Source organism: Diadema antillarum, unplaced genomic scaffold, assembly GCF_040938485.1.
Source record: "Diadema antillarum isolate AM-2024a unplaced genomic scaffold, OU_Dant_1.0 scf00000020, whole genome shotgun sequence".
NCBI lineage: Eukaryota > Metazoa > Echinodermata > Echinoidea > Diadematoida > Diadematidae > Diadema > Diadema antillarum.
The window spans coordinates 743,981-816,069 of record NW_027270909.1 but is presented as its reverse complement, the minus strand read 5'-3'; the positions used below and the strand labels follow the sequence as shown (position 1 = coordinate 816,069).

The window sequence follows — 72,089 nt, the reverse complement described above, 5'->3', positions numbered from 1 at the left end:
CATTTATTCAGCATTTTCATCACATGGCGAAATTAAGTTTGAATGGTGAAAATCAATTTTTGTGATAATTTTCAATCCAATTTATTTTATCTCTATTTACTTGCAAAATAAACAAAAACTAATTTACATTCATGTTGCTCCTTGAATTTCAGATCATTATCATAATCTTACATTAATACTCTAGCTACTGCTTGTTATCATTCTATTATGATTTTACCATCATATAATTTTTGCGTGTATCCTTTAGTATACGTTCTATTTTCACCAAGGTTAGATTTTATTTCTTTTTCGGCACAGATGAAAATTAGTATTATATACGAGTACTGAAATATCTAGTTTTATAAATAATAATGTATTTTTGTAAACACATGAAATTTAGCCTTTAGCTACAAGGCATAATTATAATGAAATCTGAATTGAATTGAATCAAACTCCTGCATAAAAAAACAAAAACATCATAGATCAGTTTGGGCATTTTTGATAAAACATGGATGCAAACCACTGCCCAGACAATGCCGACACGATGACTTTGGGCTGTCATTCTCCCGTAAAGTAATTTCAAAATTGAAGTACAGTTTCTTCACAAGATCCGATGCCAAAAAGGGAGACGTACATACACCTCAAAACTGGATGTTCTTCAACGACTGAAATAAGTGGATTACAGCTTGTACCCTGTATCTTTCTTGCTTCTCATGTCTTTGCGCCCTATGAATTTCCTGCTATATTCTATGTCGTAAGTTACGCAACCCTGACACATCAAATGCAAATGCAAAAAGACACCAAATTATTATAGCCTCAGTTGATGTTTCCCTCTATGCGTTCGCTTGTCAATAATATATCACCATGTATCATAATAAATGAGCATGTACCCAGCATGCTCCCCGCTACGTAGTGCTATTCAATTGCTTTGACAAAGGACAACATTTCTCTTTCAGCACGCATCATTCCTCAATCTCAACAAACAGAGCGAGCAGCAGTTCGCTCTCCCTTTTAGTACTTTTGACACCAATAATTAAGTGTGTAGAGAACAGGATACGAGAACAAAATTCAGTAAAAAAATGTGCTTCTTCAACTGTAAAATGCTATTAAATATGCAGAAACACGCATTGGCCAATTACTTAATTCGAAAGATTTCACACTAAAGTACTAAACTTGGCGAATAAAATTATTTACAAATGTGCGTAAGACGATTTCAGTCCTGGCATATCGATACTAAGAAAATTTGAAGAAAAATGAAGGATAATATATGTTCCGTAACATAACTACAAAATATAATTTCATCCACAATATCAACATTTCCTCCGAAATACAGCTTGAAATTCCTAAAATCAAGATTTATCTTATTTGGTCTTCATATCAAAGAGTGGCTTGGAGCATGGAGTACAAAAACCAGTGAGATGATAAGCATTCAGTTGTCATGCTATCTTCTTCTTAAGTGCCGTCTTCTGTCCGAAGGTTGGCGACTATGGACCTCCACTCTGCTCTGTTCATGCCGCCTTAGCAGCACACTCTTTCCTGTCCACTCCTTTGCGTCCTCTGCATCTCCTGCCTTCTATAATCCCTTCCAGTACACTTTTTTTTGATGTTCTGATGTCTATTGACATGGCCAATATATTTGAGTTTTCTTGATTTAATGTCTTTCATCAAGGTTTTTGTGACATTTGGATGATCTAGAACATACTGATTTGTTTTCCTGTCTGACCATGATATGCGGCCCAGGCGTCTGAATATCCACATCTCGAATGCAGCAAGCCTTTTCATTTCATTCAAGTACAATGACCATGATTCACAATGTTCCATGTCATGCTATAGAACCTATGAATACATCTGCACAAATTGAGAAAAGGTTCCGCCCTCCATAAAATTTATTCATGTATCTCTGAGTACTATAACTTTGAAGTCGAATTTGAAAAATAAAAATAATTGCTACACTTTTTGGCTAAGACCCTTAGCATATCAGCAAAACAAAGAGAGCGACACCTCCATGCTCTACCCCCCCCCCCCCAAAAAAAAGAACAAAACTATAAAACCAAGGCTTAATGGAAGGATGCGATGGAACGAATGATTGGCAAACACATGTTCAAAATACACTTTTAGTTTTCCTCGTTCATATAATACAATAAGCAAACTTATTTATCAATACATCACTGAGTACCATGTCTTTGAAAACATAATACCGGTATAAAAAAAAACAAAAAAACAAACAAACATTTGATACACTTTTTGACTTTTTGGAGAATGAGTGAAAACACATTTTCAAAATACACTTTCACTTATCATTTTCTTTGAAATAATGCATTAATCAAACTTATCTGCTTATTCACCTCTGTGTACCACGACTTTGAAAAGTAAGTGTCAAAAACTATATCATACATCTTTTGGCGTATATAGACCATAGAGGTACCTACTATACATCTTCAGGTGTAGACAGTCCAGAAACCAGGAAAATTAAGAGATGGACATTTCTTAGTCCCAGAAATGAATAACAAGAACAACAGATGCCTGAAAGGGGACTTATTAGCTTTTGGTTTAGACTCTGAGAACATCAGAAAAAAACAAACACCTAAACAGAGAGACACTTCTACCTTATCTATTCTTTAAAGCATTATGAAAAAAAAAGTTACATAGTGAGTTGAGTTGTACCATAACCCTTCAACATGACTACCTGCCCTGCCATTCCCAGTCCAAATCGCCTCTGCATCTCAGCTAAAGCACACCTCACCATGACAGGGTTGTCACGTGGGCTGTTTTCTTTATGCTAGATACGCCGTCTAAAGTCATGCCGATGTCGGGGAGGGCTTGCGAACACTTTATTTCTAAAATGACACCACGACAAGAAATAATCGCAAAGTCGTGAGATCTGGAGACATAGGAGACCACTCCATTGCTGTATTTACGGCGGTAACTCTGCCTCAGAACAATATTCAGTCAACCGATTCCCGGCAGCGAGAAGTCTGTGAGCTGGTGTCCCATCATGTACCCACCGGACAAGTAAAAAATGTGCCATGTCTGCAAAGCAACAGTATCTAGGACGTGGCGAGGACAAATTATACAGGCGACAAAATTTTATCCACGTCGTGTTGGTGGGGGTGTCTCCCGAACTACAGTTGCGACGCGACGTGTTGAGAATTGCGTCCATATTGCTTTCATAATCTTGCGTCGACTGGAAACAATCGATGAAAGATGATCACGATATCACTGATGACAGGATGACGCTCATCAGAAGCGTTACTATGGAAACCAAGAGAGATGATTCCCCTCCATATAAAGGCCAAACACACGGTCCCTCCGCTGTAAAGTATCAAGTGCAATTGACCAGGTCGAGGAAACAAAGGAGAAACAAAACAGACTAAACAAACAAAAGGCATGCAGTGCAAAGATAGAGATTCATTAATGAAGGAATTGTCTAATGTTTGTGCCTACAACTTCAAAGACAAGTTGACCGAGAAGCTAACCACACATTTTAATCCTACGTGTTGGCCTTCAGCCCACCGCACAGTACACGACTTTGCCACGATTTACCAGTCGTAAAGGTCCCATTTACCTTTTGGAGCTGTCACATTAGATATCACATTAGATATCAAATTTGATGCATATTGTGTAGGGCTGTTGTATCACAAAACATCCTAACATATATATATTTTTTTGCAATAAAGTCTAAAATGTAAGGAGATATCAGTATTTTTCTCAATAAACTGTTACTGTAGACGGTTTAGTCTGGAAACATTTTTATCATAATCATTGTTCGCACTTTGTGTATTAAACAATACTTAACATAAATTATACGGATTCAGAATTTTACAGTGGTTGTGTCTTTCCCTTACTCACATTTTAGAACTATTTTAAAGCGCTAATGTTGGGTTTTTGTTACTTCTGCAAATGGTAAATTATGCTTTTATAGGACCAGAAGTGTGACGTCACCAGCATTGCCAGTTTCCAGTCGTGCGACTGGGTTTTCTAATACCAGTCGTAGAGATTTGGCATGCCACAGAGTTATGTACTGAGTCCAGAACGGTCATAAGCCTATGTTTATAGCTTTGCATATTGTCTGATCGAATATAGTGTGTTGAGTCGAGCGATTGGTTGGATGATCCGGCTCGCCTCTCCGGGCGTGCGACCGGTGTGATCGTGTATGTAGCTTGCCCGGAAAGATGTGACAGGACCTAAACATGGCTGCGGTTAGACAGGATTTTCGTGGGCATCTCCGGACAAGATACGTTCTAGGTACTATCATGTGTGGGCCATCTGCGGGGATCTCCTCAAATCACACGCAAGGCTAGCCCGGAAAAGTGTGACAGGGCCTTTAAAGGACAAGTTCACCTTCATAGACATTTGGGTTGAGTGAATGCAGCAATATTAATAGACCACATCAGTGAGAGTTTGAGGAAAATTGGACAACCCATTAAAAAGTTATGAATTTTTGAAGTTTCTGCTCAGTCACGGCTGGATGAAAAGACTACTATAGCTTGTGATGTCACATGAGTACAACGATATAAAGAAAGAATAAAGAAAATTCAACATATTTCCATTTTTCTTGCATAACAAAAGAACACTCCACTTCTCTCTTTCAGAAGGCAGGGGGAATAATATTACCCTTAACATACGTCAGTAGCAAATCGAAAAAATGTGCACTTTATTCAAAAAGTAAAGTTTTGTGAAAATTCTTTTTATTTTCCTTGTATAGTTGTACGCATGTGACATCAAACACTGTAGTAGTCTCCTCTTCCAGCAGTGACTGCGCAGATACTTAAAATATTCGTAACTTTTGAACAGATTGTCCAATTTTCCTCAAACTTTCACTGATGTGTTTTACTAATATTACTGCATTCTCTCAATCCTTATGTATAAGAAGGTGGACTTGTCCTTTAAGGCCGTGTCACACCTTTCCGGGCAAGCTACGCGGGCTTGTTGCGAGGAGGGATTTTCCAGCACGCAGGAGAATTTTTCGCTGGCAGACAAGAATGTTTGCGAATTTCGCACTTGTTTCTTACCTGCTAGACGCGTGCTACTTACCTTCTACTTCGTGTATTCCGTGTAACGGGGGGGGGGGGGGGAGCGAAAGCTAAAAACAGAGGTCGAGTTCCACTCCCTCTACAAACTGAGTAGACCATGCTTACTTTCAAGTTTGTATTGTAACAAACAACATTCCACTGGTCTACCTAAAAAAGAATTGTTGCGAAAGCCTCCAAATCCAAGATGGCGTCCAAGATGGCCGCCATATTTACTGAATTTGTTATTCGAAAGATAGAATTTGATAGAAACATCAGATTTCAACAAATTTGATGTCATATGAAAGAGAATAAAATTTTCTACAAGTTGATACCATTTTTCGTAGGTTTATGTGATAACTGGATTGAGAATTTAAGGGAAAAACACTCATTTTTTGATATTTCACATCTCTCATGTACACTGTATGTAGCGTTATCCGCATTGTGATTACCTCCTATGTTATAAATGGATGTTTTTCCTTTTTTTAATCCATTTTTTTTCTAATTGCAGATGTGGCACTTCGTATGTGTACTTCGTATGTGTAGCTCGTTGCTGCTGTTGATGGTATTTTTTTTTTGATCTGTAATCAATTTGAAAGATTTATCCGAGATCTTTTTGACATTTTTCCTCTCTGTTCCATTTTGTTTTACCCCTTCTCTTTGATTTCTCCGTTCGTCCCCTCTCGATCTATATGTTGCTGCTATCCTTGCATTACTTTATTCGCTTAAACACCTGTTTGCGAATACTTATTCACACCTGCTCGCGAGTACTTATTTTCTCTCTGCTCCGCTTTGTTTCCTTCCTTTTCATGATCCCTATGTTAGTCTCTTCTCTCTCCCCCCTCTCTCTCTCTCTCTCTCTCTCTCTCTATTTTCTGGTTGTCCTCTTTTTATGTCTTATCCACTTCTACACCTGTTTGCGAATATTCATTTATTCTAACATCTCCTATTCAGCTCCCTCGGTGTTTCTTCTTTTTGTTTTCTTCTCATTCTCTTTTCGAATACTGACAGCCGTAATTTTTTTTTTTTTTTTGGGGGGGGGGAGGGTAACACTGCACATCACGCTGTTCGCATTATGCTGGGTTTTATTTTCTCATAACTTTATTTGCAGTTGGATGAAATTAATTTGAATATCTCTGTATGACTGCATTCATTTCCAGTTGCTGTTTTTTTAATCGAATACGTATTTATTAATTTGAAAATATCTAAATACTTTTAACACCACAATGTGTGAATTATATATAATGAATATTATGTACATTGTACGTGAGGGTGTGTGCAATATTCTCTTCTGTTGATGCCTTATCTTTGTTGTTAAAGTTGGTGTTATTAATTTTTATGATAATGATATTATAGTGTGGCATTTTTTTTTTGGGGGGGGGGTGTCAATATGAATCAGTTGTTGTGCAAAGTGTCAGTTTGTTTTATTTCTTTTTTTTAAAGTCTCCCTGTAAAGTTGTAAAGCTGTAAAGTTTGATGTAAACCAAATATGGTTAGTCTTCGGACTTTTATTTGGTGTTTTTTAATAAAACCGAAATTGATTTGATTTGATTTGATTTTCTGAAAAAAGGAAAATCATGAAAATGCTTGACTCAGCATTAATCAGAGAAAGACCGAAGGATTATCTTGAAACGTTTCAAGAATTTTGTTTGACATATAATTAATATTTGGAGAAAGTTAGGGGTCAGTACTCTTTTTGGTTCAGGAGTAATAAAGTTTCAAACTTGAAAACTCACTATGTAAAAATGGCTACTTTAGTTGTGACCAAGACCTTGTTGGTCGTAAAAAGTCTGCGCATGCCAAGACTACTACACGCCGTGTAGTAGTCTTGGCAAACGCAGACTCTTCTTTGACAAACAAGGGTTTGTGCCTGCAAATTAAATTTTCATAGCAAGTGGTATCTCAGGTGACGCTGATCGCTATTATTTCAAAGTAGATTGTTCTGAAGCAGATGAGATGAAGCAAAAAAATATATATTTCAAATAGAGGTAGTAGCTTGAAACTTACCACCAATCTTGTTATAGATAGTTTAAAACAGAATTAAGATCAACCACTCAAAAAAAAAATCAAGATAACAGCCATCAAAGTTGACATAATGTATTGCGCCAAATTAAATGTATTATTTCGATTTTGATACAATTTTGTCTGTTGTGCTATCTATTTATATGTTTTTATATATTTTGAACATTGTAATGCTATTTCAAACCGTCTTAGGTTTTTATGGAGACATTTTTAAAACCAGTAATATTCTACTCTCCGAAAAAAGAAAAAAAAATCGAGTGGAAGTTTTCACTTTTGAAGGAGTGAATAAAAGAAAGCAGTGAATTTAGAGTGAAATTGGAGTGAATTTCGATTGAAAATGTTCATTTTCACTCATTTTAGTGTGACCTTAGGGATCACTCGTCACTCTTCGAGTGATCCCTGAGGTCACTCTCAAATGAATGAAAATGAACATTTTCACTCTCGAGTGATCCTGATATCTAATAAGGGAAAGCATCTACCAATGGCACAAGTTCAGATCAATTGTGACACTATAACCCACATGAAATCAGCCTAAAAACAATGTAAGTAAAATCTAATAACAGTAGATACAGTTTCAGCATGCTTATTTGTAAATGTGAATATACAGCACGAATAATCAATTTGGACAGTGTTATTCGAACAATGAATATACTGAAAAGTAATTTTGCACAACACATTTAAGAGCAAATTTGAGAAATTGCAACCATGTCGGATTTTTCGGGGGCGTTTTTTTTTTTTCCTCGGATCAGAAGGGCTTTCAAGGACATCTACGGATCAGACATTATTACACACATACCATCATCACTCATGTTTCTACAACAGCAGAGTAACATACAAGTAAAAAAACATATCTTTGATACAGAAGCATTTCTTTTTTATCAAAGATCGGGGCTTACCCAAACACTGGAATGAGCTCCACCCCCCACCCACCCCCCCAAAAAAAAAACAAGACCCTCAATATGGTTTACACTAGTACAATATCGTTCGGATGTATAGAAACATATAATAGACAGCAATATAAGATTTTAAAAATACATCAAATTATAAGTTCAGATATAACTTTGACGCAACACACTAAAGGTATTGTTAACCATTGGGAGAGATATCACATTCGATTTATATGTGCAGGTTAGTTGTATCACAAAACATTCAACCATGTAAAAAAATTATAATAAAGCCTAAAACATACATGTAAGGAGATATCACCATTTCTTTTCAAGAAACCATAACCATGATAACTGTTGACAGCTTAGTATAAAAAAAAATCTTATCAGATCTATTTAGTATATCTAACAATATTTAGCATTAATTATACTGATTTAAGTTTGTACATTAGTTGTTCTATCCCTAACTCACAGTTTAGAACTAGTTTGAGGAGTTAACTAAAGCTGGGTTTTTGTTTCATGTGCACTAATGGTAAATAATGCCTTTAACGACAACCTCGATTAATTACCGCCATCTTGAATTTTGTGTGGATACTATTTTTGTCGCTAAATATGACACATTGGCAAAATTTGTGCCAAATTCCAAGCTCTTATCTCTTTTTGGAAAATACCTTCTGTTCAATCTTATCTGCCTCAGAACAATCTACTATGAAATGCTACAGTAATAGCGACCAGCATCACCTGCCACTTGCATGAAAAGTTAGTTTGCAGGCACTTGCAAGTCACTAGACCATTACAGTATTACATGTGACCATGTAAACACATTATATGCAAACTTTATAATCCATAAATACACTTTTTTTTTCAAGTTTGAGATGTTGTCAACAGTGTATGATATTGCCTGTAATTCCATAAATATGAATTGTGTCTCAATCTCAGTAAATCTCAAACTCAATCGCAGGTTTCAAATTAATCCTTCAATTCTTCTTTGATAACTACTAAATCATGCTTTTTTACATTTCTTCCTTTTTTCAAAACAATATAAAAATATGGATTTCCTCCCAACCCCCCCCCAAAAAAAAAAGAAACAAACACCCCCCCCCCCATTTATCACAATACACAGCTAAAGTGGTATCAACTTTTAGGAAGTTTTACTCTCCTTCACATGACATCAAATTTGTTGCAATCCAATGTCTCTATCAAATTTTATATTTGAAATCTTAAATTCAATAAAAAATGGCGGCCCTATTGGACCGCATCTGTACTTTGGAGGTTTTTGCAACAAATCTACTGAGGTGTACTTACGGAACATTGCTTAGTATGTTTAATGGAACTCGAAAAGTAAGCACGATCTTGGATTTGACCCTCTGTGAAGTCCTTTGGAACAGATGCGTGTAAATATATGATATTATGTAAAATGAAATTTCAAGTTTGAGACATTATAACTCCTGAACCAAAGACAATACTGACCTCTAATTTTCTCCAAATATTAATCATATGGGAAAGATGTTAATTTCTACATGGTTTTCATAAAAATCTTTAAAGAACAAGTCCACCTTCATATACATAAGGATTGAGAGAACGCAGCAATATTACTAGAACACATCAGTGAAAGTTTGAGGAAAATTGGACAATCCGTTCAAAAGTTACGAATATTTTAAGTATCTGCGCAGTCACTGCTGGAAGAGAAGATACTACAGTGTATCATGTCACATGCGTACAACTATATAAGGAAAATAAAAAGAGAATTTCACAAAACTTTACTTTTTGAATAAAGTGCACATTTCTTCGACTTGCTACTGACGTATGTTAAGGGTAAAATTATAATAACAATATTATTCCCCCTGTCTTCTGAAAGAGAGAAGTCGAGTGTTCTTTTGTTATGCGAGAAAAACGGAAATATGTTGAATGTTCTTTATTCTTTCTTTATATCGTTGTACTCATGTGACATCACAAGCTATAGTAGTCTTTTCATCCAGCCGTGACTGAGCAGAAACTTCAAAAATTCATAACTTTTTAACGGATTGTCCGATTTTGCTCAAACTCTCACTGATGTGTTCTACTAATATTGCTGCATTCACTCAACCCACATGTCTATGAAGGTGAACTTGTCCTTTAAATTTAATTTGTTTTTTACTTTTTAGAGAAATATTCATGGTGCATTCTGAAAAATGCCTCCATATAAACCTAAGACGGTTTGAAATAGCATTACAATGTTCAGAATATATAAAAACCATATAAATAGACAGCAAAACAGACAAAATTGTATCAAAAATCGAAATAATACATTTACTTTGGCGCAACACACTATGTCAGCTTTGATGGCCTGCAATCTTGAATTTTTTGAGTGATTGATCTAAATTTTGTTTTAAACTTTCTATAGCAAGGATGTTTCAAGCTTCTACCTCTATTTGAAAAATATTTTTTGCTTCATCTCATCTGCTTCAGAACAATCTACTTTGAAATAATAGCGATCAGCGTCACCTGAGATACCACTTGGTATGAAAAGTTACTATAGTTTGCATTCAAAAACCCTTGTTTGTCAAAGAAGAAGTCTGCGTTTGCCAAGACTACTACACGCACCACTGGCACTGCTAAAAACGCCAGTGCCAGTGGTGCGTATAGTAGTCTTGACGCGCGCAGACTTTTTTTTACGACCAACAAGGTCTTGTCACAACTAAAGTGGCCATTTTTACATAGTGAGTTTTCAAGTTTGAGACATTATAACTCCAGAACCAAAAATGGTACTGACCCCTTATTTTCTCAAAATATTAATTATATATTAAACAAAATTCTTGAAACGTTTCAAGATAATCCTTCAGTCTTTCTCTGATTTATGCTGAATTTTTCAGAAAAATATCAAAAAATGAGTGTTTTTTTCATTAAAATCTCAATCCAGTTATCACAATAACCCACAAAAATGGTATCAACTTATACAAAAATTTATTTCCTTTCATATGACATCAAATTTGTTGAAATCTGATGTTTCTATCAAATTCTATCTTTCAAATAACAAATTCAGTAAATATGGCGGCCATCTTGGACGCCATCTTGAATTTGGAGGCTTTCGCAACAAATTTTTGGAGGTAGACCAGTGGAATGTTGTTTGTTACAATACAAACTTGAGAGTAAGCATGGTCTACTTAGTTTGTAGAGAGGGTGGAACTCACTCGAAAAGTAAGCGAGTTTTGGGGTTTGGCCCTCCGATTAGTGTGACCTGCTTGAGAGCTTTGAAACCGATCCGTTTTCTGTTACGAGCGACTTACGGGTACTGAGAAGTACCTGCGTTGGAGTTGCCTGCGAGGTACGTGCTCCCGGCAAGGGTCTCATACTGGTGTCCTGCGTGTACCTCTACGAGCGAACCCCCACGACTCACTCGGAACAAGATTTGAGCATGCTCAAGGCCTTTTCATACCGTATCTGGGGAAGTTTTGCGGCTTGACTTGCAGGGAAACAATTTTGCTACCCGGAGCTCTCCGCAGTTGGTCCGCACCTGACAGTACCTAGCGCGTATCTCGCCTGTATTTGCCCGGAGGTGCGTACGCAGGTCCGATTTTGAACCGCAGCCAAGTTTTGAGCATGACCAAAACTTTTTTCCGGGTGAGTCGCGGGGATGCCCTGCCAGAGAGGCCAGGAGGCCCTTAGCGGCAGCACCTCGCAGGCAACTCCCACGCAGTTACCTCGCAGTCCCCGTATGCAGTCAAGATAATGACATTCTGTGGAACTTTTGACATTCCTTCAGAGGAATTCCTTCACTGAGTAAGGCACATTCATTCATTCATTCATTCATTCATTTCATTTATTTCATTCTTTCTTTCTCTTCGGCAAACATAACACGAAATGAATCAGAAGATATAACATAGGCATGTATTCGACTTTACATGGAAGATAATGGTTAACAAATACAAAATTATACATGCATACCGGCAAAATACAAAGTTATGTCTGGAGAAAAAAAAAAATTGAGAGGTCCACTGAAAAGCATGCTTGTAAATTGTGAACCACATGCACTGACGCGCCAAAATCCTTGTCTGCACTTAGAAATTGTCCGATACGCTGGAAAATCCCTACACGCAACAAGCCGGCGTAGCCTGCCCGGAAAGGTGTGGCACGCCCTAAATATGGTAACGGGTAAAAATATTTGCGTGCGCACCTCCGGGCGACTATATACGGGTGAGATACGTGCCAGGTACTGTCATGTGCGGGTCATCTGTGGGGACCTCCGGGTCGTAAAAATTGTTCTTCGCAAGTCGCACGCAAGTCTTGCCCGGGAAGGTGTGACACGGCCTTCACTATTACACGCAGTGCGTACTGCATGCGCTTCTATACGCTTTGAATAATATTTTATCGTGATTGGCTGAAAGATTGGCTCAGACCTTTCCCGGGCGCGCCCGGTGTCGCCGTTTAAGATTCGTCCGTGTTTTGATTCCATAAAACACGGGTTGAACGTCGAGTGCCCCATTTTAACAACCATTGCTTGAAAACCTCCAGGAACGTTACCATAGTAACCCTCAGGCGTCCCTGTCGCCAGCTGGTTGCTGATACGCGCGCGTGGAGTACTAGTATTGCGCAACCACACGACTTACTACATGAAAGTGGCTGCGCTGATCACTTGACTGTAGCGCTGGCAAAGAGATTATACCTATAGAGTAAGTAGTCGCCATACGCGTGCGTACAAATAGTGCGTCCAAAATTGAAGAGGGAGCGCACACTCAGCCAAACCCTAACCCTATCCCTAACCCCAACCCTAACCCTAACCCTAACCCTAACCCTAACCATAACCATAACCAAAAACCCTAACCCAACGTTTTTCCCATAGGTTTAACACGCGCCATGCCCCAATCTGTGCCGTCTTAAAAAAAAAACGCCTCCTGGCACTGGATCTAAGTCTACGTTCAAGTCATATCTTCTCATATCATATCTGGAATGATATGTTATTCTTTATTACACATTTTCATTTTCAGAATCACAATGTGGTTATTTGTTTGAATATTAGTTTTTACGATGGTATCATATCATTTGAACCATTTGGTAGAGTCCAGACCTTTTTGTTGTTCGCAAAATAAAGAGTGGGAACTTGGGTGTAGACTAGACAGTACTTGAGCATTATGACGTTTGTTTCGCGTACATTCCCACTCAAGCCATAAAATCAAACAACCTCAGCACCATTATGACGCTTAAACATGACCATTGTGACGTCACAATAAAACAACGCAAGGTCACTGCGCCGAATATTCAAGTCGAGCGCATTAAACAGTGCGCTGTCAGGATCCGTGCAATGGCGGCTCCCACAACGGGAAATGGCAGCTCCCTCGCGCGGCTGCCTCCCCACTGGACTACGCCCTCTTGTGTTATAATCTCTTTGAGCGCTGGTCACATGACGCGTCCGGGGAAGAGTCACCCCGCGAGCATCTTAACAGACACCTTCGCGGAGTAGCCTCCAGGCCGTTCGCCCGAGGCTACCTCGTGTCTACCCAGGTCGATCGCAGGGTAAGATCTCGCCGGAGGCTACCCCGAGTCTGTCCACTGTATTGCGTCTTAGCAGACACAATTTTCCCCGGGGATTGTCGCTGGGTTTCGAGGCTACCCCGAGGCTACCCTGCATTTTGTGGCCTGTTCAGACGGGGCTGTAAAGACTAGCACTATAAGACCCAGTCGCACGACTGGAAACTGGCACGGATAGTGACGTGCAGTGTGCGGTGAGCTTTAGTTGAGTTAGTCACAATGACAATTATACTTGCCAAGACAGTAGAAAATTTGGCCATGCGTTTTCAAAGAATACGATAAAGATTTGAAAACTGGCACCAGTTGGTAGCTGCCCAAAACTCTCCAGAATATGCCACAAACAAGCTTGAAAGTCAATGTGTTAAAAGCATTTTGTGAATTGAAGGTTCTGGACCCCTCGGTGCCACCAAGTACGACACAATGTCCATTTGCGAAAGGTATGTACTTTATTAAACTAGCGATAATTTGACCATGCACATTAAAGAAGAAAATAATAAGGCGGAAATTGGCCCAACTTTGGCCCTCTGGCCCGCCTTCCTGCGATGATGCATACCATCAGCTCTATCATTTCATAGATCAGAAGTTCACGAAACTGGGTTTACGCACGACGGACACCAGACGATGAATGATCGCAATAGCTCACTAGAAACATACTCTACTTCTTTCTCTGCAATTCACTCACTTTATACGCATATACCAATCGTAAGACATGATGTGAAAGAGAGAGAGAGAGAGAGAGAGAAAGATAGCATTATCCAAATCTGATTTAATATTATAAATGACTATTTATATTTACGCGTACATACCAATAGATATTTTATGAGTTTATTCATAAATAATGATCTTTACTTAATCATCAAAATTAATTACCTTTACATACAATGGTATTCACTTCAGCAACATACATTATCAATGATAATATTACTCTAAAAGCTACAATCATATGTTCATTATGTTGTTTGATCATTCTTTGCTTACATACCTGGTACATGATATCTTCGTTGATACAATACTTACGTGGACAGTCTGGATCACGTGATGTAGGAATGAGTGTGGACGTAGTACCATCTGTATCAATCAAAACGAGACGAAACATGCCAAGACTTTAGTATGCTGAAAAAATATTACAAACGAAAAAAAGATGATGACTTTTTCTCAGCACTGTTAGGATAACCTTTAAATTTACTAAGGAGCTTTTACAATTTACCCTTTCTATTGAGTTTCTACAGTGTCCTCATATATATGCGTGAAAGTTATAAAAGTGATAACCCATCAAAATCTTGAAACCACATTTTATTTGGTAAGGTGAACTTCACAGTTATTATGGTTGTCATATCTATAGTTAGTATTTTCCATAATTTGAAGTGTAAAGAAAGAAACAATTTTAATTCAAGACCTTTTGCTACTTGTTGTTCAAAGTTGTGACTCTCTTACACACTCAATCCATTCAATGTCCTATCCGACGGACAGAATGTTATGGCTCGGGGCGGTATGATTACACACAACATTCACACATTGCTTAACAATAGCCCGAATTCATGAAGGTGGTACAATCTTTGTCCATGGTCCATGGTGTATGGGGCGCCAAGTTTCGCATGAAATATATCGAGTTTTGTATGGGGTACCATGTGTCGCATGGCCTCTTTCGTTACGAAATAGGCCATGCGACACTTGGCGCCCCATACAAAACTACGGTCTTTGTCCATGAATTAAACCATGGACAAAGATTGTACCACCTTCGAGCCAATTGGATCAAAATCAGTTCGGGCAGATTGAATCAAGCGCGAGTCCTTTGAATTTCTCGATAAAAGAGCTAACAACTGGAAAACACTACCGCCCTTTTATATTTATTATAATTATAAAGTGTATAAAAGCACATAACCCACCAATGCACTGGCCATCAAACAGCTGTTGCAGTGGTTCCTGTTGATCGTCATCTGTAGGGTACAGAAAAATCCATGGGAATTTGATCAATTGTTATTTATGCTTTGTTTTGAATATAGTGTATACGATATGTCCTTCGACAAGAGGAAAAGAAAAGCACATAATATAAATTACACATAATTGCTTCAACGTAATATTAGTGGATATGCATTGTGTTTTTAATTAATCAAAAAATGTTACAATATTGTATCATAAATAATTGATAAGGCATGCAATTTAAAAATCATGATTATAGGTTTTCTTTATGATTACAGAGAAATAGTTTATCTTGCAGGAACGTGTGTGAAATGACATTGCACATTCACACGTATTACACTTCCTATCATGGAAAGAATTAATCCTTTCGGATTTCTTAACTTTCAACAATAATTCAGTTTTAAGGTGACTAATCATAAACCTAAAATTGGCAATCAGTATGGAACAATAGCAAAATAAAAAATGCAATTGTCATAATTTTGTCAATAGCAAATGAACACAAAATGAATAACTGGATCTTGCTTGGGATAAAAAACTTTGATTTTCCTTAACAATCATTAAAATAGATTAATAAATCAGTTAACATACCATTAGATAAACGGAAGAATGATGGTGTTATAAAAGAAATTGTGTAGACCTTTATTGCTTGCTACGAATGTGTTAACGCACATACACTTCTCATTCATAATCGGGGACTGTTAATAATTCGATCCGTTGGTCGATCATTATTCATTCACTCAATTGTGACCCTGCGTCACAAAACCAACAAAAAGTTGCCAGACATAGATTTTTAGTTAAGGGCAAATTCTTGAAAGAAAAAATCCCCAAACTTTTAGCTTTAAAATTACGCATAACTCAATTCAAATGAACTCTCCAAACTAAATATTGGAAAGAAAGCAGACACTCTGGAAAATGTGTGCTTGAAAAGAGACCCTTGTATGATCCCTAAATGTAATATCAACGCTAAATGTAATAATCGACCCTAAATGTAATACACCTTAACCCTAAATGTAATAACAATCCTAAATGTAATACATCTTAACGCTAAATGTAATAATCGAGTCAACCCTAAATGTAATAACCGGAGACAACCCTAAATGTAATACGTGTCAACCCTAAATGTAATAACAACCCTAAATGTAATACATGTCAACCCTAAATGTAATATCGACCCTATATGTGATACTCTTTAACCCTAAATGTAATATCGACCCTAAATGTAACACATCTTAACGCTAAATATAACAACGACCCTAAATGTAATAACAACCCTAAATGTAATACATTTCAACCCTAAATGAAATACCGACCCTAAATGTAATACATCTTAACGCTAAATGTAATACCGACCCTAAGTGTATTACATCTTAACGCTAAATGTAATAACCCTAAATGTAATGCATTTTAACGCTAAATGTAATAACAATCCTAAATGTAATTCATGTCGACCCTATTTAATGTAATACATTTTAACGCTTAATGTAATTACGCTCCTAAATGTAATACACCTCATTATGGGGAGTTTAACCGAGGCAGAATATCGGGCAAAAGGTCAGGGGGTAGGGGATATGACGCAACTTTCTATAGCAGTCAAGAGCAGCAATAGTTGGATAGATTTGCTTTTGTTGTTTACCCAGGTAAAGATCACACAGTTCCTGTGTTTGCTGCAAAGCTAATTAGGTCCCTGTGACATAGTTCTTAAATCTATTACCTTTATCATACAATCACACAAACATTTTTGTTCAGACTTCACTTAAAGTCTTGCAAAGAATTTTTGCCCATTTTTTTCTTTTTCAACAAAACTGTAAACAATCATGAACACTGAATGACGATTGGACTACGTTAAGATTTATTACATTTAGGGTTGAAATGTATTACATTTATACATTTAGGGTTACGGTGTATTACATTTAGGGTCGTTATTACATTTAGCGTTAAGATGTATTACATTTAGGGTCGATATTACATTTAGGGTTAAGATGTATTACATTTAGGGTCGATATTACATTTAGGGTGAAAAAGTATTACATTTAGGGTTGTTATTACATTTAGGGTTGACATGTATTACATTTAGGGTTGTCTCTGGTTATTACACTTAGGGTTAAAATGTATTACATTTAGGGTTGACTCGATTATTACATTTAGCGTTAAAATGTATTACATTTAGGCTTGTTATTACATTTAGGGTTAAGGTGTATTACATTTAGCGTTGGTATTACATTTACGGGTGATACAACCCTGATGTTAAGAGTCTGTTCAAGCGCGTAATCTTACTAAACCGAGCTCTGTGGGATGAAAGGGACCAAAAAACAACAACAAAAAACAGGATGTACAACTTCATAGCGACATCAATAAAGGGATTATCAGAGTAAATTGAAATTAATCATGGTCCAATTCTGTCCTTGACTTCTATATACCAAGTTGAAAGCAATACCATCATCTCTGTGAAAGTTTTAGAGTTGAAAGTAGGGAGTGTGTACAGTGGTTTTAAGAAATGAAGACACAACTAATCACACTACAGTGTATTCTACAGAAAAAGTATTCTTAGAAACTGTCATAAAAACCCCATTCCTTGTCGGTTTATGATCCCAAATTTTAGAATGTATGAATGCAGAAGAAAAACTGCTCTTTCAGCAAATAAAACAAAGAAAGCTCAAATTGCCCATTTACCTGCTATGAGTTCTCACACAAAACAAGTGCGTGCGACTTTTGTTGCTTTTGTGCATGATGCACAGTCACAATTCATGAATAAATCTATCAATCGGTGCACTAATCAATAAAATCATATTCATTTCTCTTCCACATCATTCTGATAGAATAAGAAAAGGAACAATGTCAATACCAATACTTACGATATACTGTTTAGCATTCACTACACTGTAAAAACATCGGTGTTAGATTCAACACCACGGGTGTTAAATCGAACACCGATCAAACTTCAATAAAGGACCACACCCACAGGTGTTAAAAATGCACTGTGATGGTGTTGAAAAGTGTTCACCTGACACTTCGTGGTGTTAATTTGACACTGTATCTGGTGTTATTTTGACACTGTACTGGTGTTAATTCAAAAATGACACCACATGGTGTTGATTTGATATTTGCTGGTGTTAATATCAATGGTTTAACACCCGTCCAGCTTCAATAAGGGACCACACCAGCTGGTGTTACTTTGGTGTAAATTTATTTTCACATTTCTTCAAAAATCTAGTATTTTAATATAAGATTTTTGATCGTCTTGTTTAAATTAAAAATCAACAAGAAGTGCAGTTACTAAGAAACTCTTCAAAAAACAGTTTAAAATTTGGAAATGACACCCGTAGGTGTTAATTTAACACCATAAATGAGCACCGAAAATTTAACACCAGCTCGGTGTTCACTATTTAACACCGGACTTTTTGCAGTGTAGACAAAATACGACATGAAAACAGCTAATGTCATTCAGCACTATTCGTTGGTTGAGACAGGATGATTTTCAGATTTTTACATTTGAACAACTATTTATTGATTGGTTATAATGAGTACAGAGTTACAGAATTTGTGATGATTGGGATGAAGGATTTTGTTTTATTTATTACAATTTGCAATGAACAAGGGTGATGACATGGCAGTCTCACCATAGGAATGCATGAGCTGGGACTCAAGGAATCACAACAAAAGAAGAAGGCATGCACAGATGACACACAAGTTGACTTGCAGCAAGCGGAATTGTGATTTCTGAAATAAACTCAATTTCTGAAATGTGTGAGGCTACTGTGTCATCATTGTTCAGTGTAATTTGTTTATGGTTTTTCAAAATATCTTTCTTTTTTTTCTTTTTTTGCTAAAGAAGCACAATAAATGCCACAAATAAATGCATGGAGCTGTCGATTTAGGTACTATGTATACATAATGTGAATTTCTGAAAATCGTTTGGAATGCCCCTATAACATTTGTTAAACAGCTGATCCCGGGTATATACCAAGTAAAAGAAAAATAACTACATTTTCAACACACGTCGTATGAAAAAAAAAAAGATCGAACAAACCGTTGTTGAACTCACATTCTGAGGTATTAAATCGGAAGAAGGGGGTGCAGTCTCCAATTCCGTAGTCGTTGACAGGACAGACTCTGACTCTGTACTGGCTGTCGGGCTGTAAGTCTGTCATCCTATAACACGTTGTAGCGCCAGGGGCCGTTTTGGTCAGTGGGGGCGAAGGAAGAAGTAGTACCTCCCCACTCTCAATCACGATACAAATGAACATGGCATAGAAAAGTGTGGTAATAATCTAGAATTGAAGAGTTTTATTGCAAAATGAGCTAAGTGCCATTTTCAAACATTTTAAAGTACGTTCATCATCAGATAGAGCAAAATTAAATATTTCGAGTAATACCTCAATAGTCTTGAGACATAACAAGGAATATTGAGGAAGTTATCATGTAAAATTTGATTATTATTTTCTATGTTTTTTTTTCAGCAGCTTTAATCACAAATATCTCAACTTAACAAGAATGGAGTTAGCTCGTTTTGCGATAAAACTCTTCAATTGTACAGTGGGTTATAGCATAGTATAGCATACTAGATTATAGTGTGTTACTGTGTAATTCAAAGGTTTTGGTTCCTGATATTTAATTTACATTCTTACTCTTAATCACAATCATTGCCAAATCTGGTGACAAACATGTCATGTGTTTCAGGAAGAAGATAAGAAAATGCAAAAATTGTAAAAATGAGGCCCCAATTTGGTCACCCCCACCGCAAACACAAGTACACACACACACGCACAAATAACAGAGCCTAACCTTGAAATTGCCATAATTATACTAAAAACGGCAGTCATCAATGTACTTTACTCGAAGCACTAACTTATCTTATCATTCATGGTTCTGAATCAAAAGATTTGCAAAGATTCCCCAACTAGGGAGCTTTGTCTTCCCTCCCCCATGGGGCGTAGTGCCCCAGGAGGGCCCCCAATACACATTTATATATACAGTGTATGTTCAAAGAACGATATCTGCCAAGTTGGTGAAAATCTGACCATGCACATTCAAAATGTGTAGATGAAAATGTTAAAATTAGGTCCCAACTTGAACCCTTTCTCCTCAAATCTACCATGGACGCACTAAATAAACGTAATGATAAACGATGTTAATCACATAATAGAAAAATGTATAAATATTCTTATGCCCTCAAGAAAGGGAAGATTATGATAAAACATACAATTGCAACCACAGTGATAATGACTTTCATATTTGGCTAGACTGTGAAAATGCGTTTTTGGAGCAGAATTGAATTCATTGATTTTTAGTAATTTGTCTCACATTTTAGGGAAGATAAGTCTATAAAAGAGAGGCATTATTATCTGTTGATGTACAAATGAAGATAATAATGTGAGAACACCTACATGCTGATGGCAATTAAACAAAAATGCTCAAGAAACAACAAACAAAACACGGGCTCTTTTTTTTTTACCTCTGTGATTTCTATTCGCTGCCGCTGGATGCTGTAGTGGGTGACTGGTATCGGGTAGGGGTGACTGGCTGGAGACCACTTGACCAGAAAGGTGTGCCGCCGAGTGCCCTGGGAATCTTCATTCGTTATCGTCGGTTGTCGCGGCCTTCCTTTATTTGTTTGTTGTTGATGTTGTATTTTGTGGGAGGGGGAGGAGGTAAGCCAGTTTAATAGAAATGTATCATTATTTAATGACGACTCAAAGAGAAAGACTCACACACACAAACATAAACAATCACAGTTAAAAGGATCGTATAGTTTTGGTTGAGACCTAATCTCAGGTTTCTAACATTTTTTTGTGTGTGTGAGATAATGAGAAACCTCTTATAAAATATGAAAAAGCATGTAATTCTATGAGGAATTCAACGTTTATTCGATGAAAATTGGTTTTGAAATGGCTGAGATATCCAAAAAACAGCGATTCTAATAAAGTGTGGGACCCACACTTTATTACGATCGCTTTGTTTTACTTTGTTTTTGGATGTTTCAGTCATTCCAAACCCGATTTTCATCAAAATAAACTTTGAATTCTTCCTAAGATAGTATGTTCTGTACTATATCATGTGTTTTCTTGGTATCTCGCAAAAAGTTAAAAGCCCAATTCTCATCTCCACCAATACTGTACCATCCATTTAACCCATTGTGTACTTTTGAGTGGTTATGGGGCCGGAAATCACATAGCGTTGCACACACTGTCCAAAGTCGGTGGCACAATTAAAAAAAAAGGGTTAAGAATGATTCTGTGAAAGCTATCAGTAGGATGAGGCAAATACATATTCGGAATATATCAGAAGAAAAATAAAATATTTATAAGCTTAGTTTTAAACACAATGAAACCAGTAATGATGAGAGAAATTAGAACGAGAATAGAAAGACAATGTTATATGGAACACAGAAAAAAAGTTAGGAAAAAAAAGAACAATTATTACCGAACGAATTGTTGAACCTCTAATGCACGATTGTGTTTGTACCACTCTCATTTGACATCGGTAAGATTATATTATTTTGATTGTGTGTTTTGAATGAAATCCTGAACAAATCTTCAGACGAGGTAAAAGAAAAAACAACGAAGTAGGGGAGAGTTAGTATGGTCTATGTACAATCCCACAGAGAGGCAAGAATCGGTCCTGTTTGTTTGTTGCCCGTCTTCGAGATATAACTTTCCAAACTGTGAATATACCATGCATCTCATTCCAATGTACACCAGTTTATTGTAAAACTTTTTTCCCTAAACAAGACAACTTGAGATCGGATTTCTGATACTTTAAAGTTACTGTTTACAATTGGGAGGAGTGATTTAGAAAATGGTCAAGTGATCACATTTGATTCGTGTCTACAGTTCAGTTGTACCACAAAACACCATATCATACAAATATTTTGCAATAAAGCCACCAGTAAATTTAAGGATGCATCATTAATTTTTTCAATTTATCATAGGTGTAGACGGTTTATTCTACAAACAATTCTAATACAGACTATTGTTCACTTTTTTTGAAACAGATTAATGGATGCCGTTAAATATATACCAAGTCTGCACAAACAAACTGAAAAAAATATTAACAATTTGGGAGAGAAATACCAACTTCGATCTTCTAAACTGTTATGACTGTGGTGACATTTTCAGGGTCAGAAATCATAGGGCGGTTTAGAAGAAGATGATAATTCTGCAACCAACCAGAACAATTGTATAATTATTATCAAATAGGGCATGAATGGGGAAAATGAATACATAAGACATAAAGACTTGATGGATTAAGGAAGCACGTGACTGTGCAAGTAGATGTGTTGGCTAACATGAGAGACTGAGTAAAGGAACGCTTTACACAGTCTTGCCCTTACCATGTAGCTCCACTGTTGCCTCGGCTGTGCCTACGACGTTGGTCGCTACACAGGTGTAGTTTCCGTAATCCTCTGGCTTCACCGTCTTAAAGATAAGTCTGGAAAACGATCAGACGAATTTAACAATTATAACATGACGTCAATCTTCTACATTGTGTCGTACACAATCAAGGATCATTCTAAAAGACAAATGGATGGATTGTCAGTTTGTTTGTTTGTTTGTTTTTAGAAGATCGACATTAACTTTGTGGAAGACGATTCGAAATAGGTGTCAGCCAATCCCAAAGTTCTGGTGCCTTTGATTGGTCCTCGAGAGTATTATAGTCCTGGGCATTGCCAGCACAGGTACGTAGAAGTGTCACTCTTACCTCCTTTTTGGCCCAATTAACTGTAAATAATATGGGGATACCCGTCTAGTACCAAGTAGAAAAGTCAGCAGTAATAATGTCAGGTTAAAAAAAAAAAGAAAACAAAAATATCAGGGGTTAAAAATACCAGACGTAACATATCAGGGTTAAAAACGTCCGGGGCAGCATTTGACAATATATTTTCCCGCGATATTTGTACCCGTGACACTTTCACCTCGGACATTTTTACGGTTGACATTTTCCACCAGACATGTTTTCTTTTCACCCTTTTTTTCCCGCCGACTTATTTCTTAACATTGAAGCCTAGAACACCTCGTCTACCCATGGCTGGATAATTGCTGCATATTTTCATGCCAGACAATATCATAGCGCAGGGTTTTTCACTAAAGTGAAACAGCTTTGTATAATGATTCTCGGTTTAGAAATACTTTCTTAGATATTACAATACCTCTGATATTGCATTTTGTAATAGTGTCATCAACGCAATCGTGTTCTACTGCCCTGAAGACGAATCTTGATTAAATTCATTCAATAGGAATACCACTTTTTTTAAACAAAAAGCGGTATAGTCTTCCGTGCCATAATAGAAGTGACGATTTCTATTTGAGGGGAGCTGCGGATTTTTTTTTTCCTTTTAAGGGGGTGGTGGGAATGGTGGAGGGATATTGTCACACGAGTTGATAGAATAGCAGTATAGCATCAAATTGCAAATGTGCAATTGGAACATGCTTTCTTGTTCCAATTAATAATGATTACATTAATAATAATAATAATAATAATAATAATAATAATAATAACAATACTAATAAGAAGAATGATTATGATAATAACAATTACAGCAATAACGATAATGATTAAAATAATGTAACAATATTTCTTTAAAAATTCACATCTTGATTGTTGCTGCTGTTTTGTTACTGTTGCTAACATTTAAAGTCACCTCGGACACCGAGTCATATACTTCCCTTAAATAATTTCTAAGTTGTACCTGTTCTTCGCAGACATTAGACAGCATTTCGTGAATAAAAGATGATCCTGATCACTGTTATTTCCGACATTGCATTACATTCATTAAAATCACAGACAATTAGTATACCCAATTATTAATGGAACATGCATGAAATGATCACGACAAATTCACAAAACACTACGAGTTTCATGATGAACGTTCGGGAATACCCTTGTCATGCATAAATGAAATGAGATACTTGTGTGTTTTATTTACAGTAGAAAGGTAACATCATTTCAATGATTGCATTCCCAGTCCAGTGAAAAAGAATTCCGTGCAAAGACAGGGCTACCATCCAGACTGTAACAAAATAATGAAAGCTGCAAGATTTTTTTTTCCGAGTATGAATAACAATCTCGCGTGTAATTATGGAAAGATAATAAAGCAGGCTATGAAGAAGGAAAGGTAAAGAAGGATATAAGAAAATAGTAAAAAAGCAACAAAAGTGTAAAGTGGACACAATCAAATCGGTATTACTTTTGAAATCTCATCAAATCATCTACTACGATTAAGCACTTGTAATGGTCACTTATGTCACGTGACTCTGGGAGACACTTGCGAAGGCCATCTTAATTACACTGTATTCGCAGGAGCCGGAAAGCCTGATTGGGGTGGCTGGGGATTATTACCCCCTTCCCCCTCCCCAACATCCCCTTTTGGGATGTTAAAAGAATCAAAAACTGGAAGGAATAGGAACAAAATTTGGAAAAAAAAACCCAGAAAATAACACTCATAAGTTTAGACTAGTCATAACTTGAAATTCTTCCCGCCTTAAACATTATTGGTTCTTGATCCCTCTCCCTTCAAAACGTGCGTATATCTAATGCTACCCATTCCTTCACGACAATAGTTAGCATAAAAAGCATCCTCCTATTCAGTAGCCTAATTTCTTTGGAAATTTATTTCCCTTTACTAGGAAAGGGCCGGCGTCGGAGTGATTCATCTCGGATCCCATATTCATCGTGAGGAATAATCGTCAATTAATTTGGTAAAACCTTTATTCTCTATCCGCGTAAAAAAAAAATGTATATATAATTCGATGGTTTTAAAAGTCTTAGCAGCACGGACTTCATTCTAGGCAAAATTCCTGCTTTTGGGGAGGGGGTGGGGTGGAGTGGAGTTGATGAATACATACATCTTTAAAAAAACAACTCATCTTGCATCGCTGGTATGATTGTGTCAAGATTGAACTCAGACAATTCCATGACGCCGTGCAGTAAATATTTCATCATCGCGAAATGCCCCTAATATAATGACATGGTAGGATGAAATAAGGCAAGTATCCCCCTCCGCTGCATTAAAATTGTATGAGGAGACAATATCAGGTAATCACTCCGACATATGTCTTGCTCATGATGCTGCGATCATATCCTGGTTTTCTGTATCTATTTGTGATGATAATTGTCCTAGGCAGAGTGTAATTTCTGTCTTGTTATTCTGGAAGACGGGTATATTTTCGGCATGCCCATCAAATCCCGTATAATTCGATCGCTTTTTTGAGGCGAGAAATGGGGAACGAAGTACTGCGTCCACTACACGTACATGTATATACTGTATTTTACTTAAGCTAAAGAACGTTTCTTTGATTATTAAGCCTCCTTCTCGCGTTTCTTTGGTGCGAGGATAGAGTATAGCAGTGTGTAACATTACAATTTTAATGCCTGCTATACGAGGTGTTTCGTCATGTGTTCGTGATACTATTGGATTTTTTTTAATGCATGTACCCATAATTCTAATTAATATCCATCAACGTCACTTGACAGTAGTGCTTGCAAGTATTTCTCTCCCCTTTTCAGATTTAACATTAGATAACTGTGTATCACAGAGGTAGAAGATATTGTATTTCCCTTTGAAAAAAAAAAGTTTGATGCTTTCAGACGAAACTACGGCATAAAACAGTAACAGGTGTCTTAAGGAAGCATACTTTCTACCAGCTCGAGGAATACAAACTGTTTCACAATATGAAACTGTGCTGAAATAACACTATACACTCCCCTCCCTAGTAGGAAATATTCTAGCCAAGTAGCTACTATACAAAATCACACAAACGTTCTGCTTTCTACCAGGTATTCTGTTATAGGGCCTACATACGAGTACAGAGTCGAGCATTGTCAATATAATGATTTGGATAATATTATAATGATTTGGAGGGAGACATACAACGTCGAGACATGACCCAAACCCTAGATATTCAAGCGCGATGAACAATGCACAAACAACGACATCTCCACCTGTCCACAATAAAACATCTGATATTATTGGGTTAAGACTGTACATAGATTTTATGAAGAGTCTGCCTCTTAGGTTAAGGATTCGAAAGCTTTGTTTAGAGATATCTGTTCGTTTGCCGCCACGCGATTGTACAAAAATTACTATACCCGCCATCTTCAACCTACCTATCATGTTTCAATACAATTGGAACGTATCAGGGCCTCCCCTAGGGCAATTACCCCCGGCTAAATACTGGCTAGTGGTAAGATTAGAGTAAAGATTAGGGTTTAGGGTTATGTTTAGGTTTAGAGTTTGGGATTGGGTTAGGATTAGGTTCAGGATATGAATTCGGGTTAGGGCTATAGGGGATTAGGGTCCGGGGTAATTGCCCTGGACCCCAATTCAAAACATTACGGGGGGGGGGGGGGCCTTGGTATAATTTCAAATCATTGAAGACATACAACCTCAAGATTGAATAAAGATATTCCTCGGAAGATTATTATTGCTATCATTTAGATTGACAAAGTGGAGGAGCTCTCATTTGCTAAATCTGCTCGAAGCCTACCAAGAGTATGCATTCAAGACTAACTGGAAAACGAGAGCTGTGTCGGAAGAAACAACGCCGTTTATTTCTGTACCCAGCTGGCTGACGAAATCAGATTGTTTGAAGTTATTGCTTATTCAACGACAAAGCAATGATAGAAATGATAAGGAATACTCCTTGTGCTACAAACTAAATTTGCAACGTTGCGAAATTCAAAGCACTTCCTTAATTTTACGTATGATAAATAAGGGTAGGCCCTACAGTTCGCATGAACCTCTCTTTCCTTATTTGACTCTATTTGTGTCTGACCTCATTAATGATCACTGACCTTTGCAGTAATCTTAATTATTAATCAATCTTGCCGCGCTGCGAACTGAAGACTAGTCAAAGAGGAAAATGATGGTTTAAGGAGTCCCAGTGTGTATTAGACCATGAATAATAAATTTTGCTGTTGGTGATTATATTCTACAAAGAGAAAAACAACAAGAAAAACTAATCACTTGGAAGACAGAGGGGGCCCTCATCAAACGCCTGATTATCACCTCAACACGTCTGCCATCTCACTATTACATGCCGACAAGCATGCGGGTGTATCAATACTGCTACGGTAATTAGAATTAGCACGCTGAATACTGATAACAAAGGTGGCAACTATACGTGGAATAGATAACATTCGACGCCGTTCTCGGAAAACTACCTATTAATTTTCACGACGTTTTTCTTCCGAGTGGTATCGTTAAACTTAAAACTAATCATGCAACGCATAACGCATTAAGATAACAACCAACATATCTTAATAGTTTATCCGGTTATATTCCTACTAGAAAGTTCAACAAACAATAAAAAAAAAACATTGCCGGAACACAACAGAAAGGCAGATTGAGAGAAAGAGAGAGAGAGAGAAAGAGAGAGAGAGAGAGAGAGAAATAGAGAGAGAAAATGTTTTCTAGATATCTAAAGCATTCAATATAATAGAATATGCATAATGAATTATCTTACAGAAATCTTTAGCAAAAGAAATATGATGGAAAGAAAATATCATGAATCTGAAAAAAAGAATGATACAATGAAATTTAAATTGTATTGAATTTGCGATACGTATTTTTTTTTATAGATTTCAATCAAACGATAAAAATTGTTGTTCAAGAAATTGACTTGTTCAGAAAAGAATTAAAAAAAAAATCGTACCTATATTGACTAGAAAAGAAAATAAATCGTGGTCAGATAAAAAAAAAGAACTTTTTACTTGAAATTGAATACATAATACTGGCAATGACTTGAGAAATCAATAGTACAGCGTAAATTAGAATAAAAACAAAAACGAAAAATTGGCACCTCAAAAATGATTCTAAACACTTGTTTATGTTGTCTCGTGATAAGATGTATACAGTATTTGTAAAATGATATAATATATGTATTTATGAAAAAATACTGATAATGACATAAGATATTAAATAAGGATAGAGGAAAGACACATATTAAGTGGTTAAATAGAATTTTTCCGAGCAAGGCTAAATGTACACAGCGGAGATATGAGATGAACTTGCCCTGCAAAGTTATGGAAACACGTTAGCGGAATCCTGTTGATATTAGTAGGTAGCAAAAACAAGAACAGTAACAAAATGTGTTAGGGTGATGACAGGATGAATTAACGTATAAAGGATATCGATTCACACCCACCGACAAGAGTATACAACACACAGGCTAAAGCCCGCCGCACACTACACGATTTTGCCCCGATTCACCGGTCTTAAGACCTTAAGACTAGAAGTGTGGCGTCACAGTCTTGCCATTTTCTAGTCGTACGACTGGGTCTTAGCGCCAGTCGTAGAGATTTGACATGTTGAATCTCTACGACCAGTCGTGAGCTTTCAGCCATTCACAATGCAGCAAAATGCAAACGCACGCAGTGCGCACTGCGCGCGCTTTACAGTCGGGTCGTATAGTGTGCGGTGTCCGGTCGTACGACTGGTCTTAAGACCCAGCTTGGCTTAAGACTTTAAGACCAGTCGAATCGTGTAGTGTGCGGTGGCCTTAAGAATTTGATTCTATGTCGCATACTTCGTATATCACGTTGATAGGAGTTTGATGTGTGCATGCATTGAAAAGCATGCTGGGAAGACGAAGGAAAAATTGCAGTCTAGGAAATGGTGATAAGCATCCAAAGGATAGAGTAACGGAAATTGCTCTAGAATAGTGATTTTCAAGAGAAACACCAATACAATAAATGTATTATTTTCGTGACTTAAATCTAAATGAAAAAATTATAACGGATTCATGCAGAAGTGACCGGAAAACAACTTCAATCTTCAGATTTTCGATCAAACATATAATTTCCAAAGTTTGTGATAAGTCGTTGATTCCATGCAACGTGCCCATTTCCGGATTATTAGGGATACAGGTATGAAATTGAGGGTATATATTTTTCGAAAGAAAATCAAGATTTTTAGGTGGTTTTAATGCATGGAAATATCAAAACATGTGCAGAATTACGAAGAAAAAAAGAGGAAATGAGGCCAGAATCCAAAATTGTCGTGCCTGTACATTCTAAAGTCATACACTATTTCATTTTTGTATTCAATTTTTCATAATCTCTAAAATACACTGTTGGGATATACAACTTATGCTGTTTTATAATCTTGCTCTGTACATCGCAAGATAAAATATTGATGAATTTAACGATTCTATGCTAGACTGTAGTAAAGAGTAGACTTTCATGATCATATGCATTTTCCACCTTGTGAAGATCTTGTTCATCTAAGTTATATGGATGTGGGCTTTGATGAAAAATGATCTGAGAGATTTAAAGTCAAAGAAATTGTAATCACCCACATATAAATCACCAAAATATAATGATCTTCACTGAAGGATATCGAAATTGGTGCAGTTCATATCCTTGCGTCGGCTGAATTGCATAAATACATACATTTAAACTATTCCGTTTTCATTCAGGAATTAAAGCAAAAGTGAATAAAACAATGCGCAAAGTTGCAATAGCACAGGAGGAAAAAAAACTCAACGGAGGTGAAAGCATAACGAATTGTGACGAACACTGCATGCTTTCACACGCACTCAAGTGTTACACGATTATAATGATAACGACTTTGATGATGTCCCTAAATAAATACATGTACTTCTGGAGTGTTGTCTTTAGAGAACAAGACGTCGCTACTATAGATAGGGGCTTAATTCCTCGAAGCTATGAATGGCTATATAATTTGAAAAACTGGCGAGATTCCCACCAAGAAGAAGAGAGATTCTGATCACGAGGAAATTAAGATATGTACAATTTCTTCTGTCCTTTTAGTGCTGGTGGGAAAGTAATGTTGTATCCCTTAGCGAAGAATATAACATTTTGAAAAAAGGACGAAGGTAACCCAAGATAAAGCCTCATGCCTTCTCTAGATTGATTGAAATTATGACCGGCCAACTGGACCACAATCTACTACACATTAAGCCAAGCGGACTATTAGGGCTTACTTTCTGGTGTCAGGGTCATTCGATGCGGGGGGTAATCTGGTGAAATTTTTCATCCAGTAAACTACTGGTGGTGGGAAGGCCGTGACGTCACACTTCAGATAGGCGTCCTGTCCTGGAGCCCTACCGACCTCGCTGGACCCATTCAGCACCACGGACGGAGCATCTGCAGAATTATGGATCCATATCAGCTACAGATAATTATACACCCATGTATCACATACACGTAGATGTTCAGATGTCTAATGAGTTCGATATCATGAGTTATAACGATTTATGTTTAATAGATATATTCTCATTACAATCGAATTCTTTTAATTTCATTTTAGAATTGTACATGCTGCCAAAGGGAAGCAGGTAAACACACACACACACACACACACACATACAAAAGAAGAATGTAAAAATACAGGGATAGTGCGTTCAAAATATAAAAAAGAACCCCAAATCAAGGTTTATTGCCAGGAATGGGGTGCATGATTGAAAAAAAATGCTCAAAATAAACTTTGACTTATGCTCTTTGTAATGATGTGTCTGCAAACACACTTTAAAAAAAAAATCTCTGAGTATCACGACTTTGAAAATCTCTTTTGGAATGGCTAAAGACATAATTATAAAAGTAAAGTAGAACAAAGTAAAACAAAGTAATCATAATAAAAGATGGGTCCCACCTTTTATTATGACTTCTATTTTTGGATATCTCAGCCATTTCAAATCCAATTCTCATCAAATAAATGGTGAATTCTTCTTGGAATTACATGCTCTTTCATATTCAATAAGAGGTTTCTCATTATCTCGACCATTGTTAGAAAAGCGAAGTTAGGTCTTAGCCAAAACTATAAGATCATTTTAACATTGTACACTTTGTACTTACACTGTACTTCCAGCTCTACAATTTCGGATACCATTGGTCCACTGGGATTCAGTGCTTCGCACCTGTACTTGCCACTCTGTTCCCTCGTGATGTTGGTCAAGTTGGCCGTCAATACATCTTTTGGCAGCAACGAAAGAAGATAGATATAACGCACATTAATTGAATTTCTCGACATCAACAGCAAACGAACCCAAAGAAGTGGAAATTTACATTTTCTTTGCTTTATTTTCTGTCTCTCTACTCTTCCTCCCTCTCTCTTTCTCTTTCTGGTAGCGTTTCCTTGGTAACATCGATATTAAGGTTACACTTACAAAGTTCATAAGCTCTAAATTACAATGTAAACTGAGCTTGTGCTATTTCCTTCTTTCTATAAGATAATTCGAAAACGCTATTTTTTGTGTAATAACGATGAAATTTGTAGAAAGAAGGGTAGTCTTCAAATATAATAGGCCTATATGCATGATCTCTTCTGTCATTTTCCATAAGCGTTTGTCAAATAAAGGTATATCGAGTAAAAAAAGACAACAACAGCCAAGATATGAGCTGATGCATATTAGTATTTTCATGAATCCGTTGTACATCCCTAAACACAGATCTTGCGCTTATTGTATAACATAGCAATTGCTTACTTGAAATTATCGAAATTCGTCAAACAATCATCTGTACATTGCTTTTCAAAGCAGTGGGGGAAGAAACCCCGAGTCCTACAAAGTTTTGAACTCTACGCCGTCACCCCTACATGAAGCATCAATAAACAAATATCACCATTCTAAGAGTCTTTATCTATATATCTGTGAGAAAACTAGAAATTAAAATCGAGATACGAACAGATATTCACCTCCTAGAAGCATTTAACTATTGTTTTTAATTGCATTATTCAAAGGTTTTTCCTTACACATTATTAACATCAGAAACACCGAAAGCAAAGAGAGCCAAGCAGACATGATATGTCAAACCTTTAAAGGATTATTAAGAGATTCCTAGGAAGAAAATTGTCATGACTGGTATTAAAAAAAAAATGCTGAAATGGATACCATCAGTGTTTTCTTTGAGAATAATTTTGTCCAGTTCCCCAGTTGATTTTTCTCGGTACCAGGCGATTGTGGGTTTAGGCTCCCCAGTGGCGTTACAGGTTAAGTAGGCCGTGTCACTCTCGTTGTAAGACAGCTTGCCGGGAGAATCAACGCTCCAGTAGGGGGCATTCCTGGGACCAATGTAATTTATGATCGCCCTGTCTGAAAATCGAAACAAAGAAAAAAAAAACTTTAAAAAAAGCACTTACATACAATGGACTCTCGGTATATTGAATCTGATACAACAAACTTCGGATATTACGAAGTGTTCATTCACGTGCTAACTGGCCAAAGTTAAAAACTCCTGTTCATAATCATACTGCCTTTTGAATGTATTTGAACAATCCATCACATTATGAATGATAGATTCAAGAATACTTGGATAGGGTTGAGCAGAAAGCAGTTTCATAATCAGATTCTCAATGCTCCACCCTACACTACTTAGCCACAGATGAATGTAGCTGACACTAATTTAAAAATGGAAAAAAAAATCACATAATACATTCATTAACCCTTGTTGTGCCGATGAATTAAATGTGTAAAAATGTCACACACATACCTATAGACAGATAATAAACATGGCACACTGAGAGTTAATGACACAAACACTTGCACATTGAAATGTTTGTTTGTTTGTTTGTTTGTTTGTTTGTTTGTTTGTTTGGTTTATTTCTGCATTTTCTTTCTCCGAATACAATTGCAAATGAAAACAGAATGATACAGATAACATACAAATCAACACACACACAAAAAAAATATCATTTGGGTAACAACATCAGTCTGAAGTGACATATGAATCAAAATAACATATTAAGGCATACTGTATCTATTAACAAAGTAGAAATCAATACAGGGGACCGTCATCATAAGCAGAGCTTGACGTGGATGAGGCCCTATCTGAATATGTGATACCAATATAATACAACACCAATTATATATGTACTCATAAAACTCTTAATCTTAATACACGAAACACATTTTGCTAAAGAAAAAAAAAACAGAAAGATGTATAACATCTTTCTCAGTCCATCATTTGAAGAGTTTCATTGCAAAATGAGCTAAGCGCCATTTTCAAACATTTTAAAGTACGTCCATCGTCAGATAGAGCAAAATTAAACCTTTCCGGTAATACCTTACTTGAAGTATAAGGAATATTCTAGAAGGTATGATTAAAAATATCCCTTATTTTCTTACCATTTTCTTTTTTGGGCAGTTTCGTCACAAATATCTCAACTTAACAAGAATGGAGTTAGCTCATTTGCGATAAAATCATCATTAAGTCATTGCAAAGCTGAATACGCATTCAAAATATTAATACTGATTTTATTTGAAGCTAAACACAAGGCTATATTCGTAATAGGTATTATAGTACGTTCTACAAGGAACAGATTAAACGTTTATCCTATAAGCCCAATTGATCTGCATTTTTCTCTTTAAATTCCCTAATCTCAAATTTGGTAATATTATGTTCTATCAGTGACGGTACCCTCCCCCTTTCTATATCAAACAATATATATATATATATATATATATATATATATATATATATTCGATTGTGTTTCTCCTTCTCCAATATATTGGAAAAATTATGTTTTAGGGTTAATTCCCCTGTAACCACCATGCTGCTAACAGCCATGGAGACTGAATTGTCTTTTGTCCGACCTGCATGATGCGTTCCAGTCACATTAATCTCTTTACAGAGAATGAGGTCTAGATACATACAGTCAAGAATACCACACTGTAAAAACATCGGTGTTAGATTTAACACCACGGGTGTTAAATCTAACACCGATCAAACTTCAATAAAGACCACACCCACAGGTGTTAAAAATGCACTGTGATGGTGTTGAAAAGTGTTCCTGTGACACTTCGTGGTGTTAATTTGACACTGTACCTGGTGTTATTTTGACACTGTACTGGTGTTAATTCAAAAATGACACCACATGGTGTTGATTTGATATTTGTTGGTGTTAATATCAATGGTTTAACACCCGTCCAGCTTCAATAAGAGACCACACCAGCTGGTGTTACTTTGGTGTAAATTCGTTTTCACATTTTTTCAAAAATCTAGCATTTTAATGTAAAATTCTTGATCGTCTTGTTTGAATTAAAAATCAACAAGAAGTGCAGTTACTAAGAAACTCTTCAAAAAACAGTTTAAAATTTGGAAATGACACCCGGAGGTGTTAATTTAACACCATAAATGAGCACCGAAAATTTAACACCAGCTCGGTGTTCACTATTTAACACCGGACTTTTTGCAGTGCACCCACTATATCATAATCATGCACCCCATCCCGGAAGTGACTACTGTCGTAGACGATCACACTCGTGCATTATAGCATTATAACAGTATTAACTTTAACCGACGTCTTAGCTGTTGTCACGAGATCGGAAGTACACATCAATCCTGCAGACTCCAAGATATATTTGGGACAGTTGCTCGTCACTCACATTTGTATTCAGTGCATGTGTGGTGCTTAAGTCAGGCAAGATATCAAAACTTGGCGGGAACGTGCGGCCAACACGACAAAGGACCGCTGCTAGCCGTTGATCAATACGCACTCACGTTGTAATCGTTACCTTAACGTTCCATATTGCTCTCTTGAGCATTCCTGTGTTTGTAAGGCAATGATATACTTTTAGCTAATAAGACAAATACATATATACGTAAGTGGATGTCTGCTCCTCTTTAAAGTTGCCTCTTGTTAATGAGGCAAAGTCATTATGCAAATCAGCATCAAAATAAGATCATAGATGGATTCGAATTTTTCACATGATTTCAAAAGAAGGCCTACCTATATTACGCGTGGTACAATCACAAAACCAAAACGTTGATCTCATTTATCTGTAAATTTCTCACTATTCCTCCGGTTTGGGGATTATGATAGAAATCATGTCTTTGGTCAATATTCATTGACTACAATTCCTTCTTCCTGAAAATAATATTGGTTAGAATTCCATAACAGTCAAACGTACTTCATTTCTAATGAAGCGAATTCCGCCTGATTGCTTTTATATATTTACCAACGAGTGTTATGGATCGACACTTCTTTAAAGCACTCTTGTACATATGAATTATCTATACATTAAAAAGTAGTTAAAAGTAGTTGACCTGACTGTAGACTAGTCATCGCCTTCCAATATAGGTTATCACGTACATGACACGGGGCATTTGTATCAGCAAAGTGCAATCGGGAATTCTCACCGGACCATGTTCTAGGTCACACATAATTTGCTTGTATGTGTCATGGCGGCGACGTCACACTCGAAGCTGTTTGAATGGTTTCATGAACACACAACAGAGAAAGAAATTGAGAGGGAAGAACGAATTGGTTTTGAATGAAGAAAAGACAGAGGAAGGGGAAAAAAGAACGAAAGACAAGGAGAGAGAGAGGCTTATTTTGTCAGAGCGATCATAGCCTTCATGTTTGTATGCATCAAGTGAAAAAAAGTATGTGAGTATGAGCGTGTAGGAGCGTGTGAGAGATCTACATGCATATTCAGTGATATTAGAAAGTGTGTACTTTCAAGTATTAACTTTGATACAGAGGTGTGCGGTTGTGTGTGTATTATAGGAAACATTCCGTATGCATGTGTGGGCATTTGCCTAAAGCGTTTGCCTAAAAGATTTGCCTTGTCTTGACTAACTAAATTATGTTCCTTCGCCATTATGTGGAGTCATTAGCTCCCTTGAATATTTGTATTATTCAAATACATCGACAATCTTCACATAAAAATATCTTTCCCTTTATGCAGATGATTCTTATCATTAAAGAATATCGGAGTAATCTTCTCTTCTTCAAAATTCATGTTAAGATAATCTGAAAGATTATAAAAAGAAAATCATTCGGATAAAGCGTAATTTGTATCGAAGGAACATAGAAGAACCTCAGTGAATATGTAAAAAGTTCATTTATACGCAGTATTGAAATATAGTATTTAGTGCAATACGTTGCAAGAAGCAACATCATTATCATAATCATTTGTTTTAAAAAGTACGTAACAATAGAAAAGGCACACGGTGTGTTATAGATGACATTCTAAGTAAAACCAAGAATAAAATGCGATAGATTACTTTCCTTCCACTTCAAAGTTTTGTCGTGATTTTCTACACAAGCGAACCTATTCAGATTCTCTCTTTTTTTCAAAGAAGCACAAAATCAAATGAAATTCCTAAGATTGTTATCGAGTTTCAAAGAAACAAGTCTGGTAATGCTGACTGAAATTAAAAAGAAAAATAGTTATTATCATGTTATTCCTCTGTGTAATGTTTTTAACAATTCATTTGAACAAGATGTCTTCCCATGCTCATTAATGATTGTCAGATTTTTTTTTAAATCTTTAAAAATGGTAACACTTCAATCCCATCTAACTGTTAGTCTATATGTCGAGACCTCTATTTTTCTAGACTGTATGAAAAAGTTGTTTGCCAACAGCTTTTGTTTTACCTGTACATAGTAAAAATATATCGTATGCAAAACCATTTAGATTAAGACCAGGGCATATATGCATGATATTACTATGACTGACTGCATCAGCCAATGCATTCTTTTAGATTAATTAGGGTACTCCGGTATCAGAGGGATAACTTATGATGGATTCTTAACAATCTTCAGAACTGTAAGCAGAATGTTTTTCGTTCATTCCTCTGCTCTATCCTCTGCGTGCCCACACAAATTCCCTGCACACAAGTTTGTGTGTGAAATTTTTGCACACTTGGCTCATTCCAAGGCGGTTCTAGAGAATGGAGTCACAACCGTCTTATTTCCTTTGCTGGAGGTTCGAAGCCGCCGCTCAAAAATATTTGAAGCATGTGCCAAACAGTTTCATTTGTGGAAATTAAGTGGAAAATTGATAAAACCAGCTTTCCAGGATGGTACAGTGTTAAACATTTTCACATGATACAGCTCTGACTTACACTTTTGCGCAAATTTCTGGACGGAATTTACTTTTGTTTAACATGCTTTATCATTACGTGAAATTTCATTTCATTTAATAAATAAATAAGCAAAATATGGCCAACAATATGATAACGTTTAAAATGAATCTCCAGATTGCTCAGCAAGACGGCGGCGTCGAACATCGATCATCAAAGGCACAAGTGCACCTGTGGAATTCTTTTGTACATCAATAGAAATCTGAGAACTGCTTGAATAATTACAGCCAGTTGGAACTCCCATGTATAAAACCTCCTTGCTCATTCCCTACTGGAGAGAACACAGTGTCCCACAGTGTGTTCACAGTGTGATCACATAGTCAACTATGATGTGAAAACGCTCGAATTTAACAGTGTGGAGATGATTTCACACTGTGGTTTGGTTTTCACAGAGTGTTCATATGGTAATGTTCTGTGTCACACTGTGAACTGATGATTCACAATGTGCTCACACTGTTAAAACGCTCGAATTTAACAGTGTAGTGTGGAAAGATTTCATACTGTGTTCACACTGTGTTGACACTGTGTTTCTTACACTGTTGGACACTGTGTTCTATCCAGCAGGGATAGAAACGGCCCGAATTCACAAAGGTGGTCTAAATTCAAACCATGGTTTATGTATATTTCTTCTGCGTAGATATGATTGACAGATTGCGTACGCTAACAGGCATCCAGTAAAAAGACGTGCATTGATGCGCGCATGTATTGGTACGCCCATTTAACGCTTATTTTAGACCATGGTCTAAATTTGTACCATGGTCTAAGTTTAAACCACCTTCGTGAATTCGGGCCATTGGTTTATGTCGATGTACCTCAGCAATCCGTTTTAGGCCCATTGCTTTTCATGAAGTATCTGAAAGATTTGTTAATAACATTTATAAAATGGGTTCAAGAATGTAGCCAATAGGAAGCGCTGAAATGAGACACACCTTCTTCCTTTACTTCAGTACAATTGCGCTGCCTGTAATCCTATGGTAGATTGCCGATCGTCTGTGCGCGCGGCGGCTCCTTTGATGAATTGCATGCATACGCGCTGTCAATCCTGTAAACAACTTCTAGTTCGGGCTGCCGGCCGGCCGGCCTGTCTTCCCTTGTGCATAACAGTCATGTGTGGCGTACGTACGTATACTCTACTATACGTACACTTTGTACAGTACAGTAGACCAAGCGTTATGGGACCGGACGCGTACATGGAGTCACCTTGAAGAGCAAATCCAACGATTTAGCAGGTTAATTCTCACGCCGTTTTCAGAGTATGTTGTCTAGTAGGCCTATATGAGGAGTCTATATCAAGTCTTTAAGGTAAAGGGTGCATATTCTATGTAAAATAAGTAAGTTTTCATGCGGGAACTTAAGTGTCCGGAAATCCAACCCCCCATTATACTTATACTGTATGTGCGGGACTTCCGCGAGTGCGACGTGCGTAAATGTTTGGGACGAACATCTTCGGACGTCTTGACCCACAAAGGTACGTGAAAAACGCTGAAAAATGATGTTAGTTTTCGAATTTTCGACCCATTTTATAAAACAAATGATGCACAGGATTATTTCGTGGCGTTAGTGGAGGCGTAGCTCACACTCGGGCATTTACAATGTAGTGCAACACGCACTCGGCTTCGCCTCGTGCATGTTTCACAATTGTAAATACCCTCGAGTGCGCCACGCCTACACTAACACACTCTATCCTGTGCATCATTTGTATATTAAATCAATTTCAGATGTCTACGGTAATAACAGATATGCGTATCAATGGCAGTGATATATACATGCGCTTTATTATCATTACTACTACTACTACTAGCGCCACGAGCACTGAAAAGTGGACCTGTGCGCTATACAAGTAGCCATTATTATTATTATTATTATTATTATTATTACTTCTATACTGCTTTTATTATTGTAACTTATCTTGCTCAGGTATCAAGATTGATAGATATAATGTGTTTGTATTTAATCAGATTTGTGAGAAATTAATTGAATTGAATCACATCAAATTGCTGTTACGCCAAACTTCTTAACCTCAGTAATAATAACTTCTCTTTGGTAAGTCCGAAAATATTAAGATTGTTATGGGCAGATGGAGTTGCAAACATTCATGTCTGGCGTCAGTATACATCTAAAAGCAAAAGCAAAGCAGATGAGGTTATGATGGGAAGATGTCACAAGTCTCTATTCGCGTGGTAACAGTTTTCTATTCTAACACAAATTTAAGAGATGAGGAATATAATCATCTCATCTGCTTTAATGTCTCGATAAATAAGCGATGATTACTTTGCGAAAGGAAGGGATTATGATTTATGAATTCCGAAAAGACGTTAATAACATTCGTGTACATAATGTGTAATCCATTGCAACTGATTGACAAATTGCCCTACATCGCCGTAAATAATGTAAATTCTTCCTCGATGGAAAAAGTCATGAATTTGAATGTGCAATCCAGTAGATGGTTTCATATGTCACCGTGCATCACAAAGCCGACAAAAGTCGCATTCCCTGACTTTATGTAATGACTCAAAATCGATGGGACCAGTTAACCTAGTCACTGTTAAGATTTGCATATTTTCCGAAGGAGCAATTCACCTTCTATATTATTCCTAAAATAAGTTTACGATTTGAAAAAAAAGAACAAAAACGAAAGGGAATTCTGTTTTTCCAGAACAACTATTTGTAGATAGTATATTAACTTAGAGTCCCCTTTTCATTTCTTTAAAAAAAAAAACTTTTACACATTCTTCACTTTGAACTCTAAGAACTTTTGTCAGAATGATACTACAGCTTTCAGAAGTTAGCATTAGTCGTGGAAAGAATGTATTAATAGAGTATACTCAATATCAGCTTCATCTGATGATCCTTCGATTGATGTTACTGTGGCGTTTTACATCCTGCTTTTGTCCTATTAATTGCACAGAGAACTGCTTGGCAGGGTTAAGCGCTTGAATAAGCCCTCAACTTCAAAGCCTCTTTATATCTCCTTAAACACTTTTCCAGAGTGTGTTCCTTCTTTCAATTATTTGTATGAATTAAGAAAGTCCATTTTTGTTGAGTAATACATGATTTTAAGGATTAAAATCTGCTCTTTAAAAATCTGCCCTTGAGTAAAAATTCCAGTCTGCCGACTTTTGGTTGGTTTTGAGATGCAGGATCAAATTTGCCTAAGCGATTGTGACCATCATAGCTAAGTCGACAAAACAAGTTTAACAAATACATTGTAGTAGCAGCTCAGAGAGAATTAGTCTTCTCCAAGACTTTATGATCATTATTGTCATGGAACTGTGAACGCATGCTTTGATAAAATGCTGTTTCAGCGCATCATCATGTCTATCGCCACAAATAGTTCATTACATGTTGTTCTTGCAACTACCGGTCACTGAAAACATTTCATTTTTTTTTTTTTGAATTCACATCATCAATTGCTAACAAATAAAATAACGAAGCAAAGTAAACAAAGAAACAAAATAATATTTGGCGGAATAACCGCGAAATACCACAACTTTCTGATTGCGATCTGATTTTAACAAACTGTGAAAGTTATATTTGTTTCTTTTATATTTTTTATTCAAGTGTAGAGTGTTCCTTATCCATATCTTATGACCCGTTTATCAAGGTTTACCTCAGCGAGGATTCTCCCTCAGAGAAAAAGAATGCAGTTGAATGCACTGGAATATGTTATAATTCAAATTCAACACGGATAGCAGCGCATTGCGTCACTTCGACGCTTGTGGCGGCCCCTGAATACCCAACTACATTAGTTCACACTTTGCTTGGCCCGCATGGTTTGAAAATACATTTATGTACGTGGCTAGAACTGCAAAAGAGGAGACAGCTACCTTTTAATGTAAGCTGGATATTGCCACACATACACATATAATACGAGAAAGCTCATTGTGATCCGAGTATACATTCAACACGTGACACTCTCTGTCAACGAAAGTATTCTAGCGTAAGTCTGCGATAGAAACGGCACTCTTATTTACGGTATTTATGTGCATGTGTTTGTTTTTTTGTTTTTTGTTTTTTGGTGTGTGTGCGTGTGTGTGTGTGTGTGTGTTAGATGGCAGTGTGTGCATACATGCGTGAACACTGAAATACCGACGTCGAGGCGCCACATTACCCATGTTAATATTTGTCAAACGCCATAATGATCACGTCACGCACTTAATGATGAAGAGAGAGGGAGAGAGGGAGAGAGAGATAATCATACAAAAATCATGTCGCAATTCGTGCGCGCACCACCTTTGCGCTGCGTGCGTACGCTTGTGCGTACTTACCGAATTGTAATAGATTGATATAGGCATAAACGTACATCACATTAGAGGGTCTATACAATAAATAGCACAATGTATGAAACAGTCAATAAGCACAGTTGCATCACTCCAGTTGTTGCTCTCAAATTATGTCAACAGTTTAAAAAATCTATTCTCTATGCACAGTTGGCAATATATTCTTCTCCTTTTTCTTAGAATCATTTTACTTATACGTCAAATTATTTTCAAGGCATGATATAGCTGCACCATTTGCATCTGCGCAGTTAAAAACAAAGAAGAAAGATGAGACAATCCTTGATATTCAAATTATGAAGAGTTTGTTCGCAAAAACCGATAAGTCCATATTTACCAAATGGAGATATTTGGGATTAAAGGGCAAGAAAAATAGAGAGAATAGTAAGAAAATTTTTGCTTCTTTCGACCATAACTTCAAAAATGTACCTTTATATGTAGTGACCAATATATCGTTTAAAATGTATCATTTTGTACTTTATCACAGAGACCGTACTTCAAAATCTTCAAAAATGGACTTATCGGTTTTTGCAAACAAACTCTTCATATATATATATATATATATATATATATATATATATGTATGTATATATATATATATATATATATATATATATATATATATATTCATATTCAATCTTACTCTGTTGATAATGAATTCACTTATGGTGTATAGCTTGAAGAGCAAACACTAACTCATCCCGGGGCTACGAACATCTTCAAGTCAGACTGATGGATTTCGCAGAATAATTTCTATTGTTCCAGAGCAAGGGTGGCCTAATTTTTGCTGCCAGTCAATTAAAATCTTAATTTCCTCTCCGTCAGTGTAACGGCACATTCCGTAGGTTTTCGTACTGAGCACAACGAATGTGCGTAAATGTGTAGATCACATCTTATAGTACACGTCAGTCAACATTTTCCTTTTACGACTCTACGATGCTATTTTTTTTTTTTGGGGGGGGTGTTATGGGGATGTATAAGGTGAAAAAAAGAAACTTTAAGTTGATATCATTGCTCAGATGGATTAAGTATAACATGTTTCCATTAAAGGCATCATTTTCCATTTGTAGACGAAACAAAAACCCAGCATTAGTGTTTCATTTTGTATTGTTAATTAGTATTATTTCATAAGTATTGTTAGATATTCAAAATGTGAACACTAGTTGTAATAAAAACGTTTCCAGACTAAACAGTCTACTGTTATAGTTTAATGAGAAAAATGTTTTAGGCTTTATTGCAAAAAAAAAAAATGGAAGGATGTTTTGTGATACACCTACCTACACATACGCATCAAAAGTGATGTCTTGAACATTCTTCTTTTTTAAAAAAGAAATCACTGCTGCCAAAGGTAAACAGGACCTTTTAGAGATATTGACAGGTATCGTTACACGAAGTCAGCAAAAACAAGCCAAGAGACACGTGTCGGGATTTATCCTCTGCCCGACGAAAAAAAAAAATGATCTGCATTCTAAGCAGAGAAATTTCACTGGAAACAGCAGTGCCCTTTTTTGGCGATTAATGTTCATGGGACGTTTGATTTCTCTCTTTTTTTTTTAGGGGGGGGGGGTAGGGGATGTATACAGTGAGGAAAGACATGAAGTGAGCTTTTACACTGCAAAAACATCGGTGTTAGATTTAACATCATGGGTGTTAAATCTAACACCGATCAAACTTCAATAGAGGACCACACCCACAGGTGTTGAAAATGTATTGTGACGGTGTTAAAAAGTGTTCGCCTGGCACTTCGTGGTGTTAATTTGACACTGCGGCTGGTGATATTTTGACACTGCGCTAGAGTTAGTTCAATAATGACACCGCATGGTGTTGATTTGATATTGGTGGTGTTAATTTCTATGGTATATCACCCGTCCAGCTTCAATAAGGGACCACACCAACTGGTGTTAATGTGGTGTAAATGTGTTTACACATTTTTTTTTTTCAAAAATCAAGTACTTTATCGGAAAGTTCTTTATCGTCTTGTTGAAGTTCAAAATTAACAAGAAGTGCAGTAACTAAGAAACTATTCAAAAAACAATTTTAAATTTTGAAATGACACCCGGAGGTGTTAATCTAACACCATGAATGAGCACCGGAAATTTAACACCAGCTCGGTGTTTCATATTTAACACCGGACTTTTTGCAGTGTAGTTGATATGTGTCATTGCTCTAATGGATTTAGCATAACATGTTTCAATGAAGAGATACAGGTATCGTAACACGAAGTCAGCTAAAACAAGCAGTAAAATAGACACGTGTCGGGAGGGGACATGAATTGTCCTTTGCTCGACAAAAAAGAAAAAAAGAAAAGAAGATGATCTGCATTCTAAGCAGAGAAATTTCACTGGAAATAGCAGTGTCCTTTTTTAGCGGTTAATGTTCATGGGACGTTTGATTCCAGGACAGGAACTTGGTGTAATATCCACAGTAGAATACACATCATCACAGTCTCATCTACATCATTGGTAAAGCGGGGCAAAATGACCACGTGATGACGGCCTGACGCCAAGCAAAATTTGATAATGCGCACCAGTTTCAACTTCTTAGAATAATAGTCTTTTCTTCGTAATCAATGCGATCTTCCGTTCATTTTGATCTCCCCGTTGTCTAATTACGTAGATATGTCTCCGTTGTAAATTACCTTCATCTCTTGTTTGTTAAGATCGTTAATCGGTGTGACAGAAATAATAATTGTTAGCCTGCTGTCAGTATCTGTCACCCTCTCTCTCTCTCTTTCTGCTGCCTTCGCTCTCTCTCTCTCTTTATATATATATATATATATATATATTTATATATATATATATATATATATATATATATATATATATATTTATATATATATATATATATATATATATATATATATATATATATATAATGTGAAGCGGGCTTGGCCTCGTACGTGGTGGGTACTGCATCATTGGTATATGTGAGACGGAAGGAAAACTTGCAGTATAGACGTTGCAGTGGTGTTCAGTCTTGCCTTTATTCCCCGAGCTTTCGGCTATTTCACTAGCCTTTGTCAAGGGCTTTATGTATTGTCTCATCAAGCCCTTGAAAAAGGCTAGTGAAATAGCCGAAAGCTCGGGGAATAAAGGCAAGACTGAGCACCATTGCAACGTCTATACTGCAAGTTTCCCTTCCGTCTCACTTATATATATATATATATATATATATATATATATATATATCTGTATCCGCCTGTACATATACAATCCACAAGCCAGCACCCCGAACACCCAAGCCCAGCATCCACATCAACTGAAGGTAAACAATAAAATATGTATATGTTGTGTATTTTTTTTCTTTTTTGCCGATTACAGACCAAGTTGTATCAAGATATTGCATAGCTAGGCAATCATCCATGTTCTGAATGATATTATGTCTATGTGTTTTCCATACAACAGGCGATGTATGTGATATGTTATGTTGATACGTTGTTACTTGGTGATATTTAGATAGATCCAGTTGGTTGTTGTTATTTTTTCAAAGTAACCTCAAGTTCATGATTTTACGTATTCAACACACATTGTAGCTCTACATCCCACAAGTAATGTTTAAAGCAGAGTAATGCTGTAAGGAGTCCCTTGAGTGTTCTGGGCCCCGTTGCAAGAAAGTTGCAATCAATTGCAAATAATTATTAATTTTGAAACAACCATTCTGATTGGCTCAGGGTCTGCCCTATTACGAAGACATGCATGCAACAATGATTTTGATTGGCCAGTGACAATCAGTTGCAAGTTGCGTTTAAACGCAAAGTTTCTTGCAACGGGGCCCTGGTCTGTTAACGTAGCCGTGATGAAGGTACACTGACGGACCGAAAACTCGGCGGTCATTAAACCTGTTGAAATCCATAGCTACGCCTACCGCTCCTTCCGATTTCTCATGGCTATTATCAGTAAAGTTTCGCGTAAACCGAACAATCCGTTCAATGGTTATGAATGTGTAAAGTTTTATTAAATCAATGTGATGTTATTTCTCGATATCATAAAGAAAGATAAAAGCAATTCAAGCGAGTTCTGCAGAAATTTGAAATGACATTTGGACTTACTTCCATTTTCATTTTACAGCATTGGTAGCATAAGTATTATAACGAAAGAGCACCTGACTCTTTTATGTCAAAAGACAGGTAAAATGATATTAACCTGGACATAATTATGTCAGTAATATGTGGAAGGAATCCATTCTTCTCATTGAATAAATAGAAATAATAAAACATGATCGTCAACAACATATTAAAGGGGAATATGAATCAAAATGTAGTTGTGATTACTTTGTGATCACCTCGTTGTGGAATATAAAGGTAATTCGTAATGGAAGACGCCTCTCGTACAGTCAAGTTAGCTTCAAATTGTGTAGCCTTTTACAAAGGCGGCTCGCAATGGACTCTCGCATACGGCGGGCAGCGATGGACTCGCGCGCACACAGAGCTCGCCGGTCGCGCGCTGGTGTGCGAGTCCATTGCTCTCTGTGTGCGTGTGCTGAAATTATAATAGCGAGCTACCTTTGCAAAAGGTCTCAAATTGTGTAAACCTCTCCTTTCTCTTTTTCTCCCGCACCCTGTTATCGTCTGCGGGACTAATCGGCAAATTAATGTACAAACTGTTTGCTGGAGCGTACAGACTGGAAGATGGAAAATCTATTATTCAAACTGTGGCAAAATTAATTCATGTCATCGGTAGCGGCCCGAGCGAGAAAACTTGCCTCCCCCTTCCCCGAATCTATGGCGTGGAAAGCATGCCGCTCTGACAAATGGATAATCTCCCTGTGTGTCTTCATCTATATTTGATGCTCAATTGAAATAGAAAGTTGGTAATATAATGAAGCTAATAATTACCCCCCTCCACCCCTCCCCCATTCAAAATTGGAACACGAAATGCTCTTTCCATCACGCTGTGCTCGCGGTGGTTGTGTTGCTGCTGTATAGAGTGATAATTATGCCGATCACGAGAGCATGTATTATTCTGACAAAACAGAGTGCAACAATAGTCGTTATCATATTTCATGAAAAAAAAAGACCAAGGGTCTTGCGCTCACTTCAGCATAGCAAGTTCACCTTCCACACGATGTCATGCTTGCAGAGTATGTCTTAAAGGGGAAATCCAGTCCAAACATAAGTTACATTACTTTGTAGTCTGATAAGAAAGAGTAAAATGTTATGAGTTCAACGGTATAATTTCGTTCGAAATCGGACAAAAAATAGGGAAGTTATGACATTTGGAAATGTCACTATTTTTGTGAAACAATTCTTGTACAGTCAATATGAATATGCAGATGGAAATGTGAGCATGTCATCCCCTCACAACTTACCATATTATAGTTCTTCGGGGCCAAAGGGGGGGGGGGGTGGGCGATACCCAATTACCATGAACAAACTTGAAACTGCAGCCACCAATGCGCTTACTCAACTTCTGGTTCAAGAGAAGAAGACTTTGAAAGATTCCTTAATTTGGAGTTCTTCATATGACAGCAAGGGTCTAGGCTTACCTGCCAACTTTTGTGACAATTCTTCTATGCGTTTTCAACAAGAAGCTCAAGGTGTCAAAAGTTTACACATGACACGACACAAAAATGAACGCCTCTTTATCGATACCTTACATTGTATGTTTGGCTCAGCTGAAAATGAACAGGATTTGCAATATCTCATTTCTTTTGCATTGAGCATATCAGTGTAAAAGGTTGATAGAAGTGATGAGCCATCTTACTGGACGAAAAGGACAATGTTATTGTAACCTTTCCGTCACATTCGCATTCCATTCATTTTCATTATTATTATTATTATTTCGGCAATAAAATGTCACTGTCCCATCTACAGACGTGATATATAGTAAGAGATTGGTATGCGCAAGGAGGTTCTAGCGAATACAGTCACAACCGTCTTATTTCCTTTGCTAGATGTTCAAAGCCGCCGCTCAAAAATATTTGAAGCATGTGCCAAACAGGATCTGCCGCGCAGATAGGAAGACAATTGACTTGTGTCTCATTACATAATCACCAGCCACTTTCAAAGGAAGATATGTCTTTGTGATGGTAATTACTTTTCGCTATCCCTTCTTATGAAAGGTAATAGGTGGTACAGACGCGAGGATGTGCGAATAGAAATTGAGCAAAAAATGCTGAAATAAAGATGAACATTATTCGACTGGGTATACCCGGGTACTAATTTGATATATCTATCAATAAAGAATTATACTTGAAGATTATTCCATTTTGGTTTCATTTATGGAAATTAAGCGGAAAAGTTATAAAACCAGCTTTCCAGGATGGTACAGTTTTAAACATTTTCACATGATACAGCTCTGATTTACACTTTTGCGCAAATTTACTTTTGTTTAACATGCTTTATCATTACGTGAATTTCATTTCATTTAATAAATAAATCAGCAAAATATGGCCAACATTATGATAACGTTCAAAATGAGTCATCAGATTGCTCAGCAAGACGGCGGCGTCGAACATCGATCATCAAAGGCACAAGTGCACCTTTGGAATTCTTTTGTACATCAATAGAAATCTGACAATTGCTTGAATAATTACAGCCAGTTGGAACTCCCATGTATAAAACCTCCTTGGTATGCGGCACGTCGTTCGCAGTCTGGTATAGACCAATTGGGTTTGGTTACTATATAGTAACTGTTTTTATGGCAATTTCTAACTGTGGGGGGGGGGGGGGTTAAAGTATGCCTAACAAAAGATAATCTATGCACTGACATAGCAACACAATCCTGGTTCATTGCATAACCCATTGAAAGTGCTTTTGTTCTTCTTTGGAAGCCCCCAAGTTATGACTGCCAGAAGTTAGACCTACTGTACAGTGCTCTGAAGTTGGATTCATCTATATTATGTATGCCCGCTTCACAATAAGGCAGGTGACGCAACAGGCAGGATGAGTGATTGTTACGTCATGAATGGGTTGAGAATACTCACACTCTACGACGAGTTGAAACTCCATAGAAACACTGCACCCATCCTCTGTTCTCTTCACTTGGCATATAAACGTGCCTGTGTCTCCCCGTCTGAGACGTCCAATCGTAATGTTCGAACTCGGAGGATTCATAGCTAGGTTGACATCCGCCGTGTAGCGGATGTCGCCACCCGACACTTCATTCCCCAGGAGTATTAAAGTGTTGGGTCCTATGAAGAACGAACGAAGCAAGAACATGTAAGAAATAGCACTACCATGACTCGTCGGTTGACTATTAAAGATAAGGGCGTTAAGGTATGTTACGGCACATTTAAGTCAATCGGCACATTTTGGTAAATTACCAAAATGAGTAAGTTACCAAAATGTGCCGTCACTATGTCACGGCACATTTTGGTAACTGTACATTTTGGTAACTTACCAAAATGTGCCGATAGTGCACCTATACCTGACGGGATCAACTGTTACCAAAATGTGCAGTTAAAAGTGGATTTGCCTGCACATTTTGGACAATCTGCACATTTTGGTAACTGAACTAAAAGCCCATGGATGGGCTTGAGATTTATAATACGGTCAAGGAGTTAAGGTGATAGTCCTGCAGTAAAGACAGGGAAGACACTAATTAAGCTCACCCGAGCTGAAGGCTCGAGTAAGCTATTGAGATTGCTTTTCGTGCGGGTATGCTGTGTGACCTGCGTGCCAGGTGCGTGGGGCTGACAAGTCAATGAAGGAATTCCTCTGAAGGAATGGCAGAAGTATCACAGAATGTCATTAATTTGGCCGCATACGGGGACTGCGAAATACGTGCGTGGGAGTTGCCTGCGAGGTGCTGCCGCTAAGGGCCTCCTACTGGCGTTCTGCGTGTACCTCTGCGGGCAATTCCCACGGCTCACCCGGAAAAAGTTTTGTTCATGCTGTAAACTTAGCTGCGAGTAAATCGGACTTGCGTGCGCACCTCCGGGCAAATACAGGCGAGATACGCGCTAGGTACTGTCAGGTGCGGACCAACTGCGGAGAGCTCCGGGTTTCCCCGCAAGTCAAACTTCCCCAGATACGGTATGACAAGGCCTTGAGCATGTTCAAAATTGTTCCGAGTGAGTTGCGGGGGTACACGCAGAACACCAGTAGGATCAGAGACCCTTACCGGCAGCACCTTGCAGACAACTCCAACGCAGGTACTTCGCAGTACCCGTAAGTCGCTCGCAACAGAAAACGGATCGGTTTCAAAATTCTCACGCAGGTCAAACTGAATACACGCAAGTAGAGGGTAAGTAGCACGCGTCTAGCAAATAAGACACAAGCGCGAAACTCGTAAACATTCTTGTCCGCCCGCAGAAAATTTTCCTGCGTGCTGAAAAATCCCTACTCGCAACAAGCCCGCGTAGCTTGCCCGGAAAGGTGTGACACGGTCTTACAGGCCGTGTACCATCTTTCCGGGCAAGCCTTGTGTGCGACTTGCGAAGAACAATTTGTACTACCCGGAGGTCCCCGCAGATAACCTGCACGTAACAGTACTTAGCACGTATCTCACCCGTAGTCGCCCGGAGGTGCGTACGCAAATCCCTTTTACCCGTAACCATGTTAAGGCCTTGTCACACCTTTCCGGGCAAGCTACGCGGGCTTGTTGCGTGTGAGGATTTTCAATCATACCGGACAATTTCTGAGGGCGGACAAGGATTTGGGCGAGTTGTGCATGTGTCTTACTTGCTGGATGCGTGCTACTTATGTTCTTCTTGCGGGTATTCTGTGTGACCTGCGTGCCAGGCGCGTGGGGGCTGACAACATCTGAAGGAATGGCAGAAGTCCAACAGAAATGACAGAATGTCTTTATCTTGGCCGGGCGAGATAATTTTCCTATGTGCTGGAAAAACCTTACTCGCAACATGCCCGCGTAACTTGCCCGGAAAGGTGTGACACGGCCTTCAGGCTGCCGAACTCATTCGATGGGGACAAACACCAACTGCACTTACAATTTGTTTTTGTGATGATTGTGGAGGAGTAGAAAGTTACCAAAATGTGCCGTCAATGTCCTGCACATTTTGGTAATTTACCAAAATGTGCCGTAACAAGGTACCCATAACTTATAACATTAGTCGCACCTTGTCCCTGTCACACTTTGCCAAACAGCCAGATAAGACATACGCATGAGAAACGACTGTCGATTATGGGCATCGGTTGATATCCGTTCAAATGCGTTTCATGTCCTTTTTATCCTTTGGATGAACGTTTATGTTCCGATGATTTCCGGGAGAGCGGTCAATAAACTTTGCGCATGTTTTTTTTTTTTTCCTCGCCAAAAACGAATAGATGAATACGGCACTGGTTAGTGCCAACTGGTGGCAACGATATACGTCTTATTATGTATACATTGCAAAGTCTGAATAAAGACTACTAATTAAAACACACACACACACACATCCACACACACACAAAGCGAGAAAGGTGGCGTAGCACGGTTGCTCTTACCTGGATTAATTGATTTCCTATGGTGCCAAAAAACGTTACAGTTGTCTGTGTTGCCGGCGAGAATGCAAGGAAAGGTTACCGAAGACCCTTCAGTGGCTGTCTTGTTTTCAGATACGCTTCTGAATTGTGGCATTGGGGCGGTACCTATCGCATACCACAGACATAAAAAAGTTGAAGAGAGAAAAATTCCTATTTTACATCATGAAATAATCATGATAAACGACAAATATTATCACAAAAAGATACAAAACCAAGTCACATAAATTTGGTTTCTTGGAAGTGATGACTAAACGCTTTTCACCATTACGAAAGTTATCAATACTACTACAGTGTATACTATTACTATTTTTGTCATAGTTGGTAGTATTCCAAATTTATTCGAATGTTTCTTCAAATTCAATTCACATGGAATTCAAATCTCGAATTCTATACACTCTGATGTGAAATGTAAGGAGACAGTAAAAGTTTTAAGAAAGCTTTCAAGCGTATTTTACTTGAAAGGTATACTGGAAGTAATCAATATCATTCTGAATTAATAACAGATTAGCATGATAGAAGGGTGTGTTTGTGAGAAAAAAAATGGTATCTTGTGTATTGTTAATGTGTTTGTGTATGGTTTTGTTATGTGTGTGAGTGTACGTGCGTGTGCCGACCTTTTTTTTTTTGTCAGTTATACTTTATAGAAAGATGAGACAAGACACTGTATTTCGAAACGTCGCAACAGTGAGCTTTTTTCCAGTTGTTTTTTTTTTAATTGAACTAATGATCCTGTACTTCGACTGGGCGAATGAGAAGAATTCACATCAGTCAACAGTATATTTATTTTCCCTGAGATATTTTCAAATAAGGCCCATTGCCTTCTCATTAACCCTTTCACTTGATATCTTTGGTTGTTTATTTGCTCGTTTGTTTTGTCACATTGTCATGTTATACTTTCAATATACTAATGTCAAACTTTTATGTATGCATGTTTTATTAAGCGAGATGAAATGAAATGAAATGAAATGAAATGAAATGAAATGAAATGAAATGAAATGAAATGAAATGAAATGAAATGAAATGAAATGAAACATGGAAAACTTTATAGACGCATCGTCGGAAAGCCTGCCGTGGGTCGTTTTGCTTACACCCAGTCGTTCTGTTTCCTTTCCCAGTAGATTGCCTAGTATATAACAACTATGCAGTGTGACACCAGTACTTACAATCTCCATCTGCCGTGGACCACTGGTAGAGCACACACACCAGGAGGAGACACCAGGTGAGAGAACACTGGACGATTGGTGGCGCCATCTCTGGAAATATTCAATTCCATGAGAGGTTATGCCCAATATCGCACATTAAAATGTGAGGTATACATCTGAACGACTAAATCTAGTGCATCGTTTGAAGTATGACCATGAAACGTATTTTACGAGAAGAAAAGGCACATTATTTACTACGATCGATAAAATACAAGATAATGATAATAATAATAATCATCATCATCTTATTCATGATAATAATAATAATAATAATAATAATAATGATAATAATGATAATAATAATGATAATAATAACAATAGCAATAATGATAATAATAGTGGCTACTTGTATATGGCGTACAGGTCCAACTTTCAGTGCTAATGGCGCTTCAAAAATGAAAAGATAGATATATACATGTATACATAATTATTTAAACATGCCAACAAAGAAGAAAATGGCAAACAAAAAACAAACATGTACCAAATAAAGAATAAAATATTCCAAACATTAATGACAGCAATTACAGTTCACAGTGTGAGAGGAACATAAACGTTTTAAGCTTGGATTTTTAAAGACGGTATACGTGTATTGGGAGTTAGGCCCTATACTGTGTATTTCTCTACAAACAAGTTCATAGTAGACAACAGTGTAACATGATTTCGCATTGGAGCCATGTGACAGTTAGTAAAGCTTTCGTATTGCTTGCACAATCGTGAATTAAGCAAAAGTGGATTCTTATTCCAGTTATCGACTCAGTGACTTTTGCAAGTAGTACGTTTTAAAAACTGTCCTTTTTTCACTGCAACAACAGATTCATTCTTAAGAACTGGTTGACAATGCACTCCAAGCACGTTTTAAACTCTTTTGCAATCGCATTTCACTGATGCGTTAAAAACAAAAGATTAAAAGTATGCACCTGGGCCAACCATACTGTCATGCAGTATGTACATCGTTTCAACTCTCGTACATTCTTACTTTGCTGCAAAATTCAAAATACACATCCTGTTATGTTGACGTTCTCTGTCGACCTCCAAGATATCATTCCACAGAAAGATACATGGCCTTGTTACGTCGTGACAGTATTGTTATATACATTTTTATTTTATCTAGTATATGTCAGTCAGGTGAAAGTGGAAGTAAATCATACTGCCACATGACTCAAAGGAAACTAAAGTGAGTGATTGCAACGGATTGACAAATTGCCCTCTTACCTTAAAGGGATGATACAGTATTGGTGGAGATGAGAATTGGGCTTTTAACTTTTTGCGAGATACCAAGAAAACACTTAAGATATAGTACAGAGGATACCATTAAGAGGAATTCAGTGTTTATTTGATGAAAATCGGGTTTGGCATGACTAAAACATCCAAAAACAAAGTAAAACAAAGCGATCGTAATAAAGTGTGGGTCCCACAATTTATTAGAATCGCTCTTTTTTGGATATCTCAGCCATTTCAAAAGCAATTTTCGTCAAATAAACGTTGAATTCCTTACAGAATTACATGCTCTTTCATATTTCATAAGATGTTTTTCATTATCACTTACCAAAAAATGTTAGAAACCTGAAATTAGGTCTCAACCAAATCTGTACTATCCCTTTAAGAAGCAACGATTAATCAGTGTTTTTAGTGTTGTAGACATGATAAAGACCATTGACATGCATACTCAGATTGGACGCAAAGCCGCAATCTGCTGACCGCTAGACAGGGGTCGTATCCACAAGACTACGGAGCGCCGAGCTTCCGCCAGACAGTGTTGGTTCTAAACCCTTATAACAGCGGATATCGCGTATTCATTCATACTAATGAATTCTAGCTTAGAGATCAGCCCGTGTATGTATCTTTGCTATTACTTGAAACACACTGAATAATCATTGCCTATTTACTTCGAGGAATAGCAATTTCGTCAATCAGTTTGGGATAAAAACAACTCAACGCAAGAATTCATTGGATAATAACAAGAGTGACTATGGATGTAAAATCATTTGTTGAAATACAAAATACATAACAAACAATGTCGCTGTGGCCACTGCTATGCCTCCACCATAATCCATGGTTCTCCCAATACATCTGCAATACTACGTCTTGACAATATGAAATAAAATCTTAACGTAATTGGCAAAAAATTGATATCTCGATTTCATTGATGGATGGCTTAATTGCTTAACAAAGCAGGTATTTGGGAATTGGAGCATTTTCACTTGACCTTTGATCCTTGCTCGTTGATCACATGACCCATCATTCCTCAAATAATTATAAACTGGTAACACCATTGACATCGATATTGCAATCGTTTCCGACTCCTGACAAAGAGAAACATCAGTCCCAATTGTCACCGTAATGTGGGACAACTGTTTTACAACAGGTTAAAATACTGTATTCATCTTAATCATAACTTCTGAATTGCAAGGAAGCAATTAATCAGATCATTCAAAGCTGGACGATCCGGTGACCAGGAGGGATAAATTAGCAAGAAACACAAACTAACTTGATATTCTAAAAGAAAGGATTACTTGAAGACGAAAGAAGCAGACATGATGGGATAAGTCAAATCTACATCAATGTTTAATTCTATCACTTCGCTCATAGGACATAACTTTCCTTGAAACTGTGGCGAGCTACAAAGTATCAATTTTCACTTTGTATTGCTACTTCCCTTTCTTGCATGTCAAAAGGATTGATCCTTGATCTACAAAGCACTAAGGTGTAGCTGTTTACGAGAAGAACGCTGTCCCTCGTCAGTCCTTTCTTCCTTTACAAGGATTGTGTTCGCTCATTGCGAATTGATAAGAGCAACACCGAATGACATCAATTCGATGCGTAACCTTAAACCTGTCGGGGAATGTAAAAAAGGCCAGGGACCGGAGTGTTAACACTTCAAACAGAAGGAAGCTGCGACAAACAAAGACACAGAGAGACAGAAAGACTGGGAGACAGACAAAGGCACCGAGACAGACAAATAGACAGACAGGCAGAGAATCAACAGTTAAACTTCGAAGAACAGAGAAACACAGACCAACAGACAGAGGCTTTCAGACATAAAAGAAAAGGTGAAACTCATTCTGATAAAGATAAAACACAGATTTAAGAAGATCAAGGCTGTTCATGTTTATCGGCCCTGTCGTTTTCACTATGACAAACAACAACTAACATTATAGTATTCTCGCGTATTTGTTATATTTTGTATGCATTTTTACCATCGATAAATGTTCGTGGATACTCACAGGCATCTATTTTCCTTCATCAAATCGGAAAGGAACTAATGATACTGCAGTTATAGAAAGGAGTTTAAGAATGTATGTACATCACAAATACTTACTTCATATCTACGAAAGATTGCCTGCCTTTTGTATAATTATTCGCATGGAAGATAAACGGTCATTCATCTGTAATATTTATGTGTTTGTTTGTTTTTTTGTCATTGGTTTCTCAACACTTTGGAACAAGTATTTACAGTTTCTGTGAATACTCTGTGAAACAAGTAAGTGATATTCAGTGTATATTGAGATTAACCTTTCGAAAGGATCACTGTGTCTTTGAATGATAAGGGTGTGTGTGTGTGTGTGTGTGTGTGTGTGTGTGTCTTTGTGTCAGTATATTATATTATATATATATATATATATATATATATATATATAGATATATATGTCCTCACTGGTTAAATAGCTTTAACGATATAATCCTGAAATGTCCGCAAAACATCCTTAATTAATACCAAACAAGGCTTGTACAGGTGCATCGATCCCTAATCAGGTAAAATACATTTCATTTGTTTTGATTTGATTTACGCGGCCATGTATCTTTAAACCTTTCATAGTCCTCCCATCCTCTTGCACAGGTCTGCTCCTTGTTCTTTCTTTTTAACCTCAGCAGTCTCCGGCAGCCTCCTCCTCCTTCTCCTCCTCCTACTCCTCCTCCACCTCCAATTCTATCCTTCTTTCTCGTCTGCCATTTCCTCCTCTTCCTTCCTCTCGCCTTTTTCTCCTTCCCTTTCTCCTTCCCTCCTCTTTCTCCTTTCCACTGTTTCTTCACTTTCCCTTCTTCTTTTTATCTTTCTATTCCTCATCCACTATCTCGCCTCCGTTTTTCGTTATTCTTCTCATCTCGTTGACTCGTTGGTCTTTCCTCCTACCAATCTGCCTCCATCTTCCCTCAAATTCCTGACAAATCTCACTAGATAAAGTCGACCCTCTGTGAGATAATAAACGATACATGTGTTCACAGTCCTAGGGGGCAGGCCAAGGAATGACTCGGAGTAAGGAGTAAGGAGGGTATAACAGATGATGTCAGTAGGTGTGTTTAACATACCCCACTCCGAGGTGGCAGCCGACAAAATGCGATGCACTCTGGATACAACATGTACAAAGTGTTGCGCTTTGATATTGGGGCTACCCCATCCATAATCTATGACCGACGTCACGCACGTAACCCAAAGTAGGTCAACTACAGTGGCTATTGTCTTGCCCGAGGGGTCCTTATTCCACTATCGTTGGGACATGGACAATCTGACCTCCCATTTCTTATCTACAAGGGATGTCCTACCCAGTCAGAGAAAACTACATTAACCTGTCTTTAAACAAGATACAATTTCTTCTGGACGTTTAAACATTGAAACGGCATTACGAAGTGATTACAGTGTGATGGCAACACAAACAAGGCTACAAACAAAGTTTCATAGACTGATTATTAAGTTAATTATCAAACACGGCAAGAGAGTCGCCATCAGTTAACGTTTAGTGTAATAGAAATTCCTGGCATTGACACGATGAACTTGGAACAACCGGCAACTAAAGATAGTTCGGTTAGTGTTGCTGCCCGGAAAGCAGTAGATGACAGCGTCGAGTCCCGTGGTTCCTTTTCCCAGTTGCGAATTTACAAATTTCATTGGTAAGAGGGAGACAAAATGAAGAAAATTCACCCCTGAAATGTGGTATCATCCAGTATACTTTTCCTTAATTGCCATAATAATATAAAATTTGAAACTGAAATCATCAAAACGTATATATATAGCATAAATTAATTTTTTTTAGTGAACAATATAATACTACGGTCTCTTGGAAACAAGAGATACATATTGTATATGAAGAATTATGTTCTTCAATGTCATGGGTAATCAATAAAGTGGTTTTTTTTTTGTTCTCCTGTTGCAACTTTCTTATCAAGCGATGATGATACATGGAATTCAACGGAATTCACACTTGAAAGGATTGTTCGATTTTCTTAAGACTTCATTAATAATGTTCAACCAATTTTTCTGCATTTGCTAAGTTCACATACATATGAGGAGTCAATTCCTCTTTATTGAGACTTGTGAATTGAGTGTTTGTAATGTATACAGGTTCATGCACTTTTTCCCTCCTTAGTTGCTAATTTATGTTCCTTTTAAGGGTGTCTAGACGCCAAATGTTACGTAACACGTCATGTTACATAACTCATCACTCACCTCGTGTTCGTAACCTTACCGAATTTGACAGTCGACTTTCATGCAAAACACACCTTAAACCCCTGCTTTGATCATATAATCTAAAATAACGTTATTATTGACAATTAACACACACACAAAAAAAAACGGAATCCTACGTCAATATGAGTGTGTGTGCATTTCCTGTCGTAATAATATTTGTGCTGCTTTTACGAGTTTCTAAGATCAAAGCGTTTCAACTTGTAACTCATAGCTTCATAATTGTTATGTGTTGTATGTCTGCTGTGGTATCTTCTCCCCTCCCCTCCCCCACCCCCCTTCATTTTCCTCCTTTCTTCAGTTCATCAAAATCGCCTCGTTTGTTTTAACTTTTCATCTATCTGGCGTGTCAGGAAAATGCATGTCAATTTCGAATGTCATATGGCGATTGTGACGTAGTAAAACTGGGGTCAAGAAACTTGGCTTATTCCGTTAGGTTACAATTACAAAAGTGTATACGCGTTTACTTATCGCTGTTACGAAAGCCTAGACGTAAAGCGTTTGTAATCATAGGTTCATAATGTCTTGAAATTCATGAGAAAATAAAGGCCATCTTCTTCTTCTGCCGTGTCTCACCTCGATCCATCAATTATTACAGCAGGAAACCACTGGGGAAAGACATTGAACAAGCTACATGCCTAATTCAGTGGATGATGTTAAAAAATGCATGTGGCTGGCATTGTTCATCATGGATCGCTTTCGATAGATTTCAGCTCACTTGACGAAAGACGCGGCCTAAGATCCAGCAAGGGTCAACCATTTGTAGACACTTATTTCACCCACGCCTTTCTAAACGAGTCAGTCTTTAGGCCTATTCATCTTGTGAACCGGAGACAGTCGTGTGCTAAACCGAGAAAATTGCAGAATTAGGTGATGTGGCTGCAAATATCAGAAATTTATTTTGCGTTTGCTGAGAATGAAAGCTTGATATCTGAAGTACCTATTCCCTCTCTATTTCGAACTTTAAAGCTGTTTTGAGAATCAAGACATGTTTTGTGAAGCATCTTACCATGCTGTTCTGCATGATATGTATACTTAACTATCGGATAAGAATTGGACGACTTCACGTGATGATTGACCATGTTGTCATCACGTATTCCCTTTTGAGAATATGAATTTATATTATGGTAGACAATATCAACAGGATCGAACAATAGAATAATACCAGAGTGCGTTCAGTAGAGTAAATAATTGTATTCTGTGAACTGCGAAAAAGAATCCAGAAGACCAACGATAAAGTCGCGGCGTATATGCTAATCGATGTGATTATCAAGAAAACTGATTCTCCGAATTGCAAGTGTCCTTAAAAGGATGAATATCATTGGTTGAGATGAGGATTCAGCTTTTCACTTTTTTTTTTCAAAATACTTTAGGAACCACTTCATGAAATGTCAAAGAGCGTACAATTCTATAGTAAGTGGAATTCAAAGTTTATATAATGAAACTGGCTTTAAAAGGCAGTGATATCCAAAAACAAAGTAAAACAAAGCGACCCTAATAAAAGGTTGGTCCCACCTTTTATTAAGAGGATGGCTTTGTTTTAGATATCTCGGCCATTTCAAAGCCAATTTTTCTCAAATAAACTTTGAGTTCATCTTAGAATTATTATGCTCTTACATATTTCATGAGAGGTTTCTCATCATCTCACAAAATTATAATTTTATCCATTATACTTTTAATTAATTTTGCCAGTTTCCCTAGTATCTGATGACAGTGACTGTATAATACATAGGTGGAACGGTTTTTTTTTTGGTCATGCACTACTATCTCCGTGGCCTTTCATCAGTGTCTGAAGAAACAAAACACTTCAACTTTATATGAGGACAAGAAAAAGACTTACCTGTTTACCTGTGTACTCTCTAAAAAAATAGAGGGAAAATATTCACTCTTGAAGGAGTGAATACAAAAAAAGAGTGAATTTAGAGTGAAATTGGAGTGAATTTTGAGTGAAAATGTTCATTTTCACTCGTTTGGAGTGACCTCCGGGATCACTCGAAGATTTTGGAGTGACCTCCGGGATCACTCGAAGATTTTGGAGTGATCCCTGAGGTCACTCCAAAAAGAGTGAAAATGAACATTTTCACCTAAAATCCACTCCAATTTCAATCTAAATTCACTCTTTTTTGTGTTCACTCCTTCAAGAGTGAATATTTTCACTCGATTTTTTAAAGAGAGTAGGACCTGTGTGTATCTTAAAATACCAATTTTGAATCTCTTGGTATTTTTGTTTCTTTTGGTATTTTTTTTCTTTTGATATATCACGAAGCGCCTTAAGCATTTACTTATACTCGTTAATGGCGACTTATCAATATCACGAATTTTTATTATTATTTTCTTATACTTATATCGTTGTCATTGATATGAATATTCATATTAATATTCATAGCAAAAATGTCGTACAATAATACAGATGATCACCATTTTTATATTCTTTCATGTCATATTATATCATATCAGCATACAATGATCTAAAATTGTATTATTAGGCTCAGCAGAGTTTTCAAGACAGCTTGTAGATACGTGCATTATATACTCAGAGTACTTTGACAAACCTACTAGATCCTACACAACAGAACGAAAGATGAGCTTTGCTACGTGGAACATGCATCATGTTTTAACTTCAGGGTTTGAGACGTTATTTTCGGTTATACGTCCTTCGAGCTTGACTTGTTACTGGCAATCTCCGTCAATTACATTTCACACCTGTAAGATTGTCACACATATTGTATGTTTCGTCACAGACTCGTCATTATGATTGATACACCAACCCATTCTAGGTCTCGTGGTGGGGGTGGAGAAAATAATAACAATGATACATTAAAAAAGCGCATAATAAGCGCATGATTCTCTACGAACTGTAAAAGAAATCAAGTCGAACACAGTTTGCAAGACATAACGCTTACCATCTATGATTGATATAGTCAAACCTGCTTTTAGCAGCCACCTGTCTTTACAGGCATTATTTACCATTTGCAGACGAAACAAAAAAACTCAACTAAAGAGCTTCAAAATAGTTCTGAAGTGAATCAGGGATAGAAACAACCGATGTGAAAATTTGAATCAGTATCACTATAGTAATCAATGGTATTGTAAAAGATACAAAAATACAAACAATAGGTATGAAAATGTTTCCAGACTAAACCGTCTACGGCCATGGTTTATGTAGAAAAATAGTGATATCTCCTTATAATTTAGGCTTTACTGCGAAATTCTTATCATGGTAGCATGGTTTGTGATACAGCTAACCTACACATATGCATTAAATGTGATATCTCGAACACTTTTTTTTTTCATATCACTGCTCCCAATAGTAAACTATAAGTTTAAAATTCACCTGCACAACTCTTTTTATGTGTATCTTTTCAGAGCCCTCAACTCATAATGGAAATGTCCTTTAAGACCAATTTGAATGACATGGCAAGAAAAAAGACAGACAGTCAACTAGTACAATGTACAGTCAAAGTGTCATATAAACAAGACAAAAGTATAAAAAAACAGGAAATTCTGAAGTTCATGCTTACAGATAGAAATAAGACATCGCGAAAATGTCAACGCTGATCAAGCCGCCCAGTGAGTAGTGGTTTGCTTAACATCCTTCGAGTTTTCTCGGGTGCAGGTCACGAGAACCGACACCTGCGAGTCGTACAGCTCAAGAGTTATGCAGCCCACGAGTCATACAGCCCATGATTTCGACACTAAGCTAACAAGGCCCACGACACCAACACATTAAACCCCATGTGTTGTATCTGTCGAACTCGTGAACTGTTTTTACCTCAGTGTCGAACTCATGGGCTTTATTTGCCTATAGTGTCGAACTCGTGCGCTGTATGATTCGTGGGCTGTATGACTCGTGGGTGTCGGTCTCGTGGGATGACCCGGTTTTCTCTTGTGTAAACAAAGTTTCATAATTCTGTTTGTTTGACTTTCACTGTCCCTTTTTGTTAAACTTAAAGTGACTCAATATTTTGAACTGCAAAATAAGGTCCTACTTTTAAGAAAGGCGACAGATAATATGAATTATTGTATTTCTTTTGGAACTGCATGGTAACTATTAAGCCTGTAAAAATATATTCTTCTTTTTCTAATGAACCAAGATGTTGGTGTCTTATCAGTACTTGATATTGACAACATCGGGTGTTTTTTTTTTGTAGTTTCATGACTTGTTTGTTTTAAAACTTTACATTAAATACAACTCCCATGCGTTCATGCACACATAGATGAAGTAACGCACATTGCGCGACAGAAAACTTTCCCTTGGTCTAGCTGAATCGAAACAAAAAACCAAACAAACCAACAATCTGACGACGCTTGAAACTTTGTTTCGATGTTCCTGAAAGTTTTACCAGCTTTGCTCTCCATGTCATTTTTTCTTTTGGCTTTTGATTTGTTTTCTGTCTATCTTTTTGTATTGTTTGACACATTTGTTACGTATTCTTGTCAAGCGTCCGATCAAAGTGGGTTTTTCCCAACACTGCCATTTACTCTCATGATCACATTAAAAGTTCAATCACGAACTTGATTTCCGCACCGCTATCTCTTTTTTCCCTGATGTGTACTTATCACAGATAACAATATCTCTTGCTTTACTAGACTTACTGCTGTCTGCACAGTCGTGTATGTTCATCTGGAATATTCCGTGTTAATAAACGCCTGAATATTGTCCTCAGTCTCAAATACGCAACAGAGACATACTAAATAAATTTATTCTAAGACTCTTTTGCAGAATCTTTCAAATTCATTGACGATGTGAGGTGTAATTCGACGAAACCATTGGAAATGAATCGCTCCTGCATTTAAGTCACGTGCTTGTAGAGACTTCGCCGAAGTCAATCTTCATCAAATTGCAAATGAGATTGAGAGGTAGGCCCTCTCAGCCGTGTCGGACTTCTTGTCGGTTGTTCTGCTATCAAGTACTGATGGAAGTCTGCAATTCATTTTGGAGCCTGTATTATACAGACCCATAACGCATGTTTAACCCTCTGACAGCGGATACCATACACGGTCATAAACCCTTCATTAACTCCATGGGGAATTTTAAACTTTCACAGGCTGCGAGGAAAATACCAGCTCTTGAAACTTGAACATAGATGTTTACAATTTCATTGCATATCATTGCCTGCTGCCTATAGGTATATCGCTTTAAGCCTTTTTTTTTTCATAACTAATTATCCCAGCGGGCAATAATTATGAGATTTTTGTTGTTTTTGTTGATGTTGTTGTGGTGATGGTGATTGTTTTCGCTCAAACGTTCACTGTACGATGTCTTTAATAATTACATTCATGATGCGGAATCAAAATCATTGTGTTAGATCATTACCCCGACAAAACGAACTTCATTAACGAACTTAATTTCCTTCATGAAGAAAATTATATCGTTTAATTCTTAACGATGGAAGAAAACAAATAATTTTAATGACACAGATAATAACAAAATCATAATCTGGGATTTTTTTTTTCTTTCACGCATGAAAGCTTTATCTGGTTCTCTTTGTACCAAATTAGGCAAATACACAACTAGGGAGTATCAAACTTCAAGAACTTTTTTTTTTTTCTCTTCTTCCTGTCCTTTTAGTCCATTACTCTTTTGCTTGGCTACCTCTTCATACTGTGACAAATTCACTTTGAGCTTATATTCGTCCACTTTGTGCTTATTTTCGTCCACACTTTTCATAAACATCAAAATTACTGAGCTCAATTAAATTTGAAATTCTACAGCTACTGGAACTGTAATGACAAAGTGGAATATAGATGAGTAAGCACACACAAAGACAATGATCACAGAGACACGCACACATGAAAATGATAGACCTACACCTAAGCACAATAACAACAATTTTTATTTAATCAGCATAATTAACAGCATAGATATACGCTACAAAGACAGACATACAACTGACCCAAGAGATAAGAATAACAAAACAATGCATGGAAAACAGTCAACTCTTTATTCCTCTACAGAATCATGAAACGGCCTATGTGAGAATGAGATAAGGTAAAGGAGGAACAATGCAGACATTATTTATTTATGCGAACTGAGTTTACACCTCGTCGGCGATATCATGATTTACAAGTAGGCCTATACATTACCATAAAGTCCATTACGAAGGAGCCTTATAAGAATTCAAACCCTCTTCCACGTATTCCATGAGGCCCGCCACCGAAAGCGACAATACTTTGAGCGAGTACTGTCATGATTGCGAGAGAAAGAGAGAAAAAAATAACAAAAACAAAACAGAAACCCAAGTACTCCAACCCATGTAGGTGTAGAAATTTCACATTCAATAGCCAGACATGAGTGTTATTCTAGACACAGGCATTCACTATGCTTACCTCTTCAAACTGCATAAACTCGGAGGGATCGCGGCGTAGCTTGACCTGGAGTCCGATGCAGTATCACCAAACGCGGCAATTTCGAAACACACCGCAGCTGGGAGGAGAAAGGCGTAGAAAGTTAGAGAGCGCCAACCACACAAAAACCCCAAGATAGAACCGACCTACTGTAGGCTGATATCCGTCTGACTGATCGCACTAATCGACCAATGTCGGCTGCATGAATGACTCGAATGGTGCAGTATAGAGAGAAACTTGTCCGCGAATAGAAGTTGATGAATTTTGAAATGGCACTATCCCATTCGTTTAACTCCCGCCGGTCTCTGGTGCATGAGATAAGATGCTCAATACTTTATGAGTTCTCCGTTGCACCACCTCGATGGTCGCACACGCGGAATCCGCTCGTCGTGTGCAGTGGTAGCAAGGAGTCACTGGCGCACTATTATGAAGATATAATAAAGTACATCACAGTAGCGCAAGGGGACGCGATCATAGTCTCTGTAACGTGCACAGAGACTCCAACTCTCCCGTTTTCGACGGGAGATCTCCCGCCGAAAACCCATTTTTGCAAAATCTCCCGTTCTCCCGTTTGAGATTTAATTTCTCCCGCCCTGGCTCTTTGTCTCCCGTTGGAAAGGATTTCTTACATATTTCTATCGTATGTTGAAAAAATAAGCCTTAGATAGCACCAGAGAGCATCTAGAACCCTGGGAATTTCGCGCTTCGCACACATCAACTTTGAGTCTCCCGTTTGCTAGGGGTTTCAGGCGAGAGAATCTCCAGATCAGAAGGTGCTTGGGGTTGGAGTCTCTGCATGCATTGTCTATGACTTTTGTGCATTTTTAATACTTTTTACAAAAGAATATTTTTTTGTTAAGTATATATTATATAATGATAGCAATGACAGTAATAATAATAATAATGATATACATAATGTATTCATGTGATATAAATTATGTTGGCCCTATATGATAAAGTTATAGGCCTACATGTATGCTTACTGTATGTTTGTATATTATAATATGTAGATCAATACATAAATACAGTTACAAATGTATGTAAAAATCCTGACATATAGTAAGTATACTTGCTACCTTATAATTAATCTAAAATTATCAACATAACAGATTAATAGTCAATCACAAATTGGATCAGACATTGGGGAACCAATTTCGGAAGAATTTATCGAAAAAGAAAAAAGAATGAATGTCTTGATTTTGTCCAGCATGATTTTATCATCCTCATTACTCGTAATGCTTCCTCATCGAAAAGTGACATCTCTGATTTTGCTCAGATTAAGATAAATATATTAATTTTCAAATTTATCTATAAGGACATTTTAACTTGCAGTTCAAATTTATCTATAAGGAAATTTTAACTTGCGGTTCAAATTTATCTATAAGGACATTTTTAACTTGCAGATTCGTTATCGTAACACGCACATAAACGTGTATGTGCGTGAACTGACCTGATGTTTCTATCATCAAAATCATTAAAAATACAGTGTACTTCCGTCGTTTATTTTTTGTTATTTGTTTACATCGCTCACACGAATCGTTGTCTGTACTATAAAGTTAAGAATGTTATGATGTATTGTGAGATAGAAAGAGAGAGATAGAGAGAGAGAGAGTGTGTGTGTGTGTGTGTGTGTGTGTGTGTGAAAAGGTAAGTATACATGCGTACGATACAATATGTAGGCCTAATAATCTTAATTGCTATTGAAGAAAGTCTGACAGATCATTGAGTGTATGTTGATAGAATTCTAGTCAAACCAATTTGTGATCTGAAGTCTGCCTGTCTGAAGTCAGTCAGAATTTAAGTATGATAAAGGATGATGTGTGTGAACACATTTCAGACATCTAAGAGAAGAATTAGGGAAGAAAAGAAATTAAAGACACTCAAAATATGATATGTTACTATTTTTTAGTATTTTTTGAAAATAAAAAGTGTCTGAACTGCCTGAAGAAAGACTACGGACTACCCTCATAGAAGACTGTGATGAAGAGTTCTTTACGCAATCAAATATTCATTACTTCTGGGGAGGGAGGAAGAGGCGGGCAGTTTGTATTATCACGAAGAGGAGCCAGAGTACGTGCCCGTCTCACGCCTCAGCGGGACTAGGGCAATCAAACTCCCCGTGACTACCGGGGTGGTCTCCTGAGACAGGTCCGCTCGCCCACAATATTCCTCCCTCGATCGCACTGTTACGGTTGGAGATGATTTCCAAATTAGTGCCTTCCGCATATTAAGCACTGTACCTCCCATGTTTTTAACTTACCCCTGTTCTGGGGGAGGTTGGCCCAGATAACAGAAGACAACGTGCCAGCTAGTCAATAAAGAATCTAAAGAAAACACGGCAGCAAGGACGGGGAGGCGCGTGCACCCCATCATAACTCTACCGAATAATAATCTTTCTCGACTTCACAAGGCATAACACGTATGCACGTGATTGCATCACTGCCTAGCAGATTCTCATTTTGCTATGGCAGAAACATGCAAGCCCTGAATTACACTGTCACCCTCTCCTACTTCCACTTGTTTTCTTTCTCTTCTCCCTATCCCCTCCTTTCCTTCTCCATCTCTCTATATTATATATTTATTTTTTGTTAGTCCTGAACTTTCTCAAATAAGAGGAGGGAGGATAGGCGTGCATGAGTGGGTAGGAGCATTACTATTAGAGGCATTATCTAAAGTAACAAAGCCTGCAAGTTTCTGCTTCTGAAAACACCAATGACGTTTTGCGCAACCACTTTGCCAGAGTAGTAAAAGCAGTGGCGGATCCAGGGGGGAGAGCACCGGGCGCCCCCCCTTTTTGTTGTTAAAACAAAAGAAATAAAAAGAAAAAATGGAGGAGGGCTGCGTGTGACCCTTTAATTTTTTGATGGCGCCCCTCTTTACGGAATTCCTGGATCCTCCCATTAAAAGGGTTATTTTTTTCAGACCGCTGGGTGAGATGACACTATTCTCTCTTTCGTTCAAGCATATTTTACTGGGCAGTGATAGGACTACTGTTATGTTCCGTTTTGTCTGAAAATGGAAGAATATTATGTTGGATGACGAGCTCTGATAACTTCGCTGTTGAATTTAAGAAAATCGAGTTGGATATTTCAATCAATTTTCTACAGCTGGTATAAAGGCAGTCTCAATACTACCCAGGCAAAGCTAAGCTTCCATGTTTACATCTTGGTGAGGAGACATTAATGGACAAAACGTGTTGACAATATTAACAGAGAGCCCTTGCCCATGCTCTTGTACAGATAGCACTATACAGAGTCCGTCCCATATATTCGCCTACTTGACCTACTCTTCTTCCACTCTTCCATACATTTTCAACCTATTCAGTTCCTTTGACTGGTTACAAAACAAAAACCTACAGGATCCCAGATGTATTTTTTCTTTTACTTTTTTTCTTATTGTGCTGAGCCCTCACAATACTGTCTGTAATTTGAAAACGTTTCATTTTTATTGTTATTTTCCTTTAATTTCAACAAGGCCTCTTTAATCAGTTTAAACTTCTCAATGGAGCCTGGTTTTCTGATTCACCCATGCGGTGATTTGTATTTACTGCCAGATCTTCAAATTACTGTTGGAAAAAAACAACAACAACAACCAAAAACAGACTGTTGAAAAAGGGGCGGTGTTCCATTATATACATCCCAGAATTCATGGAATACTCAGTTATGCATGCTATACATATATTACTGATGGCACTATAATCTGTTTTGGTGCAAATGGTACAAGTCCCCCCCCCCTTTCTTTCTCTCTCTCCCTCTCTCCCTCTCTTCTTTAATGGAATGTGCTAAATTTACAAACTTTGTTTGTTTGTTTGTTTGTTTGTTTTTTTGCAAGGTCCGTCTATATTCCTTACAGCAGGCATATCATTTCAGTTCGCACTGATTTCAGGAAGGTCGACATATCTTTTTTTTTTCAGATATTATCTACGTTATGTGCATGTGGTAGCGCATGTTTCTGCGGGTGTGTGTGCGAACATTCATTCATATACGATTGTTTGATATTTAGTTCATGTACGTATATTTGAATTTACTTTATTGTTCCTTTTCACCTGCTTGTACAACCGAGTATTGTTACTTTTTAATAATTTTTCATTGTTTTGCAATATGGAAAATAAAATAATGAAATGAAACTCAGAACTCCGGCGCTTCTCTGTGACAATCCGGATACTTGTACCAAATATACCACAGACCTACCTCACAAAATATAGGCCTATTGCTATAATATACTGATAGTATATTGTATATTATACAGTTATAATATACCAATTATAGTGTATTGTATATTATACAATTATGATATGCATATAGGAAAGAGTGTTATGCGTGTAGAGAACGTAAAAGGTGAACGCACTCCCGCCCACACTTCTTCTGTCCCGTTTCCATTGAATAATACATGCCCAAGGGACTTATCTTCTTACACTGCTGGAGTCTACCCACTCACTATGATTTGTACGCCATTACTTGCAGCACAAATCTAAGTAGGCAGTAGAGGGCTGCACCCCGTGTAAAACTGTGGTAAAATGTCGTATCCCACTTACTTCATTTGACTTCATAACCTAGTGTCTGTTTTCATGTTTAACTTTCTTCTTTTTGACGTTTACATAAAGAAGATTTACCGGTCTCTTCTGTTTCATTTGACGCTTCCAGGATCGGAGATGCTTGCACTTTACCTTAGAGGCCGCTTTATGAAGATGGATTTCATGGAGCTGTTGTTTCAATTCCATTTCAATTCCAATCAAATTTTTGTTCCAATATCAAATTTTTTCGCAGCTACATTTATACTAGATCAAAGGTTTTACAGTACAAAATATATAGATATACATTTGAAATCAGAAGAGAAAATGAGATAGTGAATAACCTTATATGATTTTTTTTTTCGTTCAAAATTATTGTGTTATTGGTCAAGAGAGGCCCACTCTTTTACGAGGACAACACAACCAGGCTACAAATTCAACTGTTCATGTTCCAGATATAAGTGGAAATCTGGATTCATTATGCGCAAGCAATAAACAAGTTTGGATACAATTTCTGTAAATTATCGGGCAGGCTTCTTGGTTGCCTGGGATAGCATGTTACGCAATGAAATACAGAATTTTACGTCAGCGGCTGGAGTTTGGACAAAGTAGAATTAAACAAAACAAGGACTCTATTTTTAGGCGGGAATTAGAAGCAATGCCTATTCCCAAAAGGGCAAGTAAACACGGGCACATAAATTCGAATAACAGATTCGACGATTTGTAGACACGAAACACAAATGAAGGAAGTATTCTATTCCCTATTTGAGTCGCATGGCTCTCCAGGCAATCCCAAATAATAATCATGTTTGTATACAATATATCATTATGTTCGTTGAATCACTTTTGTAAGTGTATTCGCCCGTAGCGACGGCCATTTCCAATTTCCGAATCCTGAATGGAACATATGACATTTCCTCCGATGATGCCCGCGGTGTGGAATAAATAGCATCTTCTCCCTAGCCCCCACAGCTTTCTCCCACAAGTGGACCCCAGACACAATAGCCTCCCGCGGTTGTCCGATCCCGCGAGGCGTCTATTACGTATCCCGCGCCGAAAGAGTGTCATTATGTACGACAATCACAATGACAAGCCACTGTGAGACGGAGCACGTGACACGGTCACGTGACGACAATTGCAGGTTCAACAACCGTCGTACCAATAGTGCATGTGGCAGTGGCCGATATATAAATATTAATGTTAATGTCGGTAGAGACTTCCCAAAAAGATTCCACAGCGATGCGATGAATGATAACAACATCGAGATAACTAGATGCTGTCTCATGGCAGCTTTCACGAATAAGCGGCTGCGGCCTAAATTTCTAAATTGAACCACCTAGCAGTCAGTCCTCTGTTTTTTGTATTATCGATGTCTTTTAATGTCAGCTCACAATATTCATTTAGAACGGTGGTAGGTATCTTGAATTTCAAACGTTGAACTTCACACTAATGAGATGTTTATTTTTTACCCCTCCCCCTCAAAAAGATACATGAATTATAATTATACATTATAGATAAATAGTCATATTCGTTATGCAATTTACCCCGTCAATCAATTAATTCATACATAGGCTCTCTCTCTCTCTCTCTCTCTCTCTCTCTCTCTCTCTCTCTGTATATATATATATATATATATATATATATATATATATATATATATATATATATCGCATTATGATACGTGTATATACATACATATGAACAACGGTTGATCGATTTGAGTTGATTTGATTCTTTCCTTCTGATATGAGATATTTGCGATTGATACTGCTATTGAAGATAAACAATGATGTTGATGAAATATGGAATGTTTTTACTCATAACTTCAAAAATATTCTTTGTAGACTTGTTCTATAACAAGATACTTCGAGAAGTGAGTCATTACCTAAAAGTATTTACAATGTATTTAGCTTTATTTGATGATGAAATTACTGTGAAATGTTTCAAAATGGCGTTTAACTTGTTTTGTGATTAAAAAAAATGTGTATGATTATATACTGAGTAGGCTTTGCATCCATATTTATGTATACCAGGTACACTTTTACATAACCCATGTCCAAAATCGGATTTCCGCAGACGATGTGGTACAGTGTATGTTGTTTCAAACTCAAGTTCTGCATAACTTGATGAATGTAATTTGTGTTAATAATACTCCATTATTTTCATGATGCATAAATCCACGTTAAACTGCAGAGCTTTATTACAAAAAAAAAAGAGATAAGCTAAGCGCCATTTTTAAACATTTCATGATCAGATATTTCATAGAGCAACCTTTGCAGTAATACCCTACTTGAGACATAACAAGGAATATTCTAGAAGTTATTATGATTAAAAATATCCTGCTTTTTATTTTCTTTGTTTTTAACAGCTTTAATCATACATATCTCAACTTAACAAGAATGGTGTAAGCTCGTTTTGCGATAAAACTCTTCATTTGTATACGAATATTACACATACATACCAATGTTGAGACACATACATATATGCACACTTACATAGCATACACATACATTCACTTGAAGAGGAATGCGACAGGCTAGCTGCACATATACAAGACGCATATTACAAGAAATTTGGACGTAGAGAGAGAACACACAATTCAATTCAAGTCAATTCAATTTAGATTTTGTTCTCATATTCGACAAAACACAATACACACTTCACCTACTGTTTTTGTAACAAATGAATAATGTAGGCGATACATCATGGGATGCACATCAGGGTATTACAAAAGTAGCCTAACATGCTTGCGAAACTATACGCCATAAAATCATTTAAATGAGCAATATGTTATGTACGAAAAATAAGAGAGAAAGAAAGCTGGTCGCTACACCAGAAAAAGGACAAGCTTAATGCGAATTATATCTCAGCAGAGATGGGCTCACGTACAGACGCCTCGTTTGGGGGCTCGGGTCGAATGGAGCCGTGTTATTCCCAATTCAATTTTGTACGCCGTGAATTATGAATGAATACTAACTGATAATCCAGTGCCCAACCAGTCCACTTTAATCTCGCCGGATGATATCACATTAAAGCAGTCTGATTCGAACGTAAACAAGAGGCGCGTTTTCGTCCAGGACATTTTCTTGCAAATCATAACACTGCTTTCCTCTGCTTATTATCTGCATTATATGTATATATATATATATATATATATATATGAATATATATAATTATGATTATATATATAAAGTATGTATATGAAGAGTTTTGTCGCAAAACGACCTAACTCCATTCTTGTTACGTTGAGATATTTGTGATTAAAGCTGCTAAAAACAATTAAGATGATAAGAAAAAACAGGATATTTCTATCATAACTTCTAAAATATTCCTTGTTATGTATTATGGGATATTATGGGAAAGCTTTAAACTTGCTGTATTTGATAATGGGCTTTCTTTGAAATGTTTAGAATGACACATTTTCCAATAAATCTCTTCATATATAATTTGTATGATTTTATACGTGATACGCGATTCTATACACGATATCATGAGAACAATATTTGTATATTTTGGCAGTTTTGCAAAGCACGTGTTGTTTACAATTAAGTTTTAAGGTGAAGTAAAGAGAAGCGGCTGTTTTGATATTGTCATTCTTTAAAGGTAGGGGATACCTTTTACAGACCTCCCAAAATGCAGCAAAACATTAAATATGAACCTCAGGGGACTTGTTTAGGCCACTGCTGAGAAATATGGAAGTCAACAGTTATCTACAATTTGAAT

General features: G+C 37.3%; 1 protein-coding gene across 1 annotated transcript; it reads right to left on the bottom strand.

The window, feature by feature from the left end:
* Positions 1-13,364: 13,364 nt before the first annotated feature.
* LOC139729349 (neurotrimin-like) lies at positions 13,365-52,096 on the bottom strand. Its single transcript, XM_071640281.1, has 12 exons — positions 52,009-52,096; positions 50,807-50,950; positions 48,346-48,552; positions 32,167-32,367; positions 31,133-31,249; positions 30,262-30,424; positions 22,650-22,747; positions 20,772-20,920; positions 19,362-19,587; positions 15,286-15,336; positions 14,417-14,467; positions 13,365-13,507 (listed from the first exon to the last, which is right to left on the bottom strand). Exons 1-12 carry the CDS (start codon positions 52,094-52,096, stop codon positions 13,365-13,367), a joined length of 1,638 nt encoding a protein of 545 aa, XP_071496382.1.
* Between the last annotated feature and the right edge of the window lie 19,993 nt (positions 52,097-72,089).

What these genes read in the sequence shown, in the direction of transcription:
- LOC139729349 (XM_071640281.1), bottom strand. Translation starts at nt 52,096, where the DNA reads ATGGCGCCACCAATCGTCCAGTGTTCTCTCACCTGGTGTCTCCTCCTG. An exon ending in TAGGAAATCAATTAATCCAG is followed by an intron (nt 48,553 to 50,806) that starts GTAAGAGCAACC and finishes CGTTCTTCATAG; the next exon opens with GACCCAACACTTTAATACTC. An exon ending in GGCAACAGTGGAGCTACATG is followed by an intron (nt 20,921 to 22,649) that starts GTAAGGGCAAGA and finishes AAACAAATAAAG; the next exon opens with GAAGGCCGCGACAACCGACG.